Genomic DNA, 72,089 nt, shown 5'->3' on the forward strand with positions numbered 1-72,089 from the left:
TGGAAGGGAGATCAGCCTGTTCTCAAGGCTTGATGAGCTTTCCATATACGTCTGCTTTTTATTTTTAAACACCAACTCTTTGCTGATCAACACTTTCTTGCAAAATATGGAAAGGAGAGGAGGAGCAAGAGCAAAGGGGCAGGATAGAAGTTTGGTGAGCTTCCCAGCCCTGAAAGCCAAAATTCCAAGTTGAAATTAAATCCTTTAGTAAAGATACTTAGGGATGGGGGAGGGTAAAAAAAAAAAAAAAGAAATTTATAACTCCAGCAGAACTAAATTTCTACCACAAAAAATACTAATCAACCTATTTTTGACTGTTAGCAAGAGATCAGAAGTTGACTTTATCATAGTCCCTTCTTTTCATCTGGAGGAGAGAAGGGAGGAAAAAAAGCCAAGGGAGTTTAAAAAAATGTGATGAAGCCCTGACCCCTTAGATTCCATTTATAGTCTGAGTCAGAATGACACCCCCTCGACTTACTGAACTGTCCAATCCAACTGCATGTGTCAAGATTCTATTAGGCACTAAGTGAAATATATATATGCCCTTATACCATTTAACACTCTGGGTCCACCTTCAAGGCACTGGGTTGTAGATCAACCAAGACACCCCTTCTCTTTCAAGAATACTTTGACAGGTGGTGTTGAGAGAAAGTCCTTTGCAGGTGTATTTTTAAAACTTTTTTAAAAAACAAAATGGCACCAAAAAAGGATGTTAAGAAAGCTGCTGCCCCAGCACCTGCACCTGCTCCTGCCCCAGCTCCAGCTCCAGCAAAAAAAGAAGAAAAAATTGATCTCTCTGCTATTAAGGTAAATAGATGAATGGTTTGGTCACTGAAAAACATCTTTCACAAAAAAAAAAAAAAAAAAAAAGAACAGAAATTTGCAAAAGAATGTATTCCTATGAAAGGTGATCTGACTCAGCAGAGTCACACTTGCAAGAAATAAGTTTGTTTTGGGATTGTGGTTTTGTTTTTGTTTTTGTTTTTTTAGAAGATTGGGAATTTTCAAGTTTAATTGCTCAAATGACTACAGAAAAGAAAAGTAGATGTTTTAAAAAGGTAATTGAATTTATGTTCATTCAAATTTAATTTCCAACCCCCCCCCCCCAACAGTTTCTTTTAATCCTGGGCTACCCTGTTCGATAACAAAAAAAAAAAATTGTAGATTATAAAGTTTTAAGCCCAAATGTTGCTTTTGAAGGAAACTATTTTTTTTAAAAAATCTATTACTGTGAAAACAAATAAAAGTTGCAATTCCTATTCCTTTTGTGGAAGTTTTAAAACAGCAGATGACCTAATATTCTGGATATACTTATTTGGCAACTATTTTATTTTATTTGCATAAGGAATTTTCTATTTTTGCATTTCTAGTCAATTTTTCTCTTAAGTTCTGCCAAATGAAATTTGATATCACACTAAAGTGAAATCCTGGTAGAGAAAATTATACCCTCATGGATTTCAGTGACTTATGACTGTCATCTTTGTGATTTCTTTACGGTGTGGTGTGTGGCTCAAAGTTTGCAAGCTGTTTCTAAATGATACTAACAAACTATTATTACAAATCTATTGGCTCTGTTTGCTAATGTTAGTTTACATCTCTGGGTTCTTGCCTACTGAACCTGAACTAAGAAGTATGTCATTGATTTTTGTGTTGACATTTGGCTGTGATGAAAGCTCTTGAATGCTTTTGGAAAAGAAGAATAAATCATCTTATACCTGTACTTCTCAGGGATGTAATTGATCAGGTGTTCCTCCCTGTCTTCCCAACACTGTGATTGGTTCAAATACTGCTTCAAAAATCTCTAAGGAATCTTACCTTATATGGAAACTAGAAGGGAATAGATAAGAGTCCAATAATTTGAGGAAGTTCCTTTCATTTCTGCCACAAATTAAAGGCATAATTAACTTGAAATACTTCAGCCTATACCTTGCTACTGCCTTTTTTTTTTTTTTAATAACCATTGAAATATTTTTGGGATAGTAGTAAATAATGATATATCCTTGAAGCAAATATTTCCCTGGTATCCCTTTGGTAGCTAAGAGAGTTGGAGAAGTGGGGTTTGGAAGAAAATAAATACACCTAAGCTTTCTTAGATATAATTTGAACAATAAATTGCTCAAAAGGACAGACGTTCATTGGCACTATACTGAACCTTGAGTGACATTTGATAAAGTTGGATGATTGTCAGTGGTGGAATCTTGGCATTGGGAGGGATCTATACTGTATGGATATCCATTTGTGAGGAGAAATGCATAATAGACTTTGTAATAAATTATTTGTTACTTTGATGGCTGCCTGTGTACAGTTCATTAAGAGGAAATGGAATTTTCAACTCCAGTGATCCTAGCTAATATATCTTTACCAAAGTAGGCTGATTTGTGTATCACTATGTAAAAAATCGAATGTGATTACAGTCACTATGCTAATTTTAGTGTGTCCCTGTTCTTTTAATGATCAGCTGTGTCAGAACACCAGGGAGATGAGTATATGACAAAGCTGTCAGCATGCAAGTTGATTGTGATTTATAACACAATTGGATTAGTTTGTACCTGGAATTACAAGTGCCTACGAAGGAAACATTTTACCTTCTAGCCTTAAGAAGTAAAGGATCTGACTAATGAAAAAAGACATTAATTTTCCTTCCTTAGGAACTGAAAATAAAAACAAAATACAAATCAGTGCAGTGGGTGAAATATTTCAAAAAAAAACAAAAAGGGTAATTATCTTACCCCCAAAAAATCTAGAAATTAAAGCCAAAAACTTTGTTATTATCTATTCAGAGGGTTAATTAGATTTCCTTTAATTCTTAAAAATGAGCTTATTCTTTCATCTGTTTCATTAAGTCAATCATTTTAATGTTACTGTAGACTTCCAGAAGCTTAGCAAAAGTACTAAAATAGTATTAGATTATAGAGAACATTTGAAAATTGTCAGGGCTTTAGAACTCTAGTCTTTTCCTTTTGTTACCCTTTTTTGCAAAGCAAAAAGAATATTGACCATCTAGAAGTATCAGGGGTCAAAACAGCATACTTAAGAAAGAATTTCTCTAGGAGAGGCCATTTTTCTGCTTATTATTAGGAAAATAAGAAAAGAAAATTGGTCATCTAGAACAATGGCATTTTTGTATGCATCACATGCTTTGGACAATTATGGAATTGGTGTGTATTTTTAGGTATTTTAACTAAAAAACAAAGTTTGATGAATATATGAGGTTATCAAAATTTAAATTTAAGATAAAATTTAAATTTAAAATAAAACCTAAAAAATAAAATTAGACAATGGTTATGGTTACTATTTACTAGGATGACCTTAAAAAACTGTATGTTAAGATAGCTTATCATGTCGTATTTGATCAATGTTTCTATATTTATCTCACTTAAGTAATTTACTTTATTTAGAGATAGAGACTAGATCTGCAATTTCATTGGTTTAGGAAACTCACAGGGAGTAACATCTTCCTCCAAGGCAGGTGGGTCCCTTCTTGGCAATTTAGAGTTTTAGAGGGTTGCCTAGACATTGAGAGATTAAATGATTTACCAGGAGTCACACAGCAACAATGTGTCAGAGGTGAGCTTTGAATGTAGATCTTCCTAACTCAAAATTAGATCTCTATCCTACTATATATTATCTCTCTTTCTTATATCATATTTAAGCCAAAAATAAATAAATAGCAACCTTTGAAACAACATATGGAGCCTTTTGAAAAAATGTGCAGTTGTGTAAATGCTCCTTGAAGAACAGTCCATAACTGGATTAGAAGCTTTCTTTTTCTTAACCTTTACAAAACCTTTACAAGATTTAATTACCCATTTTTTGCCTTGGACCAAGAAAAAAGCTGGGGGGGAAGGGGAGAGGGGAGGGAGGTAGGGGGTGTAATGTACAGTTAGTTAAATCTTTGATCTTGTAAAGAAGTTCAAAACTGAAACGAACTATTTATCATATCAGCAACTCATCTCTGCCTTAGTCTTATAGAATTATCTTGGGGCACAGAAAGGTTTAGTAATCTGCCTTCTATGGGACAGAGGCAGGTTGGAGATCTTGTCTGAGACTAGCCTGTTTTTCACTCTGCCAGATTGCTCCTCCAATCGTCCTTAAGACATGCAAAATCATAGAAAAGGCAATCCCTGAAAACTCTTTTGTTTGTGCAGCATTACAACCCTGAACACAAACATCCCACTTCCTCTCCTAGCCAGAACCTCTCTTTCCCCAGACACAAGACTAGTCTAGTGAAATGCTATCAGATGCTTTATTATCCATGGAAGGGTTCTGAAAATATTTCAGATTTAAAAAGCATGCACCTGGCCAATTTTCACTTTGTTCTACGGCCTGCAATTACCAATGAAAGAAAACTTGAAATAAACTCAGCATTCAATAAAGATTAAGATGTTATTATCATTAAGTATCCAGATAGAATTGATGATATTAATAAGAATATTGAGAGAGGAAGGAGATTTACAAGGTCTGTGTAATAATTTATTTGGTCAACACACATCATTGCACCTGGTACTACACCAATCATTTCCAGACTTCCTGGCTCTTGGATTTATGTAGCATGATAAAAAAGAGTGTTGGAATTGAAGTCAGAGGACATGGGTTCCTGACTCTGCCCTTTGTACCTGTGTGACCTATAATCAATTTATTTAAGTAATTGTCTCTGGCTTCTGTTCCCTCATCTGTAAAATGAAGGGATTGAATGAAATGAGCTTTATTTCCTCCCTGCACCCCCCCCTTATATCTGCTTTAAGCACCCTTTTCAAAAATGCTAATATTACTAATAATGAAACTTTGGAGACATTCTCCTTGTTGGTGCTCTGGAATCTTTCCTTCTCAAAAGAATGATATTTTAAAAAACAAACAACCAGTATTTTATTTTCCAGTTACAGCTTAAGATTTAATTTTGTAAGATATTTAATTTCAAATTTTTTCCCTCCCTTCCTTACTTCTCCCAAGTAATATGATATGGGTTATACATATACAATCATTTTGAACATATTTCCATATAGGTCAAGTTGTGAAAGAAAAATCAAAACAAAAAACTATAAGGAAAAAAAAGATGAAAATAATATGCTTCAGTCTGCATTTAGTGTCTATAGTCCTCTGTCTGGATGAAGATGGCATTTTCCATCGCAGGTTTATTAGACTTTTTTTACATCATTGTATTTCTGAGAAGAACTAAGTCTACCAAAGCTAATCATGATACAGTGTTACTGTTACTGTATCCAATGTTCTCTGGTTCTATTCATTTCATTCTGTATCAGTTCATGAACGTCTTTCCAGATTTTTCTGAAATCAACCTGTTTCATCCTTTCTTATAGAACAATAGTATTTCAGTCATTCATATACCACATATTATTCAGCCATTCCCCAAAGATGGGGATTCACTCAATTTCTTGTTCCTTAAGGCTGATGCTTTCTTTCTTTTTTTATTATTATAGTTTTTTTTTTTTTATTTACAAGTTACATGCATAGGTAATTTTACAGCATTGACAATTGCCAAACCTTTTGTTCCAATTTTTCCCCAATACATGTTAAGTATGTTAAAGCATATATGTCCTAATAGTTATTTTGCTGTACAAAAAGAATCGGAGTTTGAAATAGTGTACTATTAGCCTGTGAAGGAAATAAAAATGCAGGCGGACAAAAATAGAGGGATTGGAAATTCTATGTAATGGTTCATAGTCATCTCCCAGAGTTCTTTCATTGGGTGTAGCTGGTTCAGTTCATTCCTGCTCTATTGGAACTGATTTGGTTCATCTCATTGCTGAAGATGGCCAGGTCCATCAGAATTGATCATCATATAGTATTGTTGTTGAAGTATATAATGATCTCCTGGTCCTGCTCATTTCACTTAGCATCAGTTCATGTAAGTCTCTCCAAGCCTAGCTGAAATCATCCTGCTGGTCATTTCTTATCGAACAATAATATTCCATAATATTCATACACCACAATTTATTCAGCCATTCTCCAATTGATGGGCATCACTCATTTTCCAGTTTCTGGCCACTACAAAAAGACCTAGGGATGATACTTTCAAAAGCAGTACTAGCACACTCTGACAAAAATATAAATTACAGAACATAAAGTCCTTAGAAATATACTTAGAACTAGACAAACAATTAGAAACAATGATTGCATAAAACCATCTGGGACTGTGAGAAATAATAAATTAAATGCTGAGACTGAATAATGAGAAACAAGGGGCTACAATTTTTTAAAATAATAATAACAAGAATTTATATCTGATTTTAAGGTTGAAAAGCACTTTTCATATTATTGCATCTGATCCAGCTATTATCACCACTTTACAAATAAGAATATTGAGGCTGAGAGACCGTAACTTTCCCAGTATCACACAGCTAGTAAGGATCTAATGCAAAATTTTAATTCAGGTCTTCCTGACTCTAGGTCCAGAACTGTCTTCTTCATCTCCTAGCCCAACCAGCTCAAATCAGATAACTTGTAAAGTGCTTTAAATGATAGCTATTAACATTTTAAAGAAAAATAGTTTCCTCATCTGTAGAATGGAAAGAGGATATGCTAGATGATCTTTAGGGTCCCTTCCAATTCTAGGATCTTCATGATGTAAGTAAATTATTTGCATGCTGCATGCTTTCAGTTTGATTTTTTTTTTGTTTGATATAATTTTTAATCATGATTCTCATTGTCTTTCTTCAGTGTTAACTTTTGTTGTATTTACTACCCAACCAGGTCACCCCTGCCTAGGTACTGCAAGTGGTATTGCAAGAGAGGTAAAACTATAAAATGCATTGACAGAATCTATCTAACTAGCATAATGAACTTTAGGATTCATGTGTACAATTTAAGGGGTATGGAAAAAACTTACATTATAAGCATCTCTCCTCAGTTTTAAAATCTCCATAAATGATGAAATGATATGAAGAAATATCTGTCTAGGCTAAAGGTTAATTGTAACTCATCTCATTCTTCTTCTGTAATTCTGACTGATTCTAGACTAAGATCTAGATGGGTTCTAGACTAAGTCCATGGTTTTATTGTTCCCTCTCCTCCAGGTATAACACATATAGGTGAAGAATAATAAAGCTTGTCATAGGGATATCCTCGGTTTAAATCTCATCTCTTACAGTTATTGGAGCTACCAGTGACTTACTTTTTGCCTCAGGTAATTCCTTAAAGGAATTATTTAGGATTTAGCTAAATCAAGGACTTTCCACATAGGGAAGCTTACTTTATTAAGGAAATGACAGGTATTCTCTTATTCATATGAAGAATGAATATTTGTGACATCCCTATTCTGGGAAAAAAAAAAAAAAAACTATTTTTCTTATCCAACCATGGCTTCAGATCTGGTGACAGGTAAGCGTACCCTGTATCTTGGAACAGAATCTCTATTACTACACTGGGCAGCCTTTATAACACAATCACAAACTTGGGGGTAGAGAGTATAAGATAATGTAGACATTGACCTTTTTGAATTTTAGTCTCCCATTAAACCATTTTGTATAACTCTCAAGGCACATAAGACTGATTTTTGAAAGTCATCTATAGATTAAACACAATCATAGCTTAAAATGTTTATTATCTGAAATTTGATTTTTACTCATGTACTATAAAATGAGATTAGGGGAAAAAATGTTTTTTGCACTCATACACATGTGCACCTAATTAGGACAGCCAGAAAAGGGAATAGCTTAGATCCTAGAAATAATGTTACCAATAGTTAACAGCATCAGTAATATTGCTATCTGATCTTTCTTTTGAGCAACTAAAATGGCCAATTCTCTTCCCCTCCTCCCCAGGCCAGCAGTTGCTGCTGTTAATCAGGATATTTTCTCTTACAAACAGAGAACCACATTCAGGAGAGAATCTTAGGACCTGAGAGTGCCACTGATTGGTCTTTCTCTTCTTTATGCTCATTAGTGCAAACCTACACCATGCAAAATGGAACCCAATATACAAGACTTTTTAAAAAATTTGATGGCATCAATTAAAATATCGAAATATTTTTGTTTTACTTAAAAAAAAAACACAAGTCTTTCAAAGTTTCCATTAATTTCTTCAAAATGGTTTCCAATCTGTGTTTTGTTTGTCAATAACTGACAAAATCAAAATCAGAAATTCTGTCCTTTAAAGAGGAGCTCTGCAGAAAATGTTGCCATAGGTATGAATTAATTCATCCCAAATTTAACTAGATAAAGTCATCCAACAGTTAAGATCAACAAAAATTTAAATATACACCTTCTACATGCAAGATATTGTTCTCTCTGCTAGGGATACAAAGACAGTTTGAGTTGTTGTTGTTGTTTTTTAAATAGGCCCTGCCCACAAGGAGTTTGATTATTTTAGGAGATACAGCATCAATCAATCTAGTATTTATTAACTGCTGATTCTGGGTTAGATAGTCTCCTAGGTGCTGGGAATGGGAAGAAAGAAAGAGAGAGAGAGAAAGAGAGAAGGAAAGGGAAGAAAAGAAGGAAAGAAGGAAGGAAGGAAGGAAGGAAGGAAGGAAGGAAGGAAGGAAGGAAGGAAGGAAGGAAGGAAGGAAGGAAGGAAGGAAGGAAGGAAGGAAGGAAGGAAGGAAGGAAGGAAGGAAACAATTCCTGACTACAAAAACTCCTGTTCTCCCAGGAGATACACCATCAACCAATCTGATATTAAAAACTGACTCTGGGCCAGGCATTCTCATAGGTGCTGGAGTTAAAAGTAGAAAGAATGAAATAATGCTAAAGATCATACCAAAAAAATTGAAGAGGAGAGAGAGAATACTAACTTCTGAAGGGATCAAGAAAGACTTAGGGTATGGGGTTACAGTCAGACATGATTCTTGAACTGAACCTACAAGGAAAAGCAATAGAAATATAATGCTATGTGTAAATTTTAATTAAAAGAAGACATTTAGTCAATGACTAGGTGACACTAATGGAAAAAATAAATAGGAAAATAGGTCCAGATCTCCTTATATAACATTTACAAATTATGATAATTATCGCTGGTCTTTCAAAGGAACAATTAAATTATTAAACCAAACCATAGTGTCAAGCAACTCCAATAAAAATCCTGTTGCTTGGTGGATGGAACTTACCTTTGGGAAGCAAATCAAAACCAGCAGTCCTTGGAAAATATCACTAGGTGTCAGCACTGAGTCATCTATCTCCAATTTCTAAACTGTCGTATACATAAGAAATATCCAGCAAGCAGGATGGAGAAAATCTTTGAGGAGTCACCATTAACTTTTCCTAGAATTATAGATTCAAGAAACAAGACCAGGGCAACATGTAAATGCAATGTTGTGTGCATTTTAAAAGGAAGAAGTATTTCCACCAATAGTTATCCACTCCCATTTCTGATGTGAGTCAACTGTAAGCTGATTGAATTAACAGTGTGACAGTGCCAGATTTAGCCTCCTGACCTTTTAGTATTGCAAATAAAACCCTTGGCAAATTGTATTTAGAAGTTGTCCCATAATTGCATGACATTAAAGACCATTTGACTCATGGAAATTTGGGAAATGATATGGTTAGTTTGTTGATAACCCCTTGCTTCTCTTCAATCTAAGAAACTTTTTCTATGAAGACAAAATCTATATTTCCCCACAGTTTTATCCCTGCATGGAATAAAAATTGTCCAAGCAATAAAAATAGAAATATAGGAATGATAGAGGTTTCAGACAAATTTAAATTCATATAGCAATTGCTTAAAATTAAAATAATGGCTAGATGAATTAAATTTTTCATGAGTTATTAGTATTTTCTGTTAAAAGAGTTTTTCACAGTTTTTTAAGTCTTGCAAAATTATATATAAGATGTCAAGTGGTTTTGATCCAAGAAAATCTGGTTATAGACCAATCCTTGCTACTGAATGGTTTGTGGGATCCTAGGGAAGTCACCCTCTAAGTAGACTGTGAGATGACCTACATTGGTAGAGGGAGTTTCCTCATCTGTGAGTTCTCTCTATTAATGAAATCACAGGCCCATTCATTATATCTATTTGAGGGATTTATCCTTTGCTCTTAAAGTCAGAATACTGTTAGCAAAAGGAGTCCAGTTATTTCTGAAGGAGAGTGCCAAAGTTCACATAATTCTATCGTCACAAAAGGGATTTTTGAATCAAAGTAGAGAAGATGTAGCAGGAGCTAACTCTTAAAAGACAAATAGCAAGAAGTCAATGAGGCAAAAATGGAACATATAAGTAGAATTCTCACTATAGAATTTGCATTGTTGACAGATAAGAAAAGATAAAAATGGCCAACCCTGTAATTTTTTTGTGCCTCATTTTCTTAACCTATAAAATGAGGTGACTTCTAAGGTTACTACCATTCCCAAATTTTCTGTTCTAATGAACAGATCATTTGGTAAACTGGGTCATCTCATTTGAGAAATACATTATAATCAATCTGTCCAATAATTCAAAAAGCACATTACAAACCCCATCAAATGTATTATTTAATTATTGTTTTTCAAAGCACAGAAAGCCTAGAAAGTACCTACTATGCTCGAGGCACTATAGAGAGATAAAAAGATAGGTAAGTAGGGAGATAAAAAGTTCTGTCTTTTTATCAGACCCTCATTATTTCTCTATGTGCCTTTGCACAAGCATTTCCCCATTCCTAGAATATTCCACCTAAGTATCTCCTTACCTTGGAATTCACACCTTTAGGATTTAAATTAGATCCTGCCTTTAACCTTTGTTTTCCGTGGCCCCAGTGCCTAAAACTATGCCAGTGCCTGGCATAGAGTGGATATTAAATAAATTCTTGTTGAATTGAATTGAATAAAGCATTAGAAGCCTTTAAAAGAAATAGTGCTATATATAACAATTTTTCTTCTTTGTTACAATTTTTTTTTTATATTCTTTGTCTTATTTCTTATAAGTCTGATTTTGTTCCTTCAGGCCTTGACTCTAAGTTGATTTGCAGAGTTTAATCAGGTCGCTCTGTCAGGTTTGAATATAAATTTCTTCTCCATTCACTCCATTCTAAATTCTCTCTCCTACTTACAATCTTGCAATTAGAAAACCTGAGTTATCTTACATTCTCATCAGTTTGGGGTTCTCCCGCTTATACCAATCACTATAATCAACTCAAGTAAATTTTTTGTTGAATTCAAGGAAAACTCCCTTCTTCTGGGATTTAACAAAATGCAAACAAAAACTTGATATCTTTCATTTAAACTGAGTGATTCAGAAGAATAGGGTCCCAGTATACCAGATTGTTGCTTCTGCTAGGATATATATGTGGGGATCAAGGTATATGTTTGGAGGGAGAGAATGACTTTGTAACAGCCTCACAGACATGGACTGGAAACAGATGAGCTCCTACTTACAAAAGATCTTCTCATCTTCTGGTCATTGGCATCTTTGACAGGTCTTCAATCAGATATTCTGTAACCACAATGCACTACTGGTTGAAAAAGAGGTTTGTCTCTATTAGTCCCCTTTTTGCCCTTGTTGTTCCATCACTTTTTCCTCCAAGTGCCTTGTAGGAATGATGAAACTCTTTGAAAGATGTGTTTTATTTCCCTACTCAGGACTTCATCTTTTTTTTTAAGGATTTAAATACTAATTGCCTTTTGATCATCCTTCATCAAAATTCTTCTTCTTCTATGTGCTTATAAATATCAATTCCAGAATCTCATTAATGAACTAAATTATTGTGGGGGGAAGGGTTATCCCTTACGAATTGATTCTTTCTATATCCTAGAAATTTTATTTCATTTTTCATTCAGTTTCCTTAAACCTACCAATCTTTAATAATCACAACAATAGTTAGCATTTATATAACACTATAAGGTTTGCAAAGTTCCCTATAAATATTATCTTATTTTATCCTCACAACCACTCTGAAATGTAGGTACCTATTACTAAGGTGGCTATTACAAAGGACATACAAAGGACACATTTTAAGAATTTTAACAAAGAAAAAAATGTGGCTATATATAGCATTACTTTGTTTAGCTATAATGCTAATGCCCTCAGCTTTATTCAATTCAATTCATTGAAAATCTATTTAATACCCACTGCCTGCCAAGGACTGTCTTCAGCACTGGGGCCACAAAAAATGAAAGTTAAAGAAAGGATTTGATTTAAATACTAGAGGGGTGAATTCCAAATCTATTAGATGCCTAGGGGGAGTATTCTAGGGATGGGGAACAGCTTGAATAAAGGCACATAGAGAAATAGTGAAGGCCTGCTTAAAAATTAGGTAAAGCTTATTTACCTATCCCTGTTTTACAGATGAGGACCTTGAGGCAGAAATTAACTGACTTGCCCATTTAGTAATTGCCTTGAATTGGATTTGAACTGAGATTTATCCTCACTTTAAGTCCAAAATTCTATCCATTATCTCTCATATCTTCCTGAAAATCTTTGAGGAAAAATTTTCAAACATAGCCAGTGGGAGACAGGGATTTTGTAATCAGAACAATAAAAGTACTTTAAGACCGCCTACTTAAGCTCCATAATTTGCAATAATACGAATATCTTGCCAATTGCCACAAGCCCAAAGTCAATAGTTATTTCAGGGATGTAGATTTTATTTCTTTAGCTCCTGTTCAGGTCAAAAAAGAGAACAGGCTAGTAAAAATGAAATTTGCATTTGTCAGCTTTAAGGTTTTCATTTTCAAAGCTGCCTTAATGAATCCTCCAGTGATTCTTATGAATTCATTTCAGCACATTGGTGTATCTATGATATTTATTGGTATAGGAGCTCCCTCTGCAGATGCAGATCATAACTGCATCCTACCTCTTCCCCTTCTCATTACCATTTCCTTTCCCTTTCTCCCCATCCCACCCTAACTTGAGCAGGCTATATTTATGAGTTTCTTTGACAGAAAAATTCATCAACCAGCAGCAACTGTAAGGATGAACTTTTATAAAGACAGTCCTCAAACATGGAGCCCAGTCCACTATCCCCTGCTTAGAATTGTTTTTTTCTAGGACCTACTTCCACTAGCATTTCATTTACATAAACTTTGGAAATCCAGGCTCACTTTACTAGAAGATATAGAATATGGGTCTATGTTTGGTCTTCAGAAAATTAATTTTTTAAATCACATGCACATAAAATAATGTATAGACTACTTAGAGTACTTTGTGTTATTTTTGCCCATCCAGGGAGAATAATACAAAATAGCATATATATTATTTATATACATGTTAATAAAGGTTAAGTTCAAAAAAATTTTGAATTTCACAGGAAAGAAACATTCTTATTCATCTATCACACCATTAAGACCAAGTATCCAAAACCAAAATAAATCCCATTTTCTAAATTATTTGCTGCTCAGAACTGCACAAAATGGGTGAGGGAGGGTAGGGGTCTTTTGTATACAGTCTCACACCTCTTTCTTATATTTTCAGTTCCTGCCCATTTGCAAAATAAAATTAGCATTTTTCTCTTTCCCTCTTACCTCCTAAAAGTCTTTTCACCTCTATCTGACCACCATTTTCTCTAATGAGCTTTCAAAATTTCATCTACTATAGGCTACATGAATTTATAATGGTATTAGAAATTCAAAAATAATATCCTCTGTCCTCACCTAAAAACTCAGATTCCTCAAGCAATATTCCTTATCTATTGTCACAAAGAAAATCACTCTTCTAGTGCAAGGGTTCTTAACCTAAGGTCAATAAACTTGGTTTTTAAAATATATATTTTTTGATAATTAAATTTCAATGTCATTGATTTCCTTTGCAATCTTTTGTGTTTATATACATGAAAAAAACAATATTCTGAGAAATACTAATACCATGATACTAAAAAGGTTGAGCCCCTATAATCTGGTCAATATCTTCAGTTTAATGTCTGATTCTCTCCCCTGAAAAATTCTGTTAAGAATATTACACTTTTCTCTTTGAAGAGTTACAAATAACAGATCTCTAACAGTTTGGATGCTCCTATTTCTTGAGTTTCTCTGTGAAAGAAGGATTTACTTGAACTATATTAAAGCATCTACTTTTAGTTTAACTTTGTCATGTTTGTGATGCAGGTTAATTTGCTAATGAGTAATTAATTTTATCCTATCCTATAGAAGTATTTAATTCAGACTTAAGGGGACATCTGGTAACTGATATTCCTCCAAGATCATCACAGGAGTAGTAGTTTCTGTACTCTGGGATGGTAATGAACAGAAAGCATTGTCCAATAACCAAATTTCTGTTTCAAATTTCTCCTGCTCTCAATTTCTCAGACATTTATTAGTTCCCCATTTATTTATAAGTCTTGTAAAGGCCAATATAATTGCCACAATACAACATGTTGGTTGATTCAAGTTCCTTTAACATCAGGTCCTTTTTATTAAGTGATATCCAAAAACAACATCTATTTTCTATAGCTGAAGAAAGCTAAACTAAACAAGAGGAGTCATCAATACAAAGGTTTAAAATATGGATATTAGAAATGGCTATAGAAATATTTATAGACATACTTCAAAATGGAAACCTTAAAAAGCACACTGGTAGTCCTGCCTAAAAAAGGAAGAGAAGGTTAAAAATAAAGTGGTATAACATTAAAGGCACTGTAGGAAGAGAGGAGGAAGGACATCTGCACCAGAATTAGAGAAGCTAGAGTTTTCAGAGTGAATATGCATGGAAAATGGAGAACAAAATGGTTTCTACCTTGGTCAAGTTTTTATTCCTAGTAAATGAAGAAAGACACAACTTTCTTGGGAATAAGCATTGTAAAATTTTTCTCTTTGTGGTGCCTTTGGTCCAGATCAGGGAGTGCACTAGCATAGAACAAGAAATGGTGGAAAATCCCTATATCAGTATAGATTAACAACTGGTTATTATACTTTATGTTTCAAAGTTGCCTTCGAATGTGGTGATTGAGTGGCTTCAGTACATTTATGCCACAGGTCTTAACTCAATGTTCTGAATACTACTATTCTCCAACTCACTTGAGCTAACATAAATGGCACTCAGTCCCATCCTTAAAATATACAGAAAGTTCTCATTAGTTTTAAAGGAGGTCTCTGCAGTTGGGACCTACTGTCAATTTTAGAACATTGGGGGTTAAACTTTTTTTAACAGCTGCTCTTGAAACTCAAAACCAGGCTGATCCAGGTAGTTGCAAACTAAAAAACCCTCCCCACCAAGTAATAACCACATTTGCTAACCAGAAATTTGCCATGGCCCTAAACCTCCAGCATGAAGAATCTAACCCTTAAACAGCATTTTAATTTACCCTTTCTAAAGAAGCACAAACCCTCCCAAATGGATAATATTCAATAAGAGATCCTCCTCTTGATGATAATAGACCAGAGAAGTGCTGACAAGCTTCAGTCACACTATAGCTGACCACTCCCAAGCCCTATCTGATCTCCTAAAATAGCTCTTATGGTAGAACCCAGTAAGAAACAGATCCTTCTTTCCCTTTGCCCTAAGAAAGTTAAAGAACTCTCCAAGGGGAGTGGCCACTTCCTTCTGATATCTGATCCGGGCTATGAAGTCACAGCTTCCCCATAAATAAGAAGCCTTGTGAGAGGGAGGATTCTACTCAGGGACAGGAGCAGCCTTCAGCTCAACTCGCCACCTTCTCCACATCATCATGGTGGGTCTGACCAAGAAATTATTTATTAGTCCTTTTCTGGACTGCTAGTGGGACAGGGAAGAAAAACAGGCAAGGAAATTGCAATTAGGTTGGGGAGACTGGGTGAAGGATGGAGAGGGGTAGGAAGTAGGGGAAGGGAAGCAGCCAAGCATGTCAGATTTCTATTTAACTCGAGGCTAAGGCAGTGGAAAGGGCCATTTTTAATTGTATTGAGTTGCTTCATCCAACCATATATACTTAGGTTGGTCCAATAGTCACCAGATAAATGATTAAAGGGAATTACATTTGCCATGCAGGATGATGGCCATTTGTATCTGAAGTCAAGAACAGCCCTCACTAGAAAACCATCTGTCCTGAAATTTGATCCTATAATACTAATAGTTACTATATGGATAAGTGCCTTTAATACATTGGATTTATTATCTGTCTGGATAGAAACTGTTTTAGTTAAGCAATTATAATGCTTCAAAACATTTCTTAATGCTGCATGTCTAGGGCAAAACCTTAACTGAACTCAAACATTTTGTTATTCTAGGAGAATTTATTTAGCATTTGATTAAGCATTGATTCACTATATGAGTGAATCAAATGCCATTTCTCTTCAGTTGCCTATTTTACAGTCTTAAAATTCCTAGATTTAAAGACTATGCCTGCTCCCAAGGTAGTCCTTCTCAGGTCACAGCAACCTCCCTCAATGTAGACTACTTTCACCACCTCTGTATTTAGAAAACTAAATAGAATACTCTTGATTCTGTCAATGCATTTTCAACAGTTATTAGCTCTATCTTTTTTTTTTTTCTTCCTCTCTTCACTGCAGTCCTTCAGTGCTGACCAGATCGCTGGTAAGTGAAACAAACAAACAAACAAAAAAAACTTTTTCTAGGGCTGGGGTGAAATGATAGTATCTCACCTCCCCAGTCCTAGCTCTTCACTAACCTTCAAGGCATTTTGCTTCATGCTGTTCCTATTAATATCTATGCTACATGGGAAATCCAAAGAGTGGGCTTATTTGGGAGCCTACTCTAAAGATAGACTCATGGAATCAGCTAGATAACACAGAAATATCAGGAACCTGTTTGGTTAAACAGTTCTTTGTGGTTAATGTCTTTCTAACAGATCGAGTTTTCTAAAGAGCAACAGGATGGTAAGTTAAATCAGATTGTTGTTACTATGGGTGCCCTCTTCAAAAAGGCATGTGGAAAAACTGACTATCAGGAAGAGCTAATCTCTCCCTAATTATCCCCTTTAGGCTTGCCTACCATAATAGGTAGACTGAGCTGAAGTCTTCTCTAAATATAAACATTTAACAAGAGTGAGTCTTAGGTTTGTGAACTGCGGCCAAAAGATCTCTAGGTGGACAAAAAGGAAATGTTTTCAACTGGTAGCGTTTATCTGATATATTGATTTGTTTTTAATAAATTAAAGCCAATTGTACCCAGTAGCTACCAAAATTATTTGACCACTCAGCTAGTTAATTTGGTCATCTAAGACCCCAAAAGAATTCTTAGGGGATCTAACTTGTTAAATTTGACTGCCTAAATTACTCAGAGAAAGAAAACCATTGGCTTATCACTACTTCCTTTTTCATCTTGTAATAATCATCTCTATGTTTTGACTGAAAAAAACAAACAACCAAATCAAGTTGTATTGTTTACGTAGAAAATCGGCATACTTTCTATCAGGCTATGCTTGATGTTAAATAATGGCCATGTTCTTCATATAAACAGGACTGACTAAAACATTCAAGATTCAATTTAATGAACATTAAGAAAGTGTTCGTATTAAAGGAATAAAACATACAATGTTGATTCTTTTGAAACAGAGAAAAAGAGCACTATAAGATCTTCCCATTTTGGTTCAACAGATCCATTTCTTGCTTTCCTCTAAAAATATGTCTTATTTTTTTTCCTTTTTTTTTCTTGAAAGAATTTTGTCCAACAGGAACACTAATATCCTTTAATATTCCTATTTATATAAGAATATACTATTCCTTGACAGTTCTTTGTTATATTTGGTATTTTGGTATTTTCAGGGAACATTTTTATCATGGAAACCCAATGAACTGAAAGGGAGGCACCTGTAAAATTGGTAACATCCTACCCTATGTATAAATTATAATGACTAGTCACACTGCTTAATTTTTAAAACTTAACGTATTTATTAAAAAAAAAAAAGAAAAAGACAAAAAAGTCTTAAATCTAGGTCTGAAAATATTGATGTTTTTGTCAATTCAGACAGAATAAGGATCATTCCTGGAAAAATTACAAGATAGTTGATGGTTTCATAAAGACACCAAAGAATCATATGAAGCTAACTAGAATTTTAGAACAATGTGATAGAAAACATAGCAGACACTTCAAAAAAAAAAAAAAATCACTGGGAGATTCTACTTCTTTTTTCTTCCTCTCAGTATAAATTTCACTTTGTTTTCTTAAGACACTTCAATTGAGTAGGTGACATGGTCTTCCTATATTCCTTTCTCCTATGGTCCTCTGCAATGTCTAACTTGCAATTTAATTATTACTGTTATATCATTATAGGGCTAAGCTATGGAACAATTAAAACCCATTTAGGAGACAAAAGGATTGGGTTGGTCCACATTAAGTCACTTCATTGTATCTATTAAACTTGTTTTAAATTTCAAGAAAAAAATAGACATTATTTAAGGGGTCATTTTTTTTTTCTCTCATGCCTGGAAGTTCAAACTTCAGAATCAGAAATATTGTGAAAGTTACATAGATCTGTTGGTATAATTTAGTTTTGAATGTATCAAGATTGAGCACTGAAGTCCCTAAAAAAAGTGTAACCAGGAAATATGAAATATTTACAACATCTGAAGACCTTCTGGTTCTTCTGAAGAACTCCTCAGAGAATCTAAGATTCTTAGAGAGTCTAGCATTGCTTAAGATTTCCAATTAAAGCAAGTTTTCTTATCCAAGAAGGAAACTGATCGGGGAGAGTCTGTTTTTGGTCTCAGCATTTAAAGTAGAGAGGGTTAGCTTTGAAGCTATCTTGTTACAATCCATAAAATCCTCTTCTTGCATCAGCAGTTTGACTAGGGTGATAGTCAACCTAAGCAGACTGTATATGGAGGACTAACACCAGTACCAAAAGACTCCTATTTCACAAGTCCATTAAAGAAGATGAAAGAGAACATGATGACTCATGACTTGTGGATCATCTATCAGCACTTGTAGTGTGTTCTCTTAGAACTGGTCACAGAAATGTTGAGTCTTTATTGCAAATGCTGCACAGTGTAATCTGCTTTAAAACTGTGGTTTCGTATTAAAGGAGTAAAAACTCTTAGTCGTTGGCCAATGAATGTTCCTAAACTAATGATCTTTTAGTTTGACAGGATAATTGTCCAGACAGAGTTAAATTTCAAGGTTAAAGGACGATATTCACATCTTTCAGAAATGTAGCGTGTTTTTTGGTGACATTCACATATGCCAAAAAATGCTTCTTGTCTTTTTCTCCCACCCCCAAAAGTATATTCCTGAACTCTTGTCTTCTATGACAACCTGCTCCAATGCCCTCTTGATGTAATTATGACTCTAGCTTTATCTTATACCACTCATTTCTTTATCCAGTCAATGCTCACTTTCTCTAGAGATTGGGGGTTAAATTTTTAAATAGAGCTGCTTATGAAATCAAATTATAATACTGAGTAGAAAAGCTGAAGGCACTATGATACATAGAGCAAAGGGCCTGGAATCAGGAAACTGAGTTCAAGCTTAATTATATGACTTACTAGTTATATGACCCCAGGCAAATCACTTAATCTTTCTGCCTCAGTTTCCTCAATTGTAAAATAGGGATAATAATAGCACCCATCTCCCACAGTTATTGTGAGGATCAAGTAAGATATTATGTTAAGTGTTTAGCACAATGCCTGACACATAGTAGGTGCTATATAAATACTATTATTATTATGTAATTTAGTATCTTTGAGATGCACGTTGATGCTGGAATATGATATTTGTTATATGATGAAGGGATAAAATTCAGGGAAAAAAAACTTAGAAAAATGATCTAAATAGATTGCATTTAGCTCTGTGGCAACCTAAATCCGTGAACCCAATCCGTTTGGCTTGGATACTTTGACCTGGGAATTTATAGGCCTCTGAGTTCATCATTTGCCTTCAGGAAAACTATTGTCCTATTGCACTTTAATCAATGAAAGGAACTAGGACCTTAAGAAACCTGTAGGTTTATTATGAAAATTTTGACTTAGATTTTACATAACTAAAACTGTTCAATTACTTACTCGAAAAGAAAAGGAAGAAAAAGAAAGGAAAAAAGCAAGAAAAAAAGAGAGGAAGGAAGGAAGGAAAGAAGAAAGAAAGGAAGGAAGAAAGGAAGAGAGATATTAATGATTAGTAATAATAAAATGAGTCCCAGGACTCCTAAGGTCACCTGTAACAATAGCTCAAGCACTTTGAGCTTAACAAGTGTTTGCCTTATAGAGATTTTGTAAGGTTGACAATTAAAATACTATTTTGTCTTTACTATATCCATTTTACAGATATGGAAACTGACACTCAGTGAAATGACTCACAGTTTTGTCTCATAGCTTATAAATGGCAAAGCCAGAAGAGGAATCTATTGCCCTTTAAGAGAAATGAACCCGTAACTGTTCATCAAAGTAGCAAATATAGATTAAATGAGCAAAAAAGGAATAAATATGGCATGAATTGCCTTTTTGTGAAATAGATAAAAGGGATTTATAAAGAGAGGTTTTAAAAGCAGTTTTGTAATCTCCAGAGGCAATGACAGACAAGGCAAGTGAGAATATAATGAGGACATTGATAATAGTTGCTATTTGAAGAAAAGAATATTTAAGAAAAGAAGACCTAGAAGTTTTTTAAGAATTAAAACTGTCATTCTGGCTTGACCAGAAGCATTATAGGTCATTTTTAACTGAAAGATCTGTGGTAAAAAGTAATCCCTGAATAACATACCTGCTCTCTTCCTACAGACTTCAAGGAGGCTTTCCTCCTCTTTGACAGGACTGGCGAAAGCAAGATCACATTAGGCCAAGTTGGTGATGTCCTGCGAGCTCTGGGTACCAACCCAACCAATGCAGAGGTCAAGAAGGTTCTGGGAAATCCCAGCAACGAAGGTAGGTAATGAAAGCAATGTCTTCGAGAAACTGAAAACCTGTTATGTTCAGGTCATATCAGGTTCCATAGCCTAGGCTTCAAATAACTCACTTCCTTGTACTGTAGCTTCTCCATTGAAATAGTAAGATGGTCATAAATGATGTGGGGAATTGCTAGTTCTATGATTTGATCAATGTAGAGAATTATTTGTATAAAAATTCCTAGCCACAACACAGATCAACAACATTTATAATTATTTCAGTGGCACAAGACTGAAGTTGAGTCATGTGGAGTGTGTGCAGGACTGGAATGCAGCTCTTTCTAATTCAAAGGCTGCTTCCCTTCCCCCCTCCCCCCCCCCCCCCCCCACACACACACACTACATTGCTTCATTCTTGGAAAACACAGAAATGGGAATACAGTGGTTTTGATGACTCATGCAGACATTTTTAAATTTTTAAATTAATTTTTAAAATATCAATCTGCACTCAGTATATTCCTTAGCAATCTCCAAAGAATCTATGATTAAATAGAGTAGACTTGATAACAATAGCTTCCATTTGTAGAAGATCCCAATGGACTTTGAAATTTGAATTCAGATATATTTTTGTACTTTTACGAGTAAAATGTTGTAAAAATCAGTGAAGAATATGTTTTGCAAAATTCACACCCATTAATTGAGAAATCAGTCCTTCTTCAGTGATAATCAGCCATTAGCATAGAGTAGACATTTAGAGCAGCGAGGTGACCTGGTGGACAGAGCACCAGATCTGGAGTCAGTTAAAACTAGCCTCAGACACTAGCTGTGTGACCTTGAGCAAGTCACTTAACCCTATTTACTCCAATTTCCTCATCTATAAAATGAGCTGGAGAAGGAATCGTCAAATTACTCCAGGGTAAAAATACTTTACAAACCGTTATATAAATGCTAGCTATTATTATAAATTACGTTGTTGTTATTCAGTCATTTTTCAGTTGTGTCCAAGTCTTCATAATCCCATTTGGGGTTTTTTGGCAAAAATCCTGGAGCAGTTCACCATTCCATTCTCCAGTTCATTTTTATAGAAACTGAGGCAAATAGGATTAAATAATTTGCCCAGGGTCACACAATAGTGTCTGAGACCAGATTTCAATTCAGGAAATGATTCTCTCTAACTCCAAGCCCTGTTCTCCATCCTCTACACCACCTAGTTGCCCCAGGAAAGCACTTTACAAATCTTTGAGTGTTTTATTATTATATTATAAATCATTATTATAAACACTAGCTATTAAATCACCATTATATCCAGATTTTTCTCTCTTTCTACCCTAAACCTCCCCAGGATGAATTTTATCAAGTTAATCATGCTAAAAATATCTTGAGCATGAGATAAGGTGAGAGAACAGAGGTAAAAATCTTATTTTTAAAATGCCTTTTTTTCTAATTAAACATCCATCTTTGACCATGGAATGATTAGATTAATGTAGCTCATTTCTTCAGCATTCAAAACTCAATCTGTTTTAATCTTTGCTCTCCAATTTAATTTTCATCTTAAGAGAGCACTCTGGAGGAGGGAAAATATGGTTTATATGTAGAAATAATTTCCTTCCTCTGTATATAAATGACTAAAGCCATTTTACTATTTTGTCATGGTCAGGTGGGTACTCAAAGTCTGGAGGGCATTACAGATTGCTAAAATATGTCAAAGAAAGCTTTCCCATCTACAGAATTTTGGACTTCAAGAATTAAGTCCAGACTTATATTAGACTTAGACTTAAAGCTAGAAAGAACTTTAGAGGTTAGGTAGTTCAACCCTCTCATTTATAGGTGAGAAACAAAAGATAGTGAGATGGTGATTTCCTTAAAGATGGAAAGTGACAGAACTAGAATCTGAACTCAGAGCTACCATTTTCTTCCCACTGTACCACGCTGCTTCTCAATCTCCTGCTACCTTCCTTCTCTACTTTTTTCTTCAATACTTTTAAGAAGAAAATACTTTGCATAGCAAGCTGGCACACAGTAGGGACTTAACAGACAGAATTATTAAAAAGTTCCATTTCGAATTCACTCTATTCCAATCTTATTTTTGAAGTATTATATGTTTATAGCATCTCAACAGACTTTTATATTGCTTCTCCATTTAAAAATAATCTCCTATTTAAAAGTTTATCATTTTAAGTGTAGATTAAATATTGTTTGGGGGCTTTTTTTAGTTCCCTTATCTACAAACTTGAGCAGCTATTATAGATAGCATAAGAGAATAGGGTCATCTTGTTCTGAAACCCACATTAAGCTGAAGAGCTGATAGATCTTATAGGGTTCATAAATCTCAAAATGGTGACATTTCTTTCAGAGCTGAATGCCAAGAAAATTGAGTTTGAGCAGTTCCTGCCCATGATGCAGGCTATTTCCAACAACAAAGACCAGGGAAGTTATGAAGACTTTGTTGAAGGGTTGCGTGTCTTTGACAAGGAGGGCAATGGTACAGTCATGGGTGCTGAACTTCGCCATGTGCTAGCTACCCTGGGTAAGTACCCCTGATTTCCTAAAGCCATCATAAAGACTGGCTGTGAAGAAGAAAGAGGGAAATTGGTTAAGGGAGACTTAATCAGTGCAAAGAAGGGAAATGTTCCAAAGTACAATTGATAACTAGCAACAAGGAGAAAAAAAATCACTGAGAACTTTGGCCAATCAGTCTCAAAATTTATTTTTAGGATGTCAGAACTTGGTTAAAAGAATCTACTTCTAAGAGGCAGGTCTTAGAGGATAGAATAATAGAACTTTAATAATCTTAATTCATAAGAATATAAATGCATTGTGGTATTTATTCAAATATTCAAAAATATTTTTTTTTTACCCCTAAAAACTAGAATGGAGAGGAGCAAGTGCATGAAGGTTCTAGATAAGTAATTTCATTAGTATCTAGGAAATCCCAGTGTGGAAAATCCTTTCCCTAATCTACATTAGATATTCCTCTATAATTTAGAGAACTGTCTGGGACCCCAAGAGGTTAAAAGACTTGCTCACCATCACACAACCAGATTTGTCAAAGGCAGGTCTTTAGTCTAAGTCTTCTTAACTCTAAGACTAGCCATTTATCCACTTACTTCTCAAATTAGCATTACTGAACAAAATTAGAAAAACAGGTTGGGATGTGTCAGGAAAGTGCTTTTTGTTCTTATTTCTGAACAGCTACAACCTTTTTTTTTTCCTCTTCCAGGTGAAAAGATGAAGGAAGAGGAGGTGGAAGCCCTGTTGGCAGGTCAAGAAGACTCCAATGGCTGCATCAATTATGAAGGTAGGCTCTGGAATACTCTTCTTTGTTGTCATGATAATGATAATAGCTATTATTTAATAATAGCCCTTTAAGGTTTACAAATATCTGATTTTATCCTCACAACAATCCTGGGAGGTAGGCGCCATTTTATAGATAAGACAATTGAGATGAAACATTTCTTACCTCATGGTGGGTCTGACTAAGTCCTCTGAATGGAAAATGACTGATTTCCCTGGGACTCATTCTTCCCATATAATTTACTACACAATAATAAATTGTATAGTTTATTACTTTCAAGAGTCATTGAGATGTCAAAGGAAAACAACCAAAAAAAGGACCTCCAGCTCATTGAGTGGACCCCTTGTGGCAAACATATGAGAGAAAATAGACAAGAGTCACATAGGCTGGGCGGGCATTGATTCCAGTGGGTTCCAGTCTGCATGGTTGCAGGAACATCCAAATTCGGGACACTCCAGAGCCATTTGAGTATTGACTATAAAAGACTGGGTTAGGGACTATATGATTACGAGGTAAGATCCCCATCAGTGCACACTAAATTTGAAATTTTTGCACTCTTAAGTTTAAAAAAAAGTTTCTTAAAATGGCAAAGTATCTTCCTGGAACAGCTGGGTGGAGCAGTGACTAGAACACTGGGCTTGGAATCGGTACCACTCATTTTCATGAGTTCAAATCTGGCCTCAGCATTTCCTAGTTCTGCGACCCTGAGCAAATCATTTAATTAAGTTGGATTCAGTTTTTTCTTCTATAAAATGAGCTGGAGAAGAAAAATCCTCACTACAACACATCCCAAAGTGATCATTCAAACCCACTACCCATCAATTGCTGGGAAGTATTTTTTTTCCTTTACATCAAACTTAGATTTGCCTTTCAGCAACTCCTGCTGTTCCTGTTAGTTATCCTTTCAGGGACCAAAAAGAACAAGTATAATCTTTCCTGTACTTGTAGACAGTTATTGTCTCTTCTCTTCTCCAGAATCAATATTCTCAATTCCTTTAAACATTCCTCTTTTGGCCCAGACTCAAGGATCTTTCACCATTCTAATGGCATTTCCCTGGACATTCTCCCATTTATCAATGTCATTCTTGAAAAAGCATATCCAGAACAGAATATAGTGCTCCAGCAGTGGCCTTATTAGTACAAGAATAGAGTGGAATTATTACTGATTTCATTACCATTTTTGGCTCCCATAGGATACTGTTGAATCATATTGAGCCTGAAGGCCAATTAAAAAAACCCAGATCTTTTTCAGACAAACTACTTTCCAATCATATCTCCCAAATCTAATACATATAAAGCTGATTTTTTTTTCAGAGCACACGTATAATACATTACACTTATCCCCATTAAATTTCATCTGAATAGATTCAACACCATTTTATAGTCTGCCAATATTTTTTTGGATCTTGATTTTCCCCTCCAGTGTGTTATTGATTTCTCACAGATTTGTGTCATTTGCAAACTGGATGAGTCTGCCATAATTGCCTTTATCCAAGTCATTAGAAAAATGTTGAACGTTACAGAGCTACTCTACTAGAGTCCTTCTGCCAAGAAGCATTAATGACTATTCTTTGAGTCAGGCTATTCAACCATTTACAAATCTAATTGTATTATCACCTAGTCCTCATCTTTCCATATTTTCCACAAGAATAGCAGAAAAGCTGTGTTTATTAATTACTTGAATCTTGTAGATTGTATCTGCTTGTAGTTTATTAACTGCTTGAATCTTGAAGATTGTATCAACTGTAGCCTTCTTATCTAATAATTTAGTAACTGTCCACAAATGGAAATAAGTTTGACCTGGCTTCATTTGTCCTTGATGAAGTTAGGCTGGCTCTTTGTAGGGACCTCTCCTTTTCTAGATGTTAACTGACGATCTCTTAATTTCTAGAAAAAATCCATTACTAAATTCCAGCTTCTGGCCTATACTTTGTAGACTCTATTCTTTACCTTTTTATTTTATTTTTTAAAAATTTGGATATGTACTTTTGTCCAATATTGCAGGACCCTATACTATTTTCTGCAGTCTCTCAGTTATTCAGGTATATGATAGTGGCTCAGTGATCCCATCAATTAGTATTTTCATTAACTAAGAATGTAACTTGGTTTACTCATTCAACACTTCATAAGCACCTACTACCTACCAATGGATAATCAAAGACATAAAACATCCCCTGACCTCAAGGAGTTTACATTCTATTTGAGTAATTATAGATTAGTAATAACAAAGTAATAACCCAAGTTAGGTCTCAGATGGAAGCTAACTTTTGGTTGACTCTGGAAACAGATTCAGACAGATAAAGGGTCAAAGGGAAGGCATTTCTCTTTGCCTGTTTCAAAGTCCAGAGGAAGAGAATGGAATGTAACATCCAAGCTCAGTTTGGTTGAAACTATGAAGGAAAATTCTGTGTAATAAAACTGAGGAGGAAGGTTGGAGTTGCTTAAAAGTCAAGAAAAGGAATTCACATTTCATTCTAGAGATAAGAAGGATCGTTAGAATTTTTTGAGCAATGGAGTGACAAGATCAGACCACCGATTCAGCCATATTGATTTGATAGTTACATGGAAAATAAACTAGAAAAATATGAAACCAGAACTTAATTGGATTTAGCCAATTGACTTGAATTCTTGAAGGGGAAGCTAAGTGATTTCTCTTTATCTCTTCACTATCTTATTTTGGGTATCAATTCACTATTATCATTTATTTGGACATTTGTTCTATTTTTTCTAGTCCAAATAAGTTTTCCCTCTCTCCCTCATCGGTGACCACTAATAATCCCCATCATCCCGCAAAATCCAGGCCTTTCTTTGAACTTTCTCTTGTAAATATAGATGGTAGAGGGAGGGGAAAGAAACAACTTCTGTTCACCCTGGGCTTTACCACTTTTTTAAGTTGTTCTTACAAATCTTCTTCACACTCTGATTCATCCTATTACCTGCCCCTGCCTCTGTCTTCTGACCTACACACACAAACACACAATACACATACATACACATATGCACATATATACATATTTGTAATCTGTTTTTTATACATCCACACCAGTCTCTTTGGATACTCCTTTTTTTCTTCCTCAATGGAATTGTTCTCTATCTTCTGAACTTTATGCTGAAAAATATCCCATCCCTCTAAGACTGACTTCTTCTGTATCATATTAAAGCATTGGATCACATTCTTTCTCTAAATCCCTTAAAACCTGCCCTCCCCAGCCTAGCATACATGTCAAACTACTCGTGAATTTCCCCTCCTCTAACACAAATTCTAGGCACTGAACGTTCACGTCTTTCCCTCAACCACGTTAGTTTGCTCTCACCTTGGGCAACTAATTTTTCCCTTTTTGGCAAGAATCAGACCTAGAATTGCACGTCTTTTTATTTCTTTTTATCTTTTGGAAGGATAAAATTCCTTTTAATGTAAATCTGGAAATTATTAACTCCTCTGCTTCTCTGTAGACAACTCAAGCAGATATCTGGATAATCTATGTTCTTTATCTCTACTATGCCACGACTCTTTTCCAGGTTTATGATCTTTCCTAAACTCCTCATCTATTTCTTTAGAAGTAGTAGTCTGTAGTATACTTTGATGATAAAACTTACTTCCAAGTGTTGACACCATGTTTTTCTCTTCTAAATTCATAGTATTATCTTCTCATAAAAGCATATCTTCTTAATATATACTACTACCTTGTTTCCCTCCCCCTTCAAATTCTTTATCACACTTTGTGAATAAAGTATATCCCTCCAGAACTATAGATCTTATCCCACCAAGATTATGACACCCGTGAGAGGTCAAATTTGCATTCTAATTCATTTCATTGTTCTTATTTTTCAGTCATTTCAATTGTGGCTAAGTCTGTGATCCATTTGGGATTTTCTTGGCAAAATTACTGGAGTGGTTTGCTATTTCCTTCTCCAGTTTATTTTATAGATTAAAAAAACTGAGGCAAACAGGATTAAGTGACTTGCCCAGGGTCATATAGTGTCTGGGGCAGATTTGAACTCAGGAAGACGAGTCTTTATAACTCCAGACCCTATACTTTATCCACTGTGTCATCTAGCTGTCTCTTATTTCACCCCACTTATTGCCTTTATGGTTTGTATTTATGAATAGACATTCGAGGCTACATATATTATAACTACTAGTTCCTTCTGCTGATTTTTATCTCCTATAAAAAGCTGAGTAGCTCAACTGCTATTCTTCCTACACTCTAGCTATTCTTCATGGTATCTAGCTTGGTGCATGTACACTGGTAGTTTTCCCCTTCCCCCAGCCTCCTTGTCTTTTCAATTTAAAGCCCTTTTGATTAGATTTGCAAGGCATAAGGCAATTACATTCTTATCAGGCTTTCTTAGGTATACTCCAGGTGTCTTGTCATTTCTTTATGCTAAGCCATACAACAGAAATCCAAATCCCATTATCAAATGCCAGCTGTTCATTTCTGTATTAACAGACTTCCTATAAATACATATTTTTGAAGCTCTATAACTTTGTAAAATGTGCATGGATTAAAACATAACATGTATTTTAAATACATGTATATATCTAAGATTCACTAAGGCTTGTATTCTAAGGATACTAAACTCATCACCTGTCTATTAAGATAAAAATAAGACCAGCTTGGAAGACTGAATTACACAAATGGTAACAGATACCCATGTACTAAACCTTCTAGTCTCATAGCAGAAAATAATTAGGATTTAGAAGACTGTATATAAACCTTTTATGAAACTTTGGTAATTCTCTAACACTATTATTGTATTATTCCACAGCCTTTGTCAAACACATCATGTCTATATAAATGGAACTCTCAAGGTAAAATAGCATCCCTTTAATCTGCATGATTTATTTGACTTTGTCCTTTGTTTGAGGATTGTGTCTCCTACAGATATAATTAAGTTCATTCCAATTAAGAACCACTACTCAAGAACACCAGCTATTTGATATAATTGCATTTTGAATTATGGTTTCCTTATAGTTGTGTCTGTCTGAAAAAATAGTACATATTCTTTCCTTTATATTCTTTAGCTTTCACCATACAAAATTAAGCAATGTTATTGGTTAATGTCTTTAATTAGAGCAAAATGCTACAAAATCATAGATTCAGTATAGAAGTAGGTCATATAATTTGGTTGTAACCCCAAACTGTCCACATTAACCAAAAACTTTCCCCTCCTTGCCAAAAGTAAGATATCTATTGATCAGTAGAGTACCAGCTTAAATACTTGACAACTATTTTAAAATTAAATCCTGCAATTTCACTCATATACATGCAAAATATTTTCAACCTAGAGACAAATGTATGAGAGACATTAGTTGGGGTATACACAAATAATGCCCTACTCCTTCCCTTGAGGCACTTACAATGCAAAGGGTTGGGGTTGGGGTAGGGAGAGAAGTGTCACATACACAAATAACTAGTATTCAAAATAATACAGGTTAAGTGTATAAAAGCTTATTTTCCTGATGACAAATCAGTGGTTCCCTTCCCCTCCTCCACACTTATGAAGGATGATAAGTAAAGGACAAGATTGGAAACTTTTTAAACTCTAAGTATTTTTTTGTCTCCAGCACCATTTTGTTTCATTTTGAATGTAACAAGCATTTTGTTAAGAGCCTGCTCTAAGCCAGCCAAACCACTTACTGTGATTCAAAGACACCCAAGGCACTACTATCCTTGAGGTCCACTGGCTATGTTAGAGCAGGAGAGATAAGATAAAAAGGCAAATAATGATACTATAAGAGAGAATGGTAATATTAGGTGAGTGGTACAGAGGGAGTGTTTTCACTTGCAGAGAGGCAAAGGAACTGTCTGGAATAGAAGGGAAGGTGTTATTTGAGCTCTGCCTAGAAAGATAAATAGGATTTCAGCTGGGAGAAGAGTGGAGATAACATTCCAGAAAAAAAGAATTAGAGGAACAAGATTTGGGGGAAAGGGGAAGTAGCATATGATAATTAACTAAGAAGCTTCCATAAATAGTTATAGGGTTATGTGCTAGATAAGATTATCAGAATTCAATTGATTATTCAAAAGAAAAAAAAAATGAGGGGCATCACAGTCTGGTGGATAGTGCAGGTCTTGTATAAAGAAAGATTTAGAATCAAGTCTTACATCTGTTGTTACCCAATAACTGTGTCATGGTGGAACAGTCATAACCTCTCTCAGAGTCTGTTGACAATTTTAAGATTACAAATGAATTAGGGGTTCAAGGAATTTCAAAACTAGGAGTTTCCCCTAATTAAATTAAATAAAACAAACAAACAAACAAACAAATAAATCATAGGCCTGGATGAAAAACAAAACCATTATGAAGATCTGTCAGTGCCTTAAATAGTTATTTGTTTCAGTAATGTACAAGATGGAATCATAGCCTAAGATTATGCACTTCCAAGACACACTAATTTTGTAACCAAAAAGTCCCTGGTACTTTGTCTAAGGTTACATTCCAATTATTCTACCTAAGTCACAAAATTACTTATTAATTTACATGTCTCCTCTATTAGAATACAGCTATTCCTTCCATATAACAAGATTAGGGGCATGATAATTCTCTCAGTGGAAAATCTAGGTAAAAATTTTTGGCCTTCCCTTTGTACCAGAGAAAAAGCCTGATTTTTTCATTTTTCTTTTATGAAGTAGTTATAGTATTTACTGTAAAATTTGGGTTGATATTATACAATATGCATTTCTGAGTTTCTAAACTTTTTCTGTGTCATCTGCTGGGCTTCATGTGTTGTCTACAAGCATCCACAAAACTCCTCCAAAATTCCCATTTAATTTCTTATGCTGACCAATGCTGTATCAAAACTGTGATGAGGAAAGTTGAAATGTGGAAGTGATAACTATAGAAGTTCTCTGAAGGCAGGCTTTGTTTTAAGTTTCTCTGTTAATATCCTTAATATTTTCAGTGCCTCACACTTAATAATGCTTGATTTTTAATAACAAATTACTTATTTATTCTCAAGAATGCCTGCTACTTATCGCTTTTTTTTATGTGTTTACAAATCTAACTCTAACTTCCCCATTTTTAACAGAACAAGTTTCTCTATGAAGACTGACTGGAAATTAAGCCAAGAACTTCAGGAACATTCATACTCAACTTTCCAGATCAGTTGACCAAGAAGACAGGAAAAACCAAAGGAATTTGGATTGTACTATACAGAAGGCCTCCCCAATTTTTTATGTACCTTTTTAGTTTCTTTATGAATCCCCAAGTTACATTTCTACTGCACAAGTTAAATGTTTGCAAATAACTTGGACAAAATTTCTATAAGTTTCAAGTCTAAGTTAAATACTTTTTCAGGACTATCCACCATGGGTAAATGAGTACCCTTGAAAGAATCCAACAATCAATAAATCCCTTTGGTCAATCTCTGGTGATGACATGGTTTTTGTTTTTCTTATTATATTCTGAGTTGTTCTTTTGGGTTTTTTGGGATTTTTTGGTTCTGTGACTGCTTGGGTCTCAGTCAGTATTTACTGCGTACAGGGTGATTATGTCACATAGATGATAGCCAGAGGAGAAGGAAGATAGTGGCTACATCTTAGTTTATAAGGAGAGGGATTTTAACTAGGATAATTCAGCACTGACTGCAACTACATCAAGTATTGCTATATTAAACAAGCTGAAGAACTGAATGAATATATGTAATGAGAAAGTAGAGAACTGTGATGGTCTACCACAACCTCTTTCTTTTCTTTTTTTTTTTTAAAAATTATTATAGCTACAAAGCATATGCATGGGTAATTTTTCAACATTGACCCTTGCAAAACCTTCTGCTCCAACTTTTCCCCTCCTTCCCTCTACCTCCTCCCCTAAATGGCAGGTAGTTCAATACATATTAAATATGTTAAAGTATATGTTAAATACAATATATGTATACATGTTTATTCAGTTATCTTGCTGCACATAAAAAATTGGATCTAGAAAGAAAGAAAAAAACCTGAGAAGAAAAATAAAAATGCAAGCAAATAATAACAGAAAGAGTGGAAATGCTATGTTGTAGTCCACACTCAGTTCCCATAGTTCTCTCTGAGGGTGTATCTGATTCTCTTCATTAGTGAAAAATTGGAACTGGTTTAAATCATCTCATTGTTGAAGAGAGCCACATCCATCAGAATTGATCATATAGTATTATTGTTGAAGTGTATAATGATCTCCTGGTTCTGCTCATTTCACTTAGCATCAGTTCATATAAGTCTCTAGGCTTCCTTGAAATTATCCTGCTGGTCATTTCAGAACAATAATATTCATATGTCACAATTTATTCGGCCATGCTCCAATTGATGGGCATCCGCTCATTTTCCAGTTTGTAGTCACTACAAAAAGGACTGCACAAACATTTTTGCACATATGGGACCCTTTCCCTTCTTTAGTATCTCTTTGGGATATAAGCCCAATAGTAACATTGCTGGATCAAAGGATATGCACAGTTTGAAAACTTTTTGAGCATAGTTCCAAATTGCTCTCCAGAATGGTTGGATCCATTCACAATCACACCAACAATGTATCAGTGACTCAGTTTTCCCACATCCCCTCCAACATTTGTCATGTCATTATCTTTTCCAGTCATCTTAGCCAATCTGAGAGGTGTGTAGTAAAATCTCAGAGTTATCTTAATTTGCATTTCCCTAATCAATAATGATTTGGAGTATCTTCTCATATGACTAGAAATAGTTTCTTTATATATTTTAGAAATGAGGTCTTTAACAGGACCCTTAAATGTAAAAATGTTTTCCCAGTTTCTTGCTTCCTTTCTAATCTTGTCTGCATTAGTTTTGTTTGTATAAAAAATTTTTAACTAAATATAATCAAAATTTTCTATTTTGTGATCAATAATGATCTCTAATTCTTTGGTCACAAATTCCTTCCCCCTCCACAGGTCTGAAAAATAAACTATCCTATGTTCTTCTAATTTATTTATAATCTCATTCTTTATATCTACATCATGAACCCATTTTGACTTTATTTTGGTGTACGGTGTTTTGTTTTATTTTTTTAATTCCCACGAAGTATACAGAATAAGGCTGCTTTCAACCCCTTTCTAGAAGGGCAATTCATTTTTATCTGAATCTCCGAAAGGAAAAAGTAAACTGGGTCCAAAAAATAGTAGATATGCGTCATGTCTCCAGAGACAAAATGAAATTTAATATGGAGATAATTCAAGGTCATTGATAAGCACCTGGATGTGTTTTCTCCCTTCTAGGATAAACTTAAGAGGGTCATGGTAGTGGGTTTTCCAGTATTTGAAGGTGTCATGTGAAAAAGGGGTTACAATTATTCTCTTTTATCTCCATAAGGCAGAATTTGGAGCCATTGGTGGAAATTTCCAAAGTATGGAAAATCTTCCCAACAATATTATACAAAAGTGAGGAGGCTCCCTTTGGAGGCAGAGTAATCTCTTCTACATGAAGTTTTCAAACCCAACTCTGGCCATTTGAAGGGGAAATTCTTGACCAAATATAGGCTAGATTAAATTACTTGAGCCCATCCAACTCTGTTTACACAAAGAAATGTCATTTAAAATATGCAAACAATTAAGGTAAAAGTACATTTCTTGCATCTTGTCTAAATCAAGGGTTGCTTAAACTTTTTCCACTCAAACCATCCCCCCCCAAGAAATTTTTGTGACCTCAGGTATGTAGATATATAAAATAGATTTACAAATTAAACATTTACTATAACAAATCATAGTTTCATAACCTTTACATTCAATTGCAACACTCCACATAGGGTTACAACCCACAAATTAAGAAACCAGGATCTAAATAATGCTAACCAATTTTTTTAAATTTTTGCTTTGCCAGTAAGTTCTGAACATCTTAAAAGTCCTCATGAGCTTTTTAATCCCTCTTATTGAAAATCCTTGAGAGATACATATTAATACATATCTCCAGCTCTTTGTTCTGTTCTCGTTTCTCATTTCTTCATCTCTTCCTTCTCCTTTTCTTCCTTCTCTTTCTCCTCTTCTCTTTCTTCTGCTTTTTCTCCTTTCTTCCTCTTTTTTTCCTCTTTCTCTTCCTCTCCCAAATATTCTCTGTCTCTGTCTCTCTCCCTTCCCCCCTCCCCCCACCACTGAGTTTATTATTTCATTCATCTTTAACTCCCTCTCATAATTTGTTTTTGTTTCCTTTTTTGGCATGGAATCAGCTTTTGAAATTTAATAGTTTGAATACTTGGGACAGCTGAAGTGATTAATGGCTTCCCAAAAAAGGAAATGTCTCCATGACATCTGGGATTTTAGAGCTCTAGAAATCACTTTCCCACATTTGTCTCTTTGAGGAGCAGTTTTTTTCCTTACTATTTGGGCCACCAGCCAACTCGGTATGCTCAATGATCCCAGTTTTTTATGGTATTTAAATTTCACTGTACACTACACAGTTGTAGCTTACAACATTATTGGAATGTAAAAACAAGTTCATAGGGATAGATCAAATTTGGAGAAGCATCTGACAATTAAAAGTGTCAATAAGAATGTAAATCCTAGCCTCTACACCACTCTGTAGGTTTTTAATGGAAACACACCAGTGGCAAAAGATCCACCGTTTAAGTTTAAAGTATTTACAAATTGTCTCCCATGTTACAATCTATTACACAGCTTCAATCAGAAAACTGTGTTGTCTATTCAGGTTGCAAATTTAAAGGTCTCTAGTTTTAGATATAGACCCTTGTCCTTTGAGACCTTATAAAACTACATTAATCCCCCAGTGGAGCAACAGCTTGTGCTATTACTGTGTGACCTAACCTTATTAAATTACTGGATCTGAAATAGCCATAACTCAAGCAATAGCAGGTGCATCCGAGAGGAAGGATTGGGACACTGATGATAATTTTTAACATCTACACCAGCTGAAGCAAATGACAGGTGCTAGGCTTCCAGTTCTTTTAAAATATTTTTTTTAACTCTTGGTGAACAGACAAACATTTTCTAGAATCTTTGAAAAATGTATTTGAGGGTTAGACAAGGTCTTCTAACTCTGAAAGTCTATGATTTTTTCAAGGAACTTTTAGGCAACAAAGAACTTACTACTTTAAATGAAAGAATATCACTTAACCCTTCTTGGTATTCAGTATTTTTAACTATAAAAATAGGTGTTAGATGAACTCCAATATCCTTTCTAGTTCCAAATTTATGATCCTGTGACAATTTACTTTGCCTTCAGATTTATAAGTAGCATGCAAGACAATCAATAGATACTAAATAAATACTTGTCTATTGCATTAATAAGTAAAAAGTGATAAGCAAAAGTGCTCTTGGAAAAAATAACAACATACACTAAAAATATGTTTTATTAATACTTCCAACATAATACATTTGTAAAATTAGAAATTAGTTGATGATTATATATGAAATATAACTCATTGATTATACAATTAGTCTATTAACAAAGGAGTGAGCTCCCCAGAAAGGCTATACTAGGTTCAAAGTATACCATGGATACACACCCACTCAAATTATGGTTCATGAAATCCTACCAATACGTTTACATTTACTAGCAAGCCAGAAGAAAACCTCTGATATTTTACTTATCATTTGGGATTACCATTTGTTGTACAGTCATGTCTGACTCACCATGACTCCATTTTGAGATTTTCCTGACAAAGATGCTAGAATGGTTTTCCATTTCCTTCTCCAATTCATTTTACAGATGAGAATTTGAGGCACACAGAGTTAAATACCTTGCCCAAGGTCTGAGCTGGATTTGAATTTATGAAGATGATGAGGAAGGAAATCTTCCTAATTTCAAGCCAGTGCTGCATTTTCTGTGCCATGTAGCTGCCTCCAAAGTTACCATAGTCATCTGTTAGATGATATAACTTTCTGCTGCACTGACTCAGGGGATAATCATAGTCTTTACTGGTCTCATAGTTCCTGAGATTCTTTCTGCCACAGTCTTCTGGGTTTTATCTCTGAAAAGAACCTTTAGTCTCTCTCAGCTTCCATCTGATAAGATAAAGCGATTAGGAAGCCTCTCCTAGATTTATAACTCATTTCATAGTTTTTATCCACCACACCCAGCCAAGGGCCCAGGAACAAAACCTAAATCCCCCATCTGGAATAAGATTAACTCTATTGTTATTACTATCATCTTATTTAGCAAGATCACTATTTATGCCCCAAGTCCCTATTTGAAAGAAATAGATAGTAGCTTTTAACTGCAGTCAATTTCTAAAGGACAAGTTCTGTTCCTATTCAAATCTTTTCTCAAAGCTCTGAGCTTACAAAGGACAGATATTATATATCTATATCTATACCAAGAGAGACATAAATTTGTTGTAGTTGTTATCATTGTTTTTGTTCAGTCATTTCAGTTGCTTTCTTAGCAAAAATACCAATGTAGTTTGTCATTTTCTTTTCCAGCTCATTTCACAAATAAGGAAACTGAGACATCTAGCTGCCCAGATATTGATATATAATAAGATATTGCTATTCTCCAGGTTGCCCAAAAATTTTATGATTCTCTTGCACAAATATCCTCCCTGCCCTTTAATTTGTAGTTAAAGTCAACAACAATCCTCCTAAACTTTAAAGCTTCTCTACTTGGGTTCAAATCCAATCTTTTTTTTTTTTTTTTGCTGAGGCAAATGGAGTTACAGATGCGCCCAGGGCCACATAGCTAGGAAGTGTTAAGTATCTGAGATCAGATTTGAACTCAGGTCCTCCTGATTTCAGGGCTGGTGCTCTATCCTCAAATCTAATCTTACACACTTATTAGCTATGTGATCTTGGGTAAATCACTTAATCTTGTTTGCCTCAGTTTCCATTTAAAATGAAGTAGAAAAAGAAATAGTGAACTACTCTGATATCTTTGCCAAGAAAATCCCCCCCAAAAGGGAGTCAGACACTATCCATTGAATAACAACACTCATACTTAACATGTATTTGTTAAAACTTTTTTTAGTTATTATAAGGAGATAAATGTGCAATTATTGAAAAATCATTTCATTATTTCATGTTTTAATACTGAGGAGTTTGCAAACAGGCACTTTGAAGAACAGAAACCTAATGTGTAAACTATGCAATAAAGTAATTCCACGTCGATGTTACCCATTACAAAAGGAAAAGTAATAGAGAAGAGGGCTTTTTTTTTTTTTTTTTTTAAGAAAAGGTACAAAGTTTAAATGAGATATGGTTACTGCATGGTCACAAACATACGTCACATATACAAATAACTATAATATTTAATAATATGTTATTAAAGAAACTTAGAACAGTGTGAAATAAAGAACTATAGTATGGGTGTACATGTATGGAGAGTGTTTCCTATGTGCTCAAAATAGTATATAGAAGGAAGAAAGGTATAATTCAGTTGGTGTGTAAATAATAATAATAATAATGATATATGGTACTTGAAGATCTCAATGCAAAATGTGATGTTTACTTCCATAGAGAACAAATAATCAGACAGGTGATTTGTAGTGCTGTATAGACACTATTTGGTTGTTCAGTGGCTGAAAGTTCATTTTGAGATGATGTGAAGTCTAATTTGAGGTGATAAAAAGCAAGCTTCTTGAAGGCAGGGACTATTTCATTTTTGTCTTTGTAATACCGAAACAGAACACAGTGCTTGATACTTATAAATGTTTGTGGAATGATGGGAAGGAAAACAGAGTTAAAAGATGAAATTATCTTACCAGAACATCTATCTGTGCTTATGAAAATTCAGTTTCTTTAAATCCTCCTCCGGAGAGCTGTTAATTCTCAGATTATCACAGACTTCAAAAGGGTGTTAACTATCATTTTTTTTTTAAGGTCAGTTGTCTAGCTCTTGCTATTATTTAATAAAGATATATTTTATAGAAAAAATCAATTATGAAAAAAACACATTTTTATTTCTGAATATGTCTAGAATAGAGAACATTTAATCTCTTAGCCTCCATTTTCAGACAAAGCACCACTAGTAGCAGTTACCAAAATGCAGGCATATAGTTTAAGGAGGAAATAGCCACACTCTTACAGGACACACCTTACAAATCCAGCCAGTTTCAGTGATGGCAAATGTCATAAGAATAATATATGTCTTATATATCTTTTGAAATCAATCTTATAGCTTTTTACTCCAACTTTTTAACTCTAATGGCTGTTGCTCTATCTGATGCAACCCGTTATGATTTTTCTTTCCTAAGGAAAATCTACACTTATTTACACTTCAAGTCTTGATAAAAATATAAGCTCTATACCTTTCCCAGAGACATTTTGCCTCCCAGTAAAACATTCTGATTACTAACCAAATAAAAGATGAAATGGCCTGAAATTCAGTTCTAGCTCAACAATCCCAGTTCTGGTTCTCCTGTTCTTAGTAATTAGAAAAGACTTAAACTTTGTGATTTTGTCTTTGAAACTAAACACTTCCAGGTATAAGCTTTATTTATGGCATATTAAAGTCAACTTCCTGGATCAAAGAGAAAGGACTTATAAAAATGGCTCATAAGGTTTACTGGACATCAATGAGGAAAGTGTAAATAAATCAGAAACACAAGCTTAATTTTCCTTGAAATTCATATGACTTTAAGGATGAAGAAAGCTCAGCAATATAGAGATTGCTTTTTGTTGAGAGTCAGCTTAAAGAGAGCTAGTTAAATATAGCTTCCCGTTTCCCTGATTTAACTTGAACATTTGCTCAACAAAATGAAAAATACTGTAGTGATGTACCAGGTAAATACAAAGGTATAAAAAATGAACATTATTTGCTCTAAGTTTCTTTTGGTCTGTCAGCTAAATATTGCCTTATTTAATGTTTTAGTTAAGGACCTAAAAGAGACAGTAAACAATGAATTAATGGAAGGGGAGTGGCAGATATGAAATTGTTGTTACCAAGTTGTTCTTAGAACTATTAAGGAAAATTGATTATAAAAGTTTAGGATAAGTGACAGTTTGGTAGAACAAAAGAGGGGAGAGGAAAGCACTAGATATTAATATTAATACTATTAAATAAATATCTACATAAATGCTTACCATATATTAGGCATTATAAGTTGTGTTTACAATTATTATCGCCTCTGATTTTCACAATTAACCAGGGAAATAGGACAAAAGATACCTTTGGTATTTTTTAAGTACTATTGAATAGCCAGGTATGTTACATTTATTCTCTCCTCTAGGGTTCTTTGGTATTTTTAAGGAGTTTGAGTATAGACTCAAATCTAATCATTAGTTGAAGATTTCTATGTACACTCAATTTAGAGGCTCTTTATCATTGTAGTTCTATTATTTAACCACTCAATAGTCAGATAAACTTTTACAAAGGAATATTTACTTTACAGGCATAGTAAAAACAAACATTCCCAACAATTAGGGAGGAAAGAAGTATAATTTCCCCACAGACCCCATTCTGTCTCTGGAAAGGGAAAGGGGATACATTGACTAATGATATTAATCCCATCAAATTCCAAGTTCAAAGACCCTGTGGTCTTGCTTCCTAGAATCTTGACTTTTGGGGGCTTTCCTACTGGGCTAACAGCAAATCCTACTAGAACCTTGGATCCAAAATTGCCATGGCTTAAGCTTCCAAGTTTGGGGACTCCACCACTTGTTCCGAGAATGAAAAGGACAAACAAAATTTTGAGCCTGTCTCTTGGGACCAAAAAATATAAGGGGTGGGAGAAAGTGGTTCTTCCCCCATCTAGCACGGTGAATAGTATTCATACTATAGATGAACAAGTTCTTCAACTCTACATACCCCAGGAAAGCAAAGAGAATTGTCCCTTCCATCAGGTAGATTTTAAAATGTTGCCATTTTTGGCCACTCTGTCTATGGAAAGAGGAACACAGAATGCCTTTCCCAAAGAAGCAAGTTAGAAGCAGGTCCTTAGTGTCTCTCACATGGGTGCCTCAAAGTTAGATGATCTGAGCATACAACAAATACCCATTACAAGAAATGCAGTCCTTTTTGAAGTGGCAAGGAATTAGAAATTGAGTGGAGACCCATTGAATAAGTTATGGTACATAAATGTTATGGAATATTATTGTTCTATAAGAAATGATGAACAGGGTGATTTCAAAAAACCTGGAAAGACTTACATAAACTGATGGAAAGAGAAGTGAGCAGAACCAAGAGATCATTGTATACAGTAACAACAAGATTATACAATGATCAATTGTGATGGAGTGGGCTCTTTTCAACAATAAGATGATTCAGGCCAATTTCAATAGACTTGTGATGAAGAGAGCCATCTGCATCCAGAAAGAAAACAACTGTCACATTTTGAAAACCCAGATCAAAAAAAAATTTTTACAAAAAACAAGAAAACAAGAAAAAAACAATTCAGGTATGCTGGAGCTACAGTAAGAATTATACAGGACTTAGCAGCAGCCACAATAAAAGATTGCAGGTCCTGGAATCATATCTACTTACAATCAAAAGAACTAAACCTGTGGCCGAAAATATCATTTCCAGCAAAATTATCTATGTTATTGAATGAGAAAAAATGGACATTTAATGAATTTGCAGATTTTCAGGACTTTCTATCAACCAAAGCCAAACTTAATAGAAAATTTAACATATAAGAGCCAATATCAAAGATCAATTCCAAGGAACTTAACATGGACAATTTTTTTTTTTCATGGAAAATGTATAACATATGTTTTAAATTGATATCAACATAAGGGCAGCTCAAAAAAAAGACTGGGACAGAATTAAAGTAAACATAGTAATTATGTTTTACAAATGAGGTGCAGAGGAACAATAGACACAGAGGCATTACAGAGGAAGGAGGGCTGGTAGTTCTGAAAACATACTCATATCAGGATTGGTTAAGTAGGCAACTTACTTATATACCATGAAAGGTACAGCATCCTTCAAAATCTATAAAGAAATAAGGGGGCAAGGATGGGCAGACCGGGAAGCAAAGGATGAGAAAAGAAGACAAGGGAGGGATCCATGTACCCATGGGAGGTTAAGTAATAGCAAAGCAAGTTAGGAACAGTATTAAAGCAAAGAGTCAGCAGGAATAGAAAAGATATGTGTGTGAGAGAATGTATGCATGTATATATCTACATATGTATATATAAATATATCCTTTCTTAACTATAGCTTGCTTGAGAATAGTGGTGGGGGTGAGGAAAGGGGGAAAAAGAATAAAGTAAATAAGATGAGCAGCAGAGAATAAAAGAACAAATTTGGCCTTATAAACTGTGTGACCCTGAGCAAATATCTTAATTTCTGTTTCCTCATTTTCCTTAACTGAAAAATGAGAATAATAATAGTATGTGACTCTCAGTGTTTCTGTGAAGATAAAATGAGATAACATTTATAAAAGCACTTAGCACACAGTACTAGGCATATAGGAGCAATTCTCTAAATGTTTATTCCTTTTTAGTTCTAGCTTCCTATGATTTTACAATATGCAAGTCTGAATCTATTTAGAAAATAAATATGAAGTTTATATATTCAATGCCATAAAGCCAGAAAAATGAAGTGAATCATATGTATGGAGATAATAAAGGAAACCATGAAATTGTTTGAGATGACCAAGATGCAGAAGAAAAAGGGAGAACATAAGATATGGGATACAACCCTAGAGAATCCTGTGTTTTTGTGATGGAAGGAAGATGAGTAAGTCTTTGAAAGATAAATAATTGGTCAGAGAGATAAAAGAGAAGGCAATGAAGGAGAGCTAATGAAAAAGGAGGAATGAGGAGGCCTATTATGTCAAATGCCACATAGAGATTAAGAAGGATGAAGACAGAAAAAAAATATAATTTGATTTGGTAATGAGGATGTCATTAACAATAATGCAAGAAATTAAGAGGAGTAGAAAGAAAGTTAGGGTGAGTTTAGACTACTTTTTTTTAGGAATTTGACAGTGAAAGGCAAGATGATAGCATGAGGAAATGAAGGCGTCTAGAGGAAGAAGTTTGGAAGAGGTTATTTTTTTTAATTTTTTAGATTAAATATTTTTCAATTATCAAGCATTAATTTTTCCCTCCAATTGCTCCCTATGCCCCAGAGGGAAAGAAAAAAAAAAAAAAAAAGAACAGATTCCTTAAAACAAATGTGCAGTCAAGTAAAACCAATTCCCACATTGATCATGTCTGAAAATGCACGTCTCATTCTGCATAGACTCCATCAACTCTGTCACATATCAATCATATCACTAAGATGAGGAACAATTCTTTATCAATAGTCCAATCATAATTGATTATTGTGTTGATCAGTTTCTTAAGTCTTTCAGAATTGTTCAGAATTGTCTTTTATGATGTCATTGTTATAGAATAAACTGTTCTTCTGGTTCTGTTCATTTAATACTGTATCAGTTCTTGGAAATCCTTCCAGTTTTCTCTGAAATTTTATGGCATGCCATTAAAGCAAAATACCATAATTAGTTCAGCTGTTCTTCAAATTTTAGTCTAATATCTTTGCCATTACAAAAAGAATTCTTATAAATATTTTTGTACACATGGAACCTTCTTCTCTTTCTTTGATTTCTTTGGCCTAGTAGTGATATTGCTGGATTAAGTTGCTCATTTGCTTTAGGAGTATAATTTCAAATTGCTTTCCAGAAGAGCTGGAACAATTCACAACTCCACCAGTAGACCTTTTTTCCCATAGCCCCTCCATATTTATCATTTTTCTGTTTGTCAATTTTGACCGTCTTATAAGTATAAAGTAGAACCTCAGATTTACTTTAATTTGAATTTCTCGAATTATTAGTGATGTTAATATTTTTCATATGCTTACAGAAAGCTTTTGTCTTTTCTTCTGAAAATGACGTATTTATATCCTTTGACATTTATCTATTAGGTATAAGTTTTTATCCTTATACATATAGCATCCTTGTATATCTTAGAAATGAATCTCATTTAAATTTTTTTTATATTTATGTATGTATACATTTGGAGTTTACTTTAGTATATGGTATGAAATATCAATCTTAATCTCTTTTTTGCCAGACAACTGATCAATCTTTCTTTTTAAATTAGTACCAAATTATTTTGATAATTACTGCTTCTGAGTGTAGTTTTAAATCTGGGTCCAATTTCCCTTTCTATGCATTTTATTTCATTATTGCCCTTCAGATTCTTGAGCTTTTGTTCTTTCTGATGAATTTGAGTTATTTTATTCTAGTTCTATAGAATAGTCCTTTGATAGTCTGAGTTATATGATACTGAATATAAATGAATTTAGCAATATTATCATTTTGATCTTATTAACTTGTCTTATTCACTAGCAATTACTATTTCTCCAATTATTTACATGTCTTTATTTTAAAATGAGGATTTTTGTTTGGGTTTCTTAAAGAAACAGGAAACCTGAATGTGATTATAGGCCAAGGGGAAATAATAGAAGAGAGATTAAAAATACATCCAAGAGATGAAATGATTGATGAAGTGAAAAAAATAAAAAGAAAGGGATGGGAAAGAAGATACATATAGAGGAATTAGCTTTGGCAAGAAGGAAGCTTACCTTTAAGAATGATAAAAGGTTAGAAAGATAGGGAGTTTTTGAGAGGTGAAGAAAAGAGTTGAGGAAGTTCAAGCATCATTTCTTCCTTATGATGACTGACCAGTATTCTTGTTCCTCACCTTTTGGTCCTCCATCAAATTGTGCTACAATGTAGTGCAATCACCCTTAGGAATGTTTAATTGTACTTGATCCCATCCAACAATCTTCTGTGTTGTCACTGAATGCTAACTCTAACTGTTTTTGCCTCAGGTGACATATTTCATAGTTATGGATCCAAAAGGAGTAAGCGTTATAATTGAAGGCTTGGAAAGATAGGGAAGGTCTAAAATATCAAGCATTCTCTAGGCAATCCAATAATGCTATTTTAAATTCCACAGTATAATACAGTAGAAGGATAATTGGAATGGGAATCAAAAGGCCTGGTTTCTGGTCCCAAATCTCCCTTTCACCAGGTTTTGGCCTTAAGCAAATCATTTACCTCTCTCTCCATCAGCTGCTTCAACTATAAAATGAGTGGATAAGAGCAAGGTCCCTTCCTGCTCTAACATCATAAGATATCTACATAATGACAATAAATAATACAACTCTTAAAAAGGAGCATAAGACTACAGTGGTGGCTGAAATTCTAACCCAGTACTTCTTGCATCTCAATTATTGAAGATTTCTACCAATTCATAGAAGAACTGTTTCTAAAATATTGAATCCAAGTTTGAAAGACATACCGATCATTTATTTGACACCTGAATTCAAGTAATCTGAATCAAATTTACAATTATTTAAATTCTTGACTCATGTCTCTGTCTAGTATGTTTTTACTTTGTTGTTAAATGTTAAATTGAAAAGACAATAAGACAGTAGAAAATGGGAACTTCTAAGAAATTTATCAAATAATACAATCTAATGATTTTTAAATGAAAATCCTAAATCAATCTAAAAGGAACTCTAGCAGGTATTGTCAAGCTGGGGTTGCTTCCTGGTACATAGGCAGAAATCCAGACAGGCAGCCTGTGTGAAAAAGGTCTGTGACTAATAGCCTAAGTTGGATAATCACTTGATAGCTTATGCCGAAATCCCATTTTAAAATAGCTTTCCCAGACCTCCTCTCTGGGAAGCATATAGACCTTGATTTTCACTCATTCAGCTTTGCTCCTCCAGTGCCCATGTAAGGATAGATTCACCTACATACCTATACAGGAAAATGGCCTACATTCAGCTAAATACCATAATATATTCTTTTACTCTGGTCTGAACTTCCCCTTGTTATGCTGTTATTTGGAATATGCAGGCCTCTGATTTCATTGTTGCAGAGAACTTCCAGTGTGAAAATTCTCTCTATCATGGCCCATCAGCACCTACTCTACAACTTACTATCTTAAAGTTGCCTAGGCCACTGGAAGAGTAAATCATTTGCCTGTGCTTACAAAAGCAATCTTTTTCAAAGGCAGGATTTGAATCCGAGCCTTTGTGACAAGGCCAGTCTTTAGTTTACTATATCATGGTCTTTCTTAATTTTGCTACTTTTCAAGTCATTAAATGCTATACATGAATATTTCTCTGTCTTATAAAGGATGTAGAGTACAAGAAAGTAATTATGAATATGTCAAAGAGCTTCTCATAAATAGAAAATCTTGAATTCAAATAAACAAAACACAGCTATATGTTTCACATACTAAGCTTGCTCATTATGTAAACAATAGTGTGCTAACTGCTTTATAAAACATAGAGGGACATAATTTCTTTGTGTTCAGCTTTCAATTAACTAACTAATTAGGACAAGTAGAAATAATAGTATATTCTCTGCATTTTATGGAAGACAGAAATTATGTGATTTATTCAGGATTATGTCAATACATGATATCAGAAATGGGATGGAAATGCAGATCTCCTGGTCTTCACTCTTAAATCTACATGTGGGTGGGTATGTGTGACATAAGAATAATGCTTATATTTTATGTGCAATCAGCTGTTCAGCATTGTGTGTTTCTTTGGGGTTATTCAATTCATTTTCAAAACTACAATGAGCACTTTTTTGAACATCTGTATGGTCTTCTTTACATTTTAGATGAAAGGTCTTTTCTAAGTGAAGAACATAATAATTTGGTGTTAATCCACAAAACATTTTTTTTCAGAAACCTTTTTTTTAAAACTGATCAGATATGTGTTCTTACGGTCTTCCAATTACTCGGTCTACCCCTGACCTTGAGCCAGAAGGGATTAGCCTTAATAGATAAAGACAAACTGTTTTCTATTCCATGACAATCAAACATTACACGGGAATCATTTCAGAAAAGGAACAAAAAAAAAGTTTTGCTCCCAACAAGAACTCACGGAATTTCAAGGGCAACATATTTGAACAGACAAAATCAAATTGAACTGGTCTCTAATGCCTCCCTGTGGTATATAAAGGGAAGAGCAGAAAATCATGGTCCATTTCTCCGTTCTTAGATAATGCCATTGTGATTTCCCTGGGTCTTTGGCAAAGAAGAGAGGAAAATATCATACATAATTCAAAAATAGAGAATTGTGTTTTTTCCTTTAAAAAATCACAGAAATTAAATTCTTAACCTTTTACTTTTACATTTAAGGAAACAGATCCTAAAAATGACTTTATGCAATTTTCAGTATTATGGATGTCTAGAGGATGAGGTTAGGTGACTTGCTAGGGTCACAAGGTAGTATATATCAGAAATAAGAGATTTTTCTTCCTGACCCCAGGGTTGCTTTTACATGGTATTATTAGATAAATCAAAAGCAATGGAGATTTAATTTTGATGGGAATTTTTCTGATCAACATGTCATTCGGTTATTTAGATTTGGGAACCTGTCACTGACAGATAAAATCTAAAAATATAGCAAACATAGAATACAATGTCTCTAGGCACCAGTGTTATAGCTAGTGGTGTGTCTCTGCCTCCTTATTTTCCTCTCAAATCAAAAAGTGGCAAAATTGAAAACCTTACAAAACTGCCCTGCCTCCATTCCCTGAGGTAGGATGGGACAGGACTTTTTTCTCCAGTCCCTTTCACTCATGACTCTTCCTTTTCCTTCTTCTAGTGAGTGAGGGAAGGAAATACATAGCTGGGATAGAAGAAGCAGGTAACTCTTTGCAAACAACCTTAATTTTTTCAGTAAACTAAAAGGTGGCATTTTCTGCTGAAAAAGAAGAGAGAAAATAGGCTCAAAAGGAAAGATTTGGCACAGCAATGGAAGGGAGAAAAATAAAGTCAATTAGGGAAGAAAAAAGAGATTGTCATGAAGCATTTAAGGCTTGGTTGAAATAAAATAACATGAATTTATAATAGCCAACTTCTAAAACAAAATAACTACATTCATTTCTTCTACTTGATCATCCTTAACTCAGTTCTCAAACCCTTGGAATTGAGCTTCCATTAGCAATATGTGACTGAAACTGTGTTCTCCAACTTTCACCAAGTCTTTTTATTTCTCCTTTAGGAGTCCTTTTATCAATCATCAGGTTTCTTGACCTCTCTGTAGTATTGAATAATGCCAGCCACAGCCTATTTTTGAATTCTCTCTCCTTCCTGGATTTTCATGATTGTTCTCTGTAATGATTCTCTTCGTATTTGATTAATCAATCCTTTTCTGTCTTCTCTGCAAGATCATTAGCCATATTATATCTATCTTAATGCATGATATAGCTCTGTTCCTCTCCTCTCTTTTCCCTCTCCACCCTGTTGCTATTTCATCAGGTCCCATAGTTTATTTATCATCTCTCTTCAAACAATTGCCAGATCTTTGTATTAACCTTAAGAACCCCATGAGAGCAAATTCCTTTTGGACATCTCCAAGAGGAGCTCTCATAGGCATCTCACATTCAACACATACCAAGAGAACTAAATATCTTTTCCCCAAAACCTACCCTCCTTTTCCTAACTTCCTTATGTGACCCAGAATCCCATTCTTTTTTTTTTAATTTTATTTTATTTAATAATAACTTTGTATTGACAGAATCCATGCCACGATAATTTTTTTTTACAACTTTATTCCTTGCACTCGCTTATGTTTCGTTTTTTCCCCTCCCTCCCTCCACCCCCCCCAAGATGGCAAGCAGTCCTATATATGTTAAATATGTTGCAGTATATCCTAGATACAATACATATTTGCAGAACCGAATAGTTCTCCCGCTGCACAGGGAGAATTGGATTAGAAGGTAAAAATAACTCGGGAAGAAAATCAAAAATGCAAATTGTTCACATTCATTTCCCAGTGTTCCTTCTTTGGGTGTAGCTGCTTCTGTCCATCATTTATCCATTGAAACTCAGTTAAGTCTCTTTGTCATAGAAATCCACTTCCATCAGAATACATCCTCATACAATATCGTCGAAGTGTATAATGATCTCCTGGTTCTGCTCATCTCACTTAGCATCAGTCCATGTAGGTCTCTCCAAGCCTCTCTGTATTCATCCTGCTGGTCATTTCTTACAGAGCAATAATATTCTATAACACAGAATCCCATTCTTAAGAAACTCTCCTTATTGGTGGAAATGAAGTTTGTGCCTTGGATTAGGAGTGTGGTCAAATTTGTGAGAGGTGAGAGAGTTCAAGCTTTTACCTCTCAGTCTCCTTTGAGTTCCCTTTTGGGGTCTCATCAAGCATTCTTCAAGACCTTGAGTTGCTTCAGGTGGTCCTGACTTCCAACTTTGAGAAGAAAAATGGAAGAGGCTAACCCTAATTCAGGTAGCTGAAGGAAATGACTGTAAGAAAACATGAGGGAGGGCTAGCAGTCTCCATTATGTCCTTATGTGGGATCCCAATTGGTGAAAGCCATACTATGGGGGTGAAAGCCATTCCAAAGTGGGGTGAAGGCTATTGCAGGGACACTGCTAACCAAATAATCTTGTCTGTTTCTAGGAATTGACTCAAACTGACCAGCACATTGTCTTGTGGGGTCCCTATTAGGTTGAAAGCCATAACAAGGATATAGTAAATAGATTTAAGCTATAACAAGGACACTGTGACCAGAATATAATCTTCACTGTATCTACCACATAAACAGGGTATCCAACACTCACCCAACAATGCTGGTATGATGCTCCAGCCCTGGGAACCCAGGTTTATTAAGCATAGTGCAAATTCACAATGATATTTGCAATGATTCTTTGCAACTCTTCCTTCCTTTGTTTGATTTCTATAATTATCATTGGACTTTTGGGGCTGGGGCGGGGATCCGCTGACCTATCGTGTCATCATCCAGAGGTCATGGAAGGGATGGGAGATCCAATGAATTGTGTGGCTGCTGTCCCCAGACAGCCCCTATGCGAGTAATCCATTATTATTATTATTATTAAACCACTTATATAATCATAATGAAGCTTCCCGAATCTTCCTTTGGCACAAATTAGCTTGCCCCTTGTTTTGGAATGGAGGGAAAGACTCGGAGTTCCTTTAGTTGGGGAATTCTGGAGCCTACATCTTATTCCCAGCTTACTACTCTAGAGACTTTGGAGAATTTCACTTTGGGTGAGATCAGAAACACTCTTTTGGGTGTACTGAATTATCTCACAATGCAAGAGCTTCTTTACTTTGTATTGTTTGTTATTATGTTCTCCATCGTAAACCTATGTTTTCTTTTTTTTTTTTTTTTTCATTTAGATAAATGGACTTCTTTGCTATTTGCTATATGTGTTCAATGTGAAACTGATATTAGGTAGCAAAAGGGTCAACCCTTGGATAAAGAATTTGAGGTGCTCTCTTCCCTCCAAAATGACAAAGTTATCAAAAGTTAGCTCAAAACCAAACATGTTTCCTAAAAGAACAATAATAGAGCAGACTGAGATAATTCTAACCTGGTACCCTTTCTCTCTGAGGACAAAGTGATGATTCCCAAACTTAACCTTCTGCTTTCCCTCCTGGAAAAAATTAAAATTTCCCTTAGAGAAGAGTGTGTGGGATCCACTCTATTGCTGCAACTATTTATTTCTGTTGAAGACACCACTATTTTCTAGTGGATAACTATAAATCAGGAGGCATTTTTAACCCTTCACTTTCATTTGCTGCCCATTACTACCAGTTAGTTGCCATATCTTATTGACTCTCATATCCAACCTAATTAACATTCTACCACAATTAATCTAAGACCTTAATTATCTTTTACCTAGACTATTGCAATAGCTTCCAAATTGGTCTTCCTGTATCCAGCCTCATTCCTCTGAATCTACTTGCCACATGACTGCCAAACTGACATTCCTAAAACACATTTTTTTTCACTTTCTTGTCTAAGAGTCTTTAATGGCTTTCTCTTACCCACAGAATAAAATCCAAATTCTTATGTTTGACATTAAAGTCCTTTACTAGAAAGTTCAGCCTGTATTTCTAGGATGATTAAACATTATTCCCTCTTAAGCATGTTAGACTCTAACCAAAAAGACCTATATGCTGTTCCTTGTCCAAGTCCTTCCTTGTCTAATTTCTGTGCCTTTAAGTAGGTGATCCCTCCTGCCTGAATTGCATTTTTCATCCTTTCCATCTTTTGGGACCTCTAGATCCCTTCCAGTTTCAGATTTAATACCACTTTCTACAAGACATCTTTCCTAATTCCCCCAGATGTTAGTACCATCCCAATTATTTTGCATTTATTTTACATGTGTCTGATATTTGTCTGTGAGAGCATTATATTTTCCTGAGTAGAATGTAAATTTATGGAAGACAAAAACTGTCTCCATTTCAGTATAACCTAGAGCTTAACATAGTGGGCACTTAATAACCTTTCTAATTTCAAGTCTGTGTGGCTTCATCTAGAAAAAGACAGATAGTGGAGATAACATCAGATTGGGACTTGGTGAGGTGCAATGTTCATATTAATGAGATTTTTATCTGCAACTAAATATACAAAAATAAATGCAAAGTAATTGGGACAGCACAAACGTCTGGGGAAATTAGGAAATACCTCTTGTAGAAAGTGTGGGTGGGAGGGAAGCAGGGTGTGTAATTTAGTCTTTTACTGTAGCTCATGTTAAGGAAGGTTTTTGTTATTTAAAACATTCCAAAAGATGACCATTTTCTAAAGACAAAAAATTTCTAAAGTCAAAAAAACTATACTTTTATAAGTTTAGTAATTGTTTAATATAATTTTTGAAAGTGTGTCTGTCACATAAGTGAGAGAGTGTAATAATAAGAAGAAAACTAGGTAAGGTATCTGAAAAATGGGATGTGACAGTAACTAATTGTACTACTTCAAACAAGCAACTAATCTCTCCAAATCTGTTTTCTCATCTGTAAAGAAAGAGATTGAACTAAGTGATTTCTAATACCTCTCACCCTTCTAGACTTAAGTGAGAATGGGGTTTTTGTTGGTCATGATGTTTTCAGTAGCTGGGTCTAGCTATAGGATAGAACAATAAATCACATCAGAGTAAATTCAACTCTGTCATCAACTTAAGCTTCTTTTTAGGCCTCCCCAACTGAGAAATTTGGATAAAAGTGCTTGCCATCTCTGTTTGACAGATGTGACAGAAGAAGTAATGAACTAATTTAACTTGTCAATTGCTTTGTACTTTTTAGAAAATGCGACATTTTAATCAATTTTTATCAATACTCATCAATAGGAAATTAATAACATGTCAAGGGAGACAATAGGTCTCATTTGTTTTTCTACCTTTTTTTTTTTATTTTGCTACCTCTCTTATGGAGAGAATGGACTGGCAAGACAATGGAGCAGGAGATAGGCTTAAGCATGCCTTTCTGAGCAAAATCTTTCTGAACTTGTTCACAAAATTCTTCTACTTCAATCAATTAATCAACAAGTGTCTTTGAGCATCCATTGTGAATTATGCTAGATACTAGGGATATAACGATTAAAATGACAATCAAATAGCTTAACTCCAATTGAGGAAAACATACTAACATAAATATCTATAAAACATATAAAATAAAAGGCAAGGTAATTTGGGGGGAAGAGAAAAGGGACAATAGTTATGGGTAGAGAGATCAAAAAAGAACTATGTGGGAGATTCCTTGGAATGAGGCTAGGAATTCCAAGAGGAAGGGATAAGAAGAACAGAGTCAGTTATTCATCTTTCATTTCAAAGATCAGTGACATCATGGAGTGACAAAAGTCAGCACATTTGAGAGACAAACCTCTTACTAACTCACTGATGGATCTGAAGCAAGTTGGCTATCCTCATCCTGGTTTAATAGGGTATGGCCACTTTTCATGTAACTTCTTGGAGCCAAGTGTCATGAAGACAACAAAGGTGGAAAAGAAGGCATAAAAAATCTGATAAGTTCTCATACCAGAGTTGTTAGTCCACCCTGAACATTTTGTACTTCTGTGTTTTAAATTTCTGTGTTTTAAATTCTTAACATATGATATTGAACATAACATAACATGTTAATTTTTTTAACATAACAACAATTGTCATAAATGACCACTGGTTCTATTTTCTGTAGACATTCAAACTCACCTTCAACTACTAGCAGTGACCTGGGCAACTCATGGACATTTTAAATCTTTAAAATTTCTAACAACTGGAATTAAGTAATGACTGGATTAAATAAAGACTGGATATTTCAGGCTTTAAGTTGAATGGGTCACATTTTATTGTGTTAGTAATTTCCAGTTAGTATTCAATTGAAGTAACTAACCCAAATTTCTATATTTATACAGAGTTGATATCAGAAGATTGACCACTAAAGGATAAGATTTTTGGACCCCATAAACTCATGAAGATTCTTCAGTAAATTCTTGGAAATGTTTCAGTTTGAATAGATGGAAGAAAGACTTGCACCCCTGAAAATATAGTCCTTTCTAGTATTTCTAGTATTATTGACAAATCTAAAGGTAGCATTCTAATTTGGTAAGCTCTTAGGAATCAATCAGGAATACTGTTGAATAGTCTGTTTAAAACTGTATATCAAAAAATAGAAGATTTCCCTAAGAATGTCTGAAAAAGTTGGTCCCAACCAAGTTCCCTATTGTGTTTTTACATTCCATACATGTGATTCTTGAATTTTAAAAGATGTCTAAACAATCTTCTCCAGATTCTGGTTTTAAAGACATTCAAAGTAGCTCTCAATTTTCTTTCTTTTAGTCATGAAACCTGATTTATTTAGAAATATATAACTGTTGCAAATCTATAATTGGGGGAAAAAAGCTTTCTCAATAGACTGACCTATTATTCTTGATTTATCTTGGGCTATAAAATGCAATTCTATTACTTTACCCACATGATTATGCTTTAGAAAGTCTGATATGCAACAGAACACACCAGCCATTGCTCCTACATCAGTCTCCCTGATTAATTGGTATAGTATATATTAGAATGCACTTTATTGGAACATTAAATTGCGCTTTCTAATACCAAAATCTGTGGATCAGAAGGACAATATAGATTACTTCATAAACATTTCATTTCTCTACCTAATGTAGCAATGACTGGCAAGCTCAATCTTAAATCAGAGTGTTTGTAGTAGGACAGGCAATTGATAATCTTCTAAAGGAAAATGCAGTTAAGAATGAAAGAAAGAGAAATGTAAAGTGCACATTGATATCTCCTTGACTGCATGAATGCCATATAGGAGAATACTATTCACTTCTGTTAAAGTAAAAACTATAACTATCTTAATTATTTTTGAAGACACAGAATCACATGTTATTGTTTCATTGAGTTGGGATATACTATTTGTAATCAATTTGTTTTTAAGGTGGTAAACATTTATTGACATATAGAAGATTTACACTTGAACCTTATATCACTATTATTCACAACCCAAAAATGACAAGAAGGAGGAGGAGCAGGAGAAGAATTAGAAAAAGAACTAGAGCTAATATAAGAACTAGAAAAAGAAGAACTAGAAGAGAAGAAAAAGAATTAGAAAGAAGAGGAAAAGAGAGGGAGAGAGAGAAGAGAGAAAATTCTCGAGATTACAGAACCATAATTAAAAAGGACTTCAGTTACTGTGTAATCCATTCCACAAGTGAGTAGGAATTCCCTCTATAATCCTACTAAGGGAGTTACTCAATCTTCTGCTAGTTAACCTCTGGCAATCTCACCACCTCCCAAACCAGTTTATTCTACTTCAGGACAATTTTAACTGTTGGGGAGTTTTGCTTTATATCAAACCAAAATCTGCCTTTGGAAAATTTTATTTGTTGACTGTTTGAAGCCAAACAAAAGACAACCAATTCCTCTCCTATACCATAGCTCTTCAGATATTTGAAAACAACGATTACTTCTGCCTCTAAAAGTTAGTATCTTCTTCAAGATAAGTACTCCCATTTTCTGTAACTGATTTTAATGTAGCAGGATCTCCAAAGCTTTTCTCATTCTGGTTGCTCTCCCCAAGTGTTTATCCATTTCCTCCCTAAAATGCTGCACCCAGAATTTAGCACAGTGCAGCAGGTATAGTCCGAGCAGAACAGATTACAGTGAGATTATTACCGCTATAAATCTGTTAACAGAACCTAGGGTGACATTCTCTTGTCTGACTGCCACACACATTATGCTACTTTTCTGAAAATTTAGTCCATTTATAAGGTTTTTTAATGGATTTTGATAATGGCGTCACAATATAGCAAGGGGGATTTGCTTGCTCTGCCTATTCCTTTTCCAGGAATGACTAAAATAAATAATGATACATTTCTCACATTCATATTAGAATGTCCAGATTTGAACAACTAAGACTAAATCCCTCAATTATTCGAATTTGGAGTACTTATTCAGATGTTTGTGTTGCCAATATATTCCTAATGTAGAGAAGGCAACGAGAGAGTAAGGTTGAATGATATTCTTTTCATAAATCAGAGAAACTATTATACAGTGTCTTCTATTTTATGTCTAGATTAAGAATGATTTTTCAGTTCATTAGCAGATCAGTCTGGTAGAAAAAAATCGGAAACCAAAAATTGAAGAACAGCCAATACAATCAAAAGATGAAGACAAAGACAAATTTCATGAAATGGTCATAGAATTCCAATATGTGCTACTCTGCTACCATCTAGTGGTTCTGTTGCATACAAGTTTCACAAATTAGTTTATTATATTCTAAATTGTTATTGTTCTTGGTTGCTTAATCAAGGCTCAGCAAGGAGATCTAGTGTTTGCTGGCCAACGTGATTTCTGAATTTCTTTGGCCTTTTCACTGTGGTCATTGCTATATATCACATAAAGTTCTAGAGGAAATAGTTCTAATCCATAACTATATATATATAGTTATGTATATGTATATTTTCTGTTATCCATTTTTCAGGATTAATATCTTGTTGTCTGGGGAGATCACACACAGTTCATGACCAGTAAGATGGCAGCATTATGTTGTTGTTCAGTTGTATCTGACTTTTCATGATCCTATTTGGGGTTTTCTTGGCAAAGATACTACAATGGTTTACATTTTCTTCTCCAGATCATTTTATAGATGAGGAACTAAGGCAAACTGGGTTAAATGACTTGCTCAGCTAATAAGTAAGTGTCTAAGGCCAGATTTTAACTCAAGAAAATGATTCTTCCTGACTGCAAGTCTATTACTCTAGCCACTGCATTACTTAGCTGCCCAAATAATCTGGAAAATTAGTGATAAATTTTTGGGACCATGACAACCACATATGACACATGATACTCTTTCCCCTCTTCTCTCTCCCCCCAACATATATATGAGACCCTTTGATTATGTGCAAGTGTATGCTGGCTTTCTGTAAAGATAGATAGATAGATAGATAGATAGATAGATAGATAGATAGATGATAGATAGATAGATGATAAAAAGATAGATAGATGATATATAGATGATAAATAGATAGATGATAGATAGATGATAAAAAGATAGATAGATGATAAAAAGATAGATAGATAGATGATATAGATAGATGATAGATAGATATAGATAGATAGATGATAAATAGATAGATGATAGATAGATAGACGATAAAAAGATAAATAGATAGATAGATGATATAGATAGATAGATGATAGATAGATAGACAAGACACACTTTTCAACTTTAAACTGCATTATTTACATTTTCCCTATTACTTTCCTAAATCTATACAATCAAGAAAATAATAAATCCAGCCCTGTTTTATAGCAATCGAGGTATAAATGCTCACACTGCAAATTTAATAATCAGCTAGGATATCAGTACATCTAGCTTCTTCACTTCTCTGGCTGTGTAATTCAATCAACTTCCTCAATTAACAGAAGTTAACACATTATCTAGCAAATGTATGTAAAATTTAAATTGCCCACCAGGTGGCACTCTACTTGAGCTGTCAAGTCAACCTTTGTCAGTTTCCCTCCAGCCCTGACAACCTAATAGTTTCAGTATTCCCATTGATCAAGAGAGTATTTATACTTAAGCTGCTTGAAGCCACTTGCAAGTCCATAGTGATACCATGGTAGCACCCAAGTGGCTTGGATTAATCCTGGTTGGCAGGGGCCAATTTTTTTAAAAAATAACTTTTTATTGACAGAACTCATGCCAGGGTAATTTTTTACAACATTATCCCTTGCACTCACTTCTGTTCCGATTTTTCCCCTCCCTCCCTCCACCCCCTCCCCCAGATGGCAAGCAGTCCTTTACATGTTAGATAGGTTACAGTATATCCTAGATACAATATATGTTTGCAGAACCGAACACTTCTCTTGTTGCACAGGGAGAATTGGATTCAGAAGGTAAAAATAACCCGGGAAGAAAAACAAAAATGCAAGCAGTTTACATTCATTTCCCAGTGTTCTTTCTTTGGGTGTAGCTGCTTCTGTCCATCCTTGATCAATTGGAACTGAATTAGTTCTCTTTGTCGAAGAGATCCACTTCCATCAGAATACATCCTCATACAATATCGTTGTTGAGGTATATAATGATCTCCTGGTCCTGTTCATTTCACTTAGCATCAGTTCATGTAAGTCTCACCAGTCCTCTCTGTATTATTCATCCTGCTGGTCATTCCTTACAGAACAATAATATTCCATAACATTCATATACCACAATTTATCCAGCCATTCTCCAGTTGATGGGCATCCATTCATTTTCCAGCTTCTAGCCACTACAAACAGGGCTGCCACAAACATTTTGGCACATACAGGTCCCTTTCGACAGGGGCCAAAATTAATCTAAGGAATAAAGTGGAATATTTTTCAAAACATTTAAAATGTGAAATTTGTTGTCTGTATGTACTTTATGAATCTTTATCTCATTGGTTCTCCTTTTTCTCAATTTACCACCCACAAAAATTTAAAAGCTTAGAATGCTGTGGTCATATAGGTTACATATGCATATGTATGTGTGTTTCTGATTTCTGGTCATCTTGCTGTCATGGAGCTGCAGCTTTGGGCTGCCACTGGGCTTGGTCCATGCACATCTTCATGTGTTTTGGTCTCTGGCTGCTCATTCCTGCCCTTTTGTGGAAGCCTAAAATGAGGTCAGAGGAAAGAAGGCTAGAGGTAAGCAATGAGGAAAACAATTCCAGATCATTCAGATCCTGCCAGATTTTTGTTTCATAGCTTCCTGACTTCCAGTGTAATAGAGGTAACGACGCTTCTTCTGGTCTTTCCCTGTCTAGAAAAATGAGGACAATCTTTTTCAGTGAGGCAACTGATGGGGAAGTAGATAGAGCACCAAGCCTGGAGTCAGTCATTTTTACAAGCTATGTGACTCTGGACAAGTCACAAACTCTGTTTGCCTGTTTTCTCAACTATTAAAATGAGGATCATAGTAGTACCTACCTCTTAGGGTTGTTGTAAAGATCAAATAAGAGAATATCATAAAAAGTGCTGTTTCAGAGTAAACCCTATATAAATGCTATTCCCTTTCTCTCTAAGGGTGTTTCCTATTCTTTTGTTTATCTCCTTCTGTAGATGAAAAATATTTATGCAGAAGTTAAATCTATTCATAAAATGTATGGCTCCTTTTTGTGTGATTCCCTTCTAATTCTTTAGTGATAGGAGCAGAGTGCCAGAAACAAGGGACGGAGGTAGCTCACTACCATAATTTTGTGCCATATTGTAAATATTAGTTTAACTGTTGGAGCTTTGAATGAAAATATTATGGAAACTGACACAATACGGGATTGAATCATATTAATAGTGATATTCTCTTTATAAATGATAACAGAAGACAAAACAAAATTATAACAAAATATAGGAATGGCTCACAGGCTCTCCTTCAATAGATGAATAAAGGCATTGAAGGGGTTGGTTTTACTGTATTTTCAGGGGCAACAAAAAATGTTTTTGTGATTGTGGTGCTCATAATAAATATCTACAAAAAGACCATCATGAAGATAAATGGAGTTTATGTTCCAATAAATTTTGCAGAGAATGAGGAGATAAAATCTGTAGAAGACTAGATAAAACCCTCAGTGTTACATCAACATATCCTGTGCGACTTTAATGAATAATGAGAATAAGGGACAATTGTTAAAAATATATTTTTTAAAAATTCTTTCATTCAGGAGTAAACATGAGTAATAACAAATGAGCCATTTCCAAATCAGTTTTCCGTGTTACCAGGTCAGGTCATCAATTTCTAGAGCAAAAATCAAAATCAATTTTGAAGAAATAATGAAGAAATAAGAAGAGTAATGTAAGGCATATAATTTTGTTCAGTCTTTTTTCAGTCATGTATAACTCTTCATGACCCTATTTTGGGTTTTCTTGGCAAAGATACTAGATTGATTTGCCATTCCCTTCTCCAAGTCATTTTACACATGAAGAAACTAAGGTTAACAGAGTCAAAGCTCATGTCTGAGGTCAGATTTGAATTCAGAAAAATAAGCTTTCCTAGCTCCAGGCCCAGCACTCTATCCACTGTGCCACCTAGCTACCCATAATGTAGCACTAACTTGATCTATTTAAGCAAAATATTGATATGAAAAATAGGAAATGGAAAAAAAAAACCAAAAATGGGATATCACCATTTTGTTAAGAAATTTTTGTAAATCAATTGTCATTGAAAAGCATCTCTCTTTGCCTTTCTACAACCTGTCTCACATGTCTGGAATGCACTCTCTCTTTACCTCCATCTCTTAGAATCCCTGGTGTTCCTCAAAACTCAGCTCAAGGAACACTTTCCATATAAGGCTTTTCCTAAACTTAAATCAGCTTTTAATGTCACCCTAAAAATTTCCTTATATTTGTGGGGCAGGTAGATGGTGCAATGGATAGAGTATTGGCCCTGGAAGTAGAAGGACCTGGTCTCAGACACTTAATACTTACAATTAATTATTAAGTCACGTAACCCCAATTGCAGAAAGAAAGAAAGAAAAGAAGGAAGGAAGAAAGAAAGAAGGAAGGAAGGAAGGAAGGAAGGAAGGAAAGAAGGAAGGAAGGAAGGAAGGAAGGAAGGAAGGAAGGAAGAAAAGAATAGAAAGAAAAGAAAAAAGAAAAGAAAAAAATTATTTTTTTATATATGGGAAAAGTTTGACTGGATTTCCCAATTAATTGAATCATCTAGTCCACTTAATGAGTTTCTTACATACACACTTCTCTGCTTGCAAATTACATGTGTATCCACTCTTTCCACTGATTTTGTGTGCATTCATGTTGTGATTTTCTTCTTTTAAAATAATATAAAAGTTCTCTCTGGGAGAAAGCAGATTTCTTGGCGAGGTTTTCTGGAGACAACCTTAGTATCAGTGAAGAGTAATAATCATCCAAAACACAGCCAGGTGATAAAAGTTCAGATCTGTTATTGCCTCCAATATAGCCCGGTTAGCTTAGGCCTATCTCTCTGCTTGGTTCTAAGAGCTCTTGCAGCTTTGTTCTTTGCTTGCCTCTGCTTCCTTCAGCCTCTAACCAGCACCAAGTTGAATCTGTCTTGCCTCCAAAAAGTTCTTACAGCTTTGTCTTTTGCTTCTGCCTCTGCCTCCAGCCAGCACCAAGGTAAAAGTTGTAATGAATCTTTCTTGAGATAGGGCTTCTGGCTCTCAATCTCCCAGAATGCTCCTCCCCCATTCCAGTCAATGTTCCGAAGTAAAACTCTTCACTCAGAGAGGGCTTCTGGCTGAACTCACTTGATGCTTCTCTCTCAATCTAAATTCAACTGAACTCTCTTCACTGGGCCTCTGCTTTCTTATATATCAGAGAGCGGGATTATGGGTTGTCTCCCATAGTGCTCTCTGGCCCTAAGAGCTTCAAAAGTGTGAATTCGGATATCTCATACTAAACCCTGAAATTTCCCAAACGTGTGAACTCCAATGAGTAAAGGTGTGAACACAAACATTGTATCAATTAGTTCTACTTAGTACCTTGTTTCAGGTTCTGGCCCAAAACATCTTCTTGTAAGATCAGATCAATAATCTACCAACTCTAATGAGTTAGCAGTTTGTAAAGATTCCAACATATTCCTAAGACAATGCCCCCTAGGCTTAATAGTGAATTGTTTTATTTCTAAAGTTCTCACTATGTTACTTCAATAACTGTTATTTCTTTGAAAAACCTAGCTAATTATCAAAATGTAAATACATTGGTGGGGATTCATGAACTATAGTTTTAGGAATGAGGACCCTTTCCTAAATGCAGATTAGCATACCTTGAAGCTGAGGTAGTTATCCCCTAGGTGAATAACTTTTGAGGTCCAATTAGAGAGGCTACCCAAAGATATTGTGTGTGTGTGATGTCATATCTGGCATGTATTTTTGAACCCCGAATTCTTTACTTTCTGGAATGGTTCACTCATCCCAAGCTGCACTCATTCTTATAGGTCTGGGATTTCCAGGAAGATCCCATCACAACAGTGTTATGACATAGAATTCTCTTAGGATTCTAAGAATAACCCCAGTTTGAGAGAGATACTCTCTCATTATTTACCATTTTGTGTAGAAGGCTGAAAGTCCAAAAAGGTATGCTTGAATCAGACAATGCAGTACTTAAGGCTAATTACCTATTCAATGTGAGACAATGACTCTATTAGCATATATTTGGATGAATGGCTCTTCTCACCTTTGGTGCTTGCTGAATGTTTGGTGTTAAAATACTCTAGGCAGGGATTAGAGGTGGAGGGAGAGAGGCAGAGGCACTTGGCTGCAGGATGAGGAGAGGCTGGCGATTCTGGACTCCAGAATCCAGGATTTTGCTTGTCTGCCTCTTTCACTTCTCCCCTTAAAGACCAAGGACTTTAATTTATACTAACTCTGGCTGATCCAGAGACCCTGCAGGGAGCAAGCCCATACTCCACAATTTTGTACTTGAGACTTCACAGCATGCCTCCTATTTACATAAAATAATTCACCATGAAGCTATTAATTCATAAATATAAAATATTAACAAAACTATGAGGCAAAAGAAACATTAGTCATAAAATTTTTTCAGTTGAAGTAAAAAGCAATAATAATCCTAACATTTATCAATAAAAATACAGGAATGTATCAATAAAGAACAGAAATAATTATGTCTACCTATAAACCTGGGTCACAGTCTCCACCTATAGTGTCCATGTGGGAGATAAATGACACACTTAGAGAAACCTGATTGGAATCCATATGAATAGGGAAAGCAATGTGGAGCAATACAGGGATTGTAGGCCTGTAAATCCTTGGAATTTTAAGGAATAATCTATACTTCATCAAGCTTGCTATTCCCCAATTCAACCTCACTGCTCTCTTGCCTGGCAAAATTGTTCCTATTCTACTCTCAAGCTGATGAAGTAGTGGCAAACTCTTTTTGCTCATTGCAATGCTTAAAAGATACTAAAAAAAAGAGGGGTTTTTTTTTTTTAGATGTTGCCTTAAGCCTTAAGTCACATATTTAAATATTAGGAGATTCTTTTTCTAATCTTCTCCAAGATTAATATCTGCCTTCTCTCACTACAAAGAAATTCTAACTAGAAGCAAATCTTTCCACCTTTTCTTCCACATTGAATCACAGAAGTAAGTTTGAGGACAAGAAAAATATCCCTGAGAAACTGTAGATGGAACTTTTTGTTCAGTCATGTCCAATCCTTCATAATCCATGGGACTTTCTTAGCAAAGATACTGAACTTGCCATTTCTTTCTCCATTGGATTAAGACAAATCAAAATTAAATGACTTGAACAGGGTCATACAACTACCAAGTATTTGAGGTCAAATTTGAAGGCAGGTCTTTTTAACTCCAGGCTCAGTGCTCTACCAATGAACTTCCTGTCTCATACCCAGCACTAGAGAGCAATAAATTCTGTGAATTTTTCCTTTCCAGGAGGATATCTTCCAATGAGTTTTTTCCATCTGCTTCAGCCTTTCTCCAGCAGATCAGGAAATCAATATATCTCTCACAATCAGCAAGTTCAGAGAGAGAGAGAGAGAGAGAGAGAGAGAGAGAGAGAGAGAGAGAGAGAGAGAGAGAAAGAAAGAGAGAGAGAGAGAGAGAGAGAGAGAGAGAGAGAGAGAGAGAGACATAGAGAGAGAGAGAGGAGAGCAAAAAACAAATGAACAAAACAAAAATCTGACCATAGAAAGCTATTATGATGACAGGGAAGACCAAGACACAAATTCAGAAGAGGAAAACAATGTCAAAACACCTATGAGCAAAACCCCAAATAAAAATGGGAAGTGGTCTCAAGTCCATAAAAAAGCATATGGAGGAGCTCAAAAAGGAACTTTAAAATCATATAAGAGAGATAGATGGAAGATTAGGGGGGAAATGATGTAAGAGAATTCAGAAGGGAAAAAATAGAATCAATAGCTTGGAAAACTGCTTAAAAAGAATTGGCCAAATGACAAAAGTAATACAAAAATCAACTCCTAAAAGAGTACAATTGACCAAGTAATAAAGAAAGTACAAAACCTAATCAAGGAAAACAATACTTTAAAAGTTAGAATTGGGCAAGTGGAAGCTAATGAGTCTATGAGACATCAAGAATCAATCAAATATATTAAAAAGAAAAAAATTTTTAAAGGAAGAAAATGTGAAATATCTCATGGGAAAAAACAATTGGACTGGAAAATAAATCCAGGAGAGACCATTTCAGAACTACTGGACTACCTGGATACCATAATTAAAAGGAGGACCTGGACAACGTCTTCCAAGAAATTATCAAGGTAAACCGTCCTTATGTCCTGGAACCAGAGGACAAAATAGGCATTGAAAGAATCCACTAATCACCTCAAGAAAGAAATCCCAAAATCCTAAGGAACAAAATAGCAAAATTTCAAAATTATCAGGTCATGTCAAGGAAAAAATTCTACAAGTGTCCAAAAATAAACAATTCAGATATCAAAGAGTCACAGTCAAGATCACACAAGACTTGACAGCAGCAGAAGGTCATGAAACAAGGCATTTTTGAAAGACAAAAGAACTAGGAGTATAACCAAAGATCACCTACCCAGGGAAATTAAGCATAATACTTCAAAGAAAAAAATGGTGATTCAACAAAATAGAAGGATTTCAAGGTTTCATAAAAGAAAATCAGAACTAAATAAAAAGTTTGATCTCCAATATCAAGACTCAAAAAAAGCATAAAGCGCATAAAGAGGCAAAAAGGGAAAAGAAAACATAAGAGATTCAATAAAGCTAAATGGTTTACATTCATAGACAGAAAAATGATACTTGTGATTATTAACAATTGTATCACTGATAGTACAACCAGATAGTACACATAGACAGAGGGTATAGGCATAAAGTAAATTTGAGGGAATGACATAAAAAATCTAACTGATGAGTACACTGAATGTAAAAGGAAGGGAGAGATAGAATGTTGTAAATTATTTCACATGAAGGGGCTTAAAAGATCTATTATAGTAGAGGGGAGAAGAGAAGGATTGATGATAAACATCATGAACCTTACTTTCATTTGTATCACCTCAAAGAAAGAATAATTTATGCAACCACTTGAGTATATAAATCTATCTTCCCCAACAGGGAAGTAGGAGTGGAGAGGATTAAATAAAAGATTGAGGAGTTCTGATAGAAAGGAGGGCAAAACAGGGAAAGTGACAGACAAAAGCAAAACATTGGTGAGGAGGGAAAGAGTAAAAGAAGAGAGAGGACAAACAGGAAGAAAAAGAGGACAAAGGGAAATACACAGGTAATAATCATAACTATGAATGTGAATGGGATGTACTCTGTCATAAAAAGGAAGTGGATTACAGAGTAGATCAAAAAACAAAATCCTACAATAGGCTATTTACAGGAAATACGTTTGAAGGAGAAAGACACACTCAGAGTAAAGATAATGGTCTGGAAGAAAATCTATTATGCTTCACCTGAGATAATAAAAGGAGGGGGTAGTGATCTTGAGTTCAGACAAAACAAAAGCAAAAATAGACTTAATTAAAATAGATAAGGAAGGAAACCACATTTTTGCTAAAGGATACCTAAGATAATGAAGTAATATCAATATTAAACATATATGTGCCAAGTGGTATAGCATCCAAATTCTTAAAGGAGAAGTTAAGTGAATTTCAGGAAGAAACAGACAGCAAAGTTACACTAGCAGGAGATTTCAATTTCCCCTTCTCAATCCAACCAAAATATAAATGAGAAAAAACTGAGGCGGTAAATAGAATATTAGAAAAATTAGATATTACAGACCTTTGGAGAAAACTGAATGGGAACAGAAAGGAATATACCTTGTCTCAGCAGCACATGGCACTTACACAAAAATAGACGATGTGATAGAGCATAAAACCTCAAAATCAAATGTAAAAAGAAAAAAAATAAAGTCTTCTCAGATAATAATGCAATAAATATTATATTCAACAAAGGGAAATAGAAATATTGATTAAAAATTAATTGAAAATGAAATAATTTATTCCTAAAGAATAAGTGGGTCAAAGAACAAATTACAGAAACAATCAGAATTTTCATTAACAAGTGTTAAGAACTAAAGAGGAGTGCAGAGAAAGAGCCCTGTGTCCTGTTCTGTGCTCCTGTATCTCTTGAGTAAAGCTTTCTACTGACCTCTCTTTCCTGACATGCATTCCATAAGATAATCACAAACCTTGGACAAACTTTCTTGATGAAAACAGAATAAAAACGTGGATGTGAGGCAAAAGCACTGTGTAAGCAAAAATAATGTAACCATTCACTTTTTTTTTTAACCATTCACTTTTGAAACTTGTCTTTCTTATATGTAAATGATGTAGTTTTCTGTTATATAAATTTTGTCTAATGCTTTAATAATTGATTCTGCTAAGTATCCCATTAGCAACCCAACCTGAGTTTGTTTTTCATTTTTCTTCTGAGCTACTCCACTATCCCACTAGCCTAGAGTCATGACAAATGAGAATGACAACAATAAGACAACATAACAAAATTTATGAGATACAGCTAAAGCAGTACTTATGGGGGAAAATATTTCTCTAAATTATTACATCAACAAAAAGGGAAAAGGTTAGATGAATTATTTAGGCATGCAATGAAAAAAGAATTGAAAAAGAACAAATTAGAAATCCTCAGTTGAGCCCCAAGTTAGAAATCCTGAAAATCAAAGGTGAGATTAATAAAATTGAAAGTTTTTTCTTTTTTTATTATTATTATTATAGCTTTTTATTTACAAGATATATGCATAAGTAATTTTTCATTTACAGTTGCAAATCCTTTTGTTCCAACTTTTCCCCTCCTTTCCCCCAACCCTTCCCCCAGATGGCAGGTTGACCAATACATGTTAAATATGTTAAAGTATAAGTTAAATATATGTATATATGTCCAAACAGTTAATTTGCTATATAAAAAGAGTTGGACTTTGAAATAGTGTACAATTAGCTTGTGAAGGAAATCAAAAATGCAGGTGGACAAAAATAGAGGGATTGGGAATTCTATGTAGTGGCTCATAGTCACCTCCCAGAGTTCTTTTCCTGGGTGTAGCTGGTTCAATTCATCACTGCTCTATTGGAACTGATTTGGTTCATCTCATTGCTGAGGATGGCCACGTCCATCAGAATTAATCATCATATAGTATTGTTGAAGTATATAATGATCTCCTGGCCCTGCTCATTTCACTCAGCATCAATTCCTGTAAGTCTCTCCAGGCCTTTCTGAAATCCTCCTGCTGGTCATTTCTTACCGAACAATAATATTCCATAACATTCATATACTACATTTTATTCAGCCATTCTCCAATTGATGGGCATCCACTCATTTTCCAGTTTCTGGCCACTACAAAGAAGGCTTGCACATGTGGGTCCCTTTCCCTTCTTTAGTATCTCTTTGGGGTATAAGCCCAGTAGAAACACTGCTGGGTCAAAGGGTATGCACAGTTTGATAGCTTTTTGAGCATAGTTCCAAATTGCTCTCCAAAATGGCTGGATGTAGTCACAACTCCACCAACAATGTATCAGTGTCCCAGTTTTCTCACATCCCCTCCAGCATTCTGCATTATCTTTTCCTGTCATTCCAGCCAATCAAAATTGAAAGTTTCTGAATACTCCCCTCTTCAATCAGCCCTACCTTCCATCACCCTTCTCTTTTCTTATCCCTTTCTCTTCCTGTTTCTGCCTTTCTTTCTATCCAACCCTTCCATTTTCTTTCCTCTTTCTCCCTCCATATCAATAGGGTAAGAAATTTCTGCCAACTGAATGTATATGTTACTCCTTCTTTGAGTCAGATCTGTTGAGAATCAGCTTCAATGTTCATCTCCCTCTACCGTAATAGGTCTTTTGTGCCTTTTTATGTCATGTAATTTACCTCCTTTTACCTCACCTTTCTTCTTCTCTCTGAACAATGTCTTTTTTTCCTCATATCATCACATCAAAATAAACTTCTATCCATACCCTCTTTCTGTATATACTTCTAAATGCCCCAAGAAAGATACAGTTCTCAAGAGTTACAAGTATCATCTTCACATATAGAGATACAAACAGTTTAATCTTTATATAAATAAGAATTTTTTTCTTTCCTGTTTATTTTTTTGTTTTTCTTGAGTCTTGTATTTTAAGATTAAATTTTCTGTTTAATTCTGTTTTTATCATCAGAAATGATTGAAAGTCCCTTACTCTGTTGAAGAGCCATCTCTTTTCTTGAAAGATTATGCTCAATCTTGCTGGATGATTTACTCTTAATTATAAACTAAACTCCTTTACCCATTGGAATATGATATTCCAGGTCTTCTGACCCTTTTTTTGTGTGTGTAAGCTTCTCAATCCCAGATATTACCGACTGTGGTTCCTCAATACTTGAATTATTTTCTGGTCACTTACAGTATTTTTTCTTTGATTTTAAAGTTCTGGAATTTTGTTTCCTTGTGAGATCTCTTTCAAGTGATTGATGGATCCTTTCAATGACTGTTTCCCTCTGCTTTTAATATATCAGGGCAGTTTTGATGATATCTTAGAAGATGCTGTCCAGGCTCTTTTTCTGATTATTGAGGTAGTCCAAACATTCTTAAATTGTCTCTCCTGGATTTATTTTCTAGATCAGTTGTTTTTTTAATGAGGTATTTTACATTTTCTTCTTTTTCATTCTTTTTAGTTTCTTTGATTTATTCTTGATGACTCCTAGAGTTATTACCTTCCATATGCCCAATTCTAGTTTTTAATATGTGATTTTCTTCAGTCAGCTTCTGTATCTTCTTTTCTATTTGGCTAATTCTACTTTTAAAGGTTTTGTTTTCTTCAGTCAATTTTGTCCTACCTTTTCCAAGCTGTTGATTCCCCCTTGCATACTTTTCATTTCTTTTCCCAATTATTCTTCTATCTCTCTTATTTGTCTTTTAAAATACTTTATGAGACATTACAAGAAGAATGGCTATTTGGGCTTGAGACTAATTCATAAGACCATATGGGGTTTCACATGTAAACATTTTGTGCTCTTCTGAAATGGTGTTTTGATCTTCTCTGTCACCATAATAGCTTTCTACGGTCAAGGTTCTTTTTTTGTTTTTTGTTCATTTTTTTTCCTCCCTCTGTCTCTTCCTCCCTCCTTCCCTTTCTTCCTTCCTTTCTTGCTTCCTCCTTCCCTCCCTCCCTTCCTTCCTTCTTTTCTTCCTTCCTTCCTTCCTTCCTTCCTCTCTTTCCTTTTCTTTTTTTCTGCTTTTTCCTGGCTTTTAAAGTAAAGTTCTACTATGGGGGCACTGAGGGTGCTGGCCCAAACTTCTGGTGCAGCTTTGAGCATGGAGGCACTTTGAGTTTTGTCTTTGAGTATAGAGGTCCCGTGTATTTGGTGGCAGACTCACAAGATATAGCTGGGGATAGCCTTATCTTGATTCATCTGTTGTCATCTGCTCTCCCCAGTGCCTTTTGCATTGGGACTGGAGGTTCCATTGCTGACCTCGGGTGCTACTATTCTATTGAGCTAGGAATGGGGAGGGGAGGGTTTCAATTGCTGATCTATGCTTTGACTAAGACCCTCTCACAGACTTCCCCAGACACCATCTGCTCTGGGCTGTCCTTTCACCCAAATGAGACTAACCTTTCCCAAAGTCCTTTCAAGCTATCTTGAGCTGGAAAGTTGTTTCATTCTATCTCTTTGTAGGTTCTATTATTCCACAATCTGTTCATGTTGATTTCATGTTGTTTCTGAGGGAAAATGGGAGAACTCAAGCAACTTTCTGGCTTCACTCCACCATCTTGGCTTTGCCCCCAAGAGCTAACAAATAAATCAAGGAACTGGTTTTATGAAATAAAACCACAAAAATAGATAAACCATTGGTTAATTTTATTTTTTAAAAAGGAAAAAAACAAATATCCCATATCAAATATCCCAAATCAAAAATTAAAAAGGGTGAAATCACAAGCAACAAAGAAGAAATTAAAGCAATCATTTGGCCAATCATATGCCAATAAATCTGATAATCTGATCAAAATCAATTACAAAACACTCTTCGCACAAATAGCATCAGATATAAACAATTTAAAAAATATCAGTTCCTCATGAGTAGGCTGAGTACATATAATAAAAATAACAGTTTTGCTTAAACTAATATATTTACTCAGTACTATATCAATCAAACTGCCAAAACACTAGAACTGATAGAGCTGGAAAAAAATGACAAAATTTATCTGGAGGAATAAAAGATCAAAAATATCAAGGGAATCAAAGGAAAAAATACAAAGGAAAATGGTCTAACAATATCAAATCTCAAAATGTATTATAAAGCAGTAATCATCAAAACTATCTGGTATTGTGGATCAGTGGAACAGATGATACATAAGATACAGTTGTCAATAACAAAAATAATCTAGTATTTGATAAACCCAAATATCCAAGCTTTGGGATAAGAATTCACTTTTGACAAAAATTGCTAGGAAAAATGGAAAATAGGACATAATATAGATATAGACCAACATCTCACACTGTATACCAAGATAAATTCAAAATGGATACATTATTTTTTTTCTTTTCTTTTTTTAAAAATAATTATAACTTTTTATTGACAGAACCTATGCCTGGGTAATTTTTTAAAATAACTTTTTATTGACAGAACCCATGCCAGGGTAATTTTTTACAGCATTATCCCTTGTACTCACTTCTGTTCTGATTTTTCCCCTCCCTCCCTCCACCCTCTCCCCTAGATGGCAAGCAGTCCTTTACATGTTAAATAGGTTACAGTACAGTAAATAGGTACAGTAGATACAATATATGTGTGCAGAACCGAACAGTTCTCTTGTTGCACAGGGAGAATTGGATTCAGAAGGTATAAATAACCCGGGAAGAAAAATAAAAATGCAAGCAGTTTATTGGGTAATTTTTTTTGCAACATTATCCCTTGCACTCACTTCTGTTCTGACTTTTCCCCTCCCTTCCTCCACCTCCTCCCCAAGATGGCAAGCAGTCCTATACATGTTAAATATGTCACAGTATTTCCTAGATACAATATCTGTATGTAGAACTGAACAGTTCTCTTGTTGCACAGGAAGAATTGGATTCAGAAGGTAAAAAATAACCTGGGAAGAAAAACAAAAATTCAAACAGTTTACATTCATTTCCCAGTGTTCTTTCTGGGACTTTCTATAGCTGCTTCTGTCCACCATTGATCAATTGAAACTGAGTTAGATCTTCTCTTTGTTGAAGAAATTCACATCCATCAGAATACATCCTCATACAGTATTGTTGTTGAGGTATATAGTGATCTCCTGGTTCTGCTCATTTCACTTAGCATCAGTTCATGTAAGTCTCTCCAAGCCTCTCTGTATTCATCCTGCTGGTCATTTCTTACAGAACAATAATATAAAATGGATGCATTATTTAGACATAACTGGTGACCCCATAAGCAAATTAGAAGAGCAAGCAATTGTCTACTTGCCAGACTTATGGGAAGGGGAAAATGTCATGTTCAAACAAGAGATAGCATTACAAAAAGCAAAATAGATAATTTTGATTATATTAAATCAAAAAATTTTTGTACAAACAGAACAATATAAACCAAAATTAGAAAGAAATCAAAAATCCGGGAAATAATCTTTACAGCAAGTATCTCTGTTAAAGATCTCTGTTCTCAAATTAATAAGAATATAAGTTATTCTCCAATTGGTAAATGGTCACAGTATGTGAACAGGAAGTTTTCTGAAGAAGAAGAAATCAAAGTTATCTACAGGTATATAAAGACATACTTTAAGTGACTTTTGATTGGGGAAATACAAATTGAAACAACTTTAAGACACTACCTCATACCTATCATATTAGCCAATATGACAAAAAAGAAAAGTGATAAATATTGAAGATGTTGGAAAATAGGGACACTAAATGCATTGTTGGTGAAGTTGTAAACTGATTCAACCATTCTGGAATGCAATTTGGAACTATGCCCAAAGGAAAACCAAACTGTACATACCCTTTGACCCAACTATTGCCACTACTAGGTTTATATTCCAAAGAGACATAAAAAATGGAAAAGAACCTACATGTGCAAAAATATTTATAGGAGCTCATTTCATACTGGCAAAATATTGGAAATTGAATAGATGCTCATCATTTGGAGAATGACTGAACAAACTGTGGTATATATAAATATGATGAAATATTATTTTGCTATAAGAAATAGTAAAAAAGCAGATTTCAGAAAAAACTGGAAAGACTTATAAGAACTAATGCAAAGTGAAATAAGTGGAACCAGGAAAATATTGTGTACTATTTCAACAAAATTGTGTGATGACCAACTATGAATGATTCAACTCTTCTTAGCAATACAATGATTTAAGACAAATATGAAGGACTCGCAAAGATAAATGCTATCTGTAACCAGATAAAGAACTGATGGACACAAAAAACAAATTGAAACATATTTTTTCACTTACTTTAATCATTCTTGTGGGGTTTTTTTCCTTTTCATTTATTTCTTCTTTCAGAATTGTGACTAATATGGAAATGTGTTTTACATAAAAAAAAGAAAAAACTTATTTTTTCTTGAGATAGAAGATGGAGAATCTTGTGCAAGCAACAGCAAGGAGGCTGCTGTCACTGGATTATATAGATGTGAAAACAGTAAATACAAGAATACTAGAAAGGTATGGAGTCACCAAGTTAAAAAGGGCTTTAAAACTGAACAAAAGATTTTATATTTAATCCTGGAAAGAAGCAGTTTATTTATTATTAATTTATTAAGTAGGGGTGGGGTGGAGTAGGGTGATATGGTCAGACCTGCACTTTAGAACATTAATAGCCGAATGGAAAACGGAATGGAGTACAAAGACACTTGAGGCAAGGAGATCAAGCAGCCATCTATTGCAATGACCCAGGCATGAGGCAATGAAGGTCTGCACCAGAGTGGCAGCAATGTCAAAGGAGAGAAGGGGAACTATAAAAGAGACATCTGAGAGATGCTCCTTTTCAAGTTGGCGTTTTCATTTTTCTTCGCCTAAATGTTCTTTTTCTTACCCTTTCAGGAACCAAGTTCTCATACAAAGGGGATGGTATAATAATACATATTTTTATGTAGTTATTTATGTATGGATAGAAAATAAACTCCTTGAGGGCAGGAACTATATTTGTCTCATTTATCCCCAGAATTTCAAACAGTGCCCAGCAATGGGTGCTTAACAAAATATTTGTTGGTTGAAGAAGACCTATACCAGAAAAATACCAAAAAGAGAATATACCAAAAACGAAAGAAAAGCAAGCAAGATATCACTTTATGTGCAAAACCAGAAGCAGAGAAAAAGGCAGAGTGAAGAAATAAAAGACAAAAAACAACCTCTCACTCATAAGTTGGTCTCTTTTGAAGAGAAACTTCAATTCCCTGATTGTTTCACAAGTATACTGCTTGAGCTGTCCTGTGATGAAAGAAGAGATAGGTTCTATTTAGAATACGAGTGTTATCTTCAGGGTTAGCTAGGCACAGACAGGACAGCCTTTGCTTACCTGGCTTATGGTTTCTAATATTTTGGGTTCCATGAAAAGGGGATTTTATTTGTAACTTTTGCAAGGGTGAATGTTGAAAACTATCTATGCATATATTTCATCTATTTCAGAACCTGTAGTGGTTCTGTCATATCATGATGAGAGATCACATCCCCTTGCTTCACACTGCTGTTTCTCTTCTCTAACTAAGAGGTAAAGGAAGGGAAAACTTGAGGTGACAGAGGAGCCAGTAGAGCTGGTTTCCAGGGCAGCTGGTGATTGCCTACAGCTTGCTCAGATTCACCTTTTTGGTGACCTTTGCAAATACATTACTGCCACCTGCATTGGATAATAAACTACCTGAAGGAAATGCAAAATTTCATTCCTATGCTTGAGCCAGGAATTTTTAACAGTCAAGAATCCTAGTTATTTCCATATTGCCCCAGGAGCATGAAGGATATGAAAGATATATTGGGAGCCAATATAAATATTTGCTCACTTTCCTTTGCTTAATTCTAGAACCCACATGAGGGCTATTAACTCATCCTTCTGGGGAGAAGTGCCAGGAGAAAATGGGGCAGATTTGATGGTACTGGTTAGATCCACAATTGATATCTGACTTTCCTTACTACCCTTTCT

General features: G+C 34.8%; 1 protein-coding gene across 2 annotated transcripts; it reads left to right on the forward strand.

Moving 5' to 3' along the window:
- The first annotated feature begins 547 nt into the window (after positions 1 to 547).
- Positions 548 to 31,272, forward strand: MYL1 (myosin light chain 1). 2 transcript variants are annotated; one of them, XM_051983627.1, is made up of 7 exons: positions 548 to 807; positions 16,643 to 16,670; positions 20,505 to 20,648; positions 22,962 to 23,135; positions 23,829 to 23,906; positions 28,674 to 28,716; positions 30,937 to 31,272. In XM_051983627.1, the coding sequence occupies exons 1-6, from the start codon at positions 694 to 696 to the stop codon at positions 28,700 to 28,702; spliced, it is 567 nt and encodes a 188-aa protein (XP_051839587.1). In that variant the 5' UTR covers positions 548 to 693; the 3' UTR covers positions 28,703 to 28,716; positions 30,937 to 31,272. The 2 variants fall into 2 exon arrangements, with proteins under 2 accessions (XP_051839587.1, XP_051839588.1); XM_051983628.1 differs by lacking the exons at positions 548 to 807; positions 16,643 to 16,670 and adding exons at positions 15,437 to 15,526; positions 16,344 to 16,368.
- Positions 31,273 to 72,089: the final 40,817 nt, after the last annotated feature.

The sequence above is a fragment of the Antechinus flavipes genome, chromosome 3, assembly GCF_016432865.1.
Source record: "Antechinus flavipes isolate AdamAnt ecotype Samford, QLD, Australia chromosome 3, AdamAnt_v2, whole genome shotgun sequence".
Taxonomy (NCBI): Eukaryota; Metazoa; Chordata; class Mammalia; order Dasyuromorphia; family Dasyuridae; genus Antechinus; species Antechinus flavipes.

Coding starts and splice junctions, on each gene's coding strand:
- MYL1 (XM_051983627.1), top strand. CDS start 694: ATGGCACCAAAAAAGGATGTTAAGAAAGCTGCTGCCCCAGCACCTGCA. Junction 808..16,642: donor TTGATCTCTCTGCTATTAAG/GTAAATAGATGA, acceptor TCTTTCTAACAG/ATCGAGTTTTCTAAAGAGCA. Junction 23,907..28,673: donor TGGCTGCATCAATTATGAAG/GTAGGCTCTGGA, acceptor ATTATTCCACAG/CCTTTGTCAAACACATCATG.